The sequence below is a fragment of the Tasmannia lanceolata genome, unplaced genomic scaffold (genome assembly GCF_043159265.1).
Source record: "Tasmannia lanceolata isolate RefF3 unplaced genomic scaffold, GAP_Taslan_0.1 ptg000012l, whole genome shotgun sequence".
Lineage (NCBI taxonomy): Eukaryota > Viridiplantae > Streptophyta > Magnoliopsida > Canellales > Winteraceae > Tasmannia > Tasmannia lanceolata.
Window position 1 is genome coordinate 41993141 of NW_027518689.1, and position 72089 is coordinate 42065229.

At 40.2% G+C, this 72089-nt stretch overlaps 3 protein-coding genes and 2 long non-coding RNA genes across 8 annotated transcripts; 3 read left to right on the forward strand and 2 right to left on the reverse strand.

Annotated features, from left to right (window-relative positions):
* Nucleotides 1-23036: 23036 nt before the first annotated feature.
* LOC143888258 (UDP-galactose transporter 1-like) lies at nucleotides 23037-39367 on the forward strand. Its single transcript, XM_077392620.1, has 5 exons — nucleotides 23037-23446; nucleotides 37856-38105; nucleotides 38211-38418; nucleotides 38690-38921; nucleotides 38999-39367. The coding sequence occupies exons 1-5, from the start codon at nucleotides 23336-23338 to the stop codon at nucleotides 39227-39229; spliced, it is 1032 nt and encodes a 343-aa protein (XP_077248735.1). The 5' UTR covers nucleotides 23037-23335; the 3' UTR covers nucleotides 39230-39367.
* Nucleotides 39003-40505, reverse strand: LOC143888259 (uncharacterized). The gene is made up of 3 exons (XR_013254514.1): nucleotides 40262-40505; nucleotides 39899-40017; nucleotides 39003-39735 (listed from the first exon to the last, which is right to left on the reverse strand). It is a non-coding gene; the product is annotated as an uncharacterized LOC143888259 (long non-coding RNA).
* A 12991-nt stretch (nucleotides 40506-53496) lies between these two features.
* Nucleotides 53497-55275, forward strand: LOC143888260 (uncharacterized). The gene is made up of 3 exons (XM_077392621.1): nucleotides 53497-54346; nucleotides 54679-54797; nucleotides 54966-55275. Exons 1-3 carry the CDS (start codon nucleotides 53975-53977, stop codon nucleotides 55111-55113), a joined length of 639 nt encoding a protein of 212 aa, XP_077248736.1. The 5' UTR covers nucleotides 53497-53974; the 3' UTR covers nucleotides 55114-55275.
* A 95-nt stretch (nucleotides 55276-55370) lies between these two features.
* LOC143888261 (uncharacterized) lies at nucleotides 55371-58001 on the reverse strand. Of its 4 annotated transcripts, none has more exons than XR_013254518.1 (3): nucleotides 57679-57997; nucleotides 56348-57497; nucleotides 55371-56230 (listed from the first exon to the last, which is right to left on the reverse strand). It is a non-coding gene; the product is annotated as an uncharacterized LOC143888261 (long non-coding RNA). The 4 variants fall into 4 exon arrangements; XR_013254517.1 differs by having other exon boundaries at nucleotides 55371-55676; nucleotides 56023-57497; XR_013254516.1 differs by having other exon boundaries at nucleotides 55371-56597; nucleotides 57371-57497; nucleotides 57679-57982.
* A 7895-nt stretch (nucleotides 58002-65896) lies between these two features.
* Nucleotides 65897-66871, forward strand: LOC143888828 (uncharacterized). Its single transcript, XM_077393224.1, has one exon. It carries the CDS (start codon nucleotides 65897-65899, stop codon nucleotides 66869-66871), a length of 975 nt encoding a protein of 324 aa, XP_077249339.1.
* The last annotated feature ends 5218 nt before the right edge of the window (nucleotides 66872-72089 follow it).

Here is a 72089-nt window from a genome sequence, read left to right on the forward strand (position 1 = left end):
TACAGGACAAAATTCTGGTCATCTCAAGCCGACCAGGATATAGCGCAATACGCTACAAGACAAAAATCTGGTCATCTCAAGCCGACCAGGATATAGCTTGATTCGCTAAAAGACAAAATTCAGTCCGGCCCTAGCGGGACAGAATATGGCGCGTCCTCTAGACGACAAAAATCAGTCCGGCCCAAGCCGGACAGAATATAACGCGTCCGCTAGACGACAAAAATCAGTCCGGCCCAAGCTGGACAGGACTTGGCCGGACAGACGGCTTAGCCGGACAGATTTTCCGGACAGATTCCCCAGGCCGAACAGACGGCTTAGCCGGACAGATTTTCCAGGCCGGACAGATTCCCCAGGTCGGACAGATTTTCTGGACAGATTCCCTAGGCCGGGCAGACGGCTTAGCCGAACAAATTTTTCGGGCCGGACAGACGGCTTAGACGGACAGATTTTCCGCTCCGCTTCTGGCCGTCCCAGGCCGGGCAGACGGCTTGGCCGGACAGGTTTTCCATCGAGCCGTCCCGAACATCGGCTGGTTCTGCCGTTCAGGAATATAACTCATCGCACTTCCCCAAATCACTACAATGACTTGGAGAACTGGGGGGCAACTGATGAGGTATGAAAAACAACAACTAATTACCTGTCGACACGTGGCCCCAGAAGGGCCCACCACAAATCCAGCATCGGACCAGGGGCAATCCGGTAATTACCTAAGAGTAGGTAAACCTAAACCCACAAAAGGGCCGACACCTGTCCTGGGGTAGGTAATCCAACCACCCCAGGTCTCCCTCTATAAAAGGCCTCTCAAGGCTCAAAGCAAATGGTAATAACTTCTAAGCTACTACTCTTAAAATTTGGTTCTGCACTCCTGCTCGTACTGACTTGAGTGTCGAAGGGCCCGTCCAGAGCAACGACTCCGGGTTGGTCTTCTGACCTCGTTTGCTCTTGTGCAGGGCTCAGCTCCTTCACTTCAGCTCCTCGGGTCCTCCAGCCCAGCTCTTACGTCACTGCCATATCTGTTACCGATTTTAGGCCTAACAGTATGGCATGGCGCTCATTTTTGTTCATCAAGACAAAGATCACCTTGCTAATCGATCTAATCTAGAAAATGAAGAATGCTCAGAGAAGAGGCAATGTCTAAAAAAATTGGCAAACATGGAAAAACATTCCATGGACTATTAATTACTGGGGCCAGCAGTGAGGGATGGACTGAGAAGGAGACTTGACAGGGTGGGGTGAATGGAGCATGAATAGCCACTTAAAAACAAGAAGGAAAAAAAAACCAATTTGAAGTTCAGTACTATTTTTCACTGTTTTTTTAAGGATTTCTATTGCTCTCTCCATTCCATCCCTCTCAAGTCCCCCCCGGCCCTCCCTCCTTCTCAGCTCCTCTCTTCCAATTGGGCCCACAAATATTCCATGAAATAATTTTTTCATGGTTGCTAAACATGCCCAAAATATAAATTAGAAGAATGCTAAACTGAGAGGCGCCCCGCGCCAATAAAATGCTGGGTCTACCAGAAGGTTTGAATAGCCTACTCAAAGAGATTCCTTGGGTATTACCGATCTTAGTGGGGCCTATAAAATGCTCCGTCAAGATCATGCTGTCATCACTTGGGCGACGCAAATCAAGATCTCTTTACAAATGGTTTCATGTTCTCTCTTTTCCTGATATTCAAATATACCTAGTTTCTGTTTCTTTCAATAACTAGGAAATGATTCTCCTTGAGACGTTAATAACTCACAAAATCTTGATTAATTATTCTAAGGTAAAGTAAGATTGATTATAATATGAGAAAAAAATATAGAATTGATGATCATAGCAGCCAATCATGCCTTAAAGATGATACATATCTAGATTTTTACTACAAATTAAACCCTAATAAACTCTTCCAAATCTACCTTTAAAAACTTTTTGAAACAATATATACATGTACCCTAATCATCGATTTCAATGGGACAAACTTTTTGGAACATTAAAAACTATCCAAAAGATATTATTCAACTTTCACAAAAGGAAGATGCCATTACTAGAATCTTGACCGTCACTCATTTTCTCCCAAGTTTCGTTTTCAAGCCATTGATCAAACAATTAGGATGACCAGATAATATCATGTGGGTGGTCCTGCCATTTCAAAAAATAAAAAAATCATGTGGGTGGTCCGTGCTTCTTACCTTTTTCTCATATTAAAGCTTATCCAAAGTCATGTTCGTTTTGGATTTTGAGAATTGATTTTGTCTCCAAAACTGATTATTGAACTTAATATTTCGTTTAAGGCCTGTTTTTGTTTTTGTTTTTGTTTTTGTTTCTTTTTTTTTTTTTTTTTTTTTGGAACCGAATGTGAGTCCAAAACCAAAATTGATTATTGGATTCAAAATTAGGCCATGTTCGTTTCATATTGCGACAACCGATGGTGAGTAATCAGTTGGGGCCCTCACCATCGGTTGTCACAATCTGGTTGTCACAATCTGAAACGAACAAGGCCTTAGAGTCTGATAATCAGCTTTGGACTCACAATCAGTTCTCAACAGGGTCTAAATGAAATACTGTACTAAGTCGAATAATCACTTTTGGACTCAAAATGAATTCTCAAAATCCTAAACGAATAGAGCTAGTATTATTTCCGTTTGAATACATTGCCTATCCTGTATACTATTCCTTAAAATGGCTATAATTTGATGTTCTCGAAGAACATTGAAGTTAGCTAGTGTCTTGCATTCTAAAGTACTCCTAGATCACTCCTAGAGAACCTGTGCCCGGGACGATAAATATCCTTGGATAAGTTGTTCTTGTGATTGACTACACTACATGGATAATTTTACCTTGAATAAGCTCTTGCGATTGGATACCCTGCTTGTATAGTTTACCCTATCCATTTGTTTTTTTTTTTTTTTTCAAAGTGAAGAGAGGATAGCAATCCTATCCAAGGATAAAATAAACCCGGGATTGCTACCGAACATATGAATAGTCTAGTCGAGTCAATGTAATTTTTTTTGGGTTGTGGGTCATGATAAAGAATCAAATATGTTAATAAAGCCAACAGAGAAACTTTATCTTCATTGTCGAGGCCTTTAAGAATCAAATACGATAATATAGCCAAGAAAATGAGCAATCAGAGGAGGAATGCACCATAATATATCATGTAGAAAGATCCCATATAAAATTTTCGTGCATAAGGAACTTTTCCACTTTTATGTGACTTCCATACTAGTGTTGTTTACGTCTTTCTTATCAATTAAGTGACATTTCTTTATAGGAGAATTATATCCACAGACCCATGTTTTGATAATATCACTCCTGTCTGTTACACTTTTCTTAAAATCACTCCTCTGTTACACTTTTCTAAGAGAATTAGGGATTGAGCTTCTGATTCAATTGGTCGAAGCTTTGTACCTCAACCATGAGGTTGTATGTTAAAATAATGATCCCAGGTTCCCTAACAAAACAAAAGTTAATAACAATAGGTAAAGAAGGGAATTAGGGGTTGAGCTTGTAGCTCAATTGGCCGAAGCTTTGGTAATGGGACCTCAACCATGAGGTTGTATGTAAATATTAATCGGTCCATGGTAACATGTCTGTCTAAGTTCAGATTCAGATAGTCTCAGACAGTCTGGTTTCATTTGGCACCCCTTGGAAATGAGAAAATATTTTCAATTCTGGAAAAAAGTTTCCACAGAAAACAACTTATGAGGATTATAATACCCTCATTAATAATCTATTATGTTCAGCACTCTCGTAGCCCAAAAATACGCTGGCGACCGTTTCCATGCATTCTTTTAATGTTGATTGTTGATTATTGTATGGTTCATGTATTATATTGGTGGTTGAATGCTGATTATTGAACGATTCTCTATGTATTTTTTGTTGGTTGAAGGCTTATTATTTTAGGATTCTGAGTAATCTAAACAAAGGACTGAAAATGTACGGCTATAAAGCTGTTGACCACTCCCCCAGATCCACTTTTTTTTGGATTGATTGCTACTATACCTTAGATTGCTATACTTTTTGTACCATATGACACATCCATTTGATAATGCCACTTTTTACCGTTTAGGTATCAGTCACCGTACCCATGAGGCTTAGGTCTCGATACACCGTTTCTTTTCTCCATATCTCATTTGATTGTATCTATTGACTTGAGTTCGTGTGTGTGTGTGTGTGTGAGGGAGAGAGGGAGAGAGAGGACTTCTGTCATTCACAGATATGCAACATGAAGAAATAGAACCTGATCATATGATTTATCTGTCATTCTACTAGTACTCCTTCACATGCAACCAAATGCAACACTTTTCCTGTATTCTACTAGCTCTTCACATAATCACATGACAACCGAACAACACTTTTGAACTCTATTAGAAGACTACTTAAAGACAACTTCACTAGTTTTCCACCAAAAAACCACTTAGATCATACTCTTGTTCGGAGACATACTTAGACCAATACTCCATAGAGACATATGTAAAACAATCAACCGGATCCTCGGTTTGGTTGATCAAAAGCCGGGGTGGCTTAGGGGTTTTGCTTGGCATTTAGGTGCCCTGTCAGCAAAACATACCCATTGTTTGGTTGCCAATATAGCATTAAATCTCTGGAGACAACCGGGAATGTCTCCTAGTTCATCATTGCATGTGTTGGTATGTCAATCTTGCCTCCTCCCAAAGAAATTCAACTCAAAACCACAAAATAGATTGGGTTTTGCTTGGATTCTTGGGAATGATGCTCTCTCTCTCTCTCTCTCTCTCTCTCTCTCTCTCTCTCTCTCCTTATCTTCCCTCTCTATATTTTGGTCCCTCTCTAAACAATACTTACCATTATTCTACGAGGTAACTCCAATGCTTGTCTCCTCCCTGTTGACTGCTTACACCACTACTCTATGACGTAAGTACTTGCAACCAAACTGATCCCACCTAAAAGTCCATCATTTCTAATCTACGATTAGTACTTGTAGCCCCAAAATGTGCCCTTGTCACGACCATTTCCATGTATTTTTTTGCATGTTGATTCTGATTATTGTAGTGTTTATGTATTTTTTTATGGTTGAATGTTGATTATTGTACGATATATTCTTGGTGATCAGATGTAACCTAGAACGTGTACGTTTTCAAAACAGTTGACCAGATGTAACCAATAGTGGCCAACTCCGCCAGATTGCTATTCTTATTGGCTTTGTATAGTCTGATTGCTATTATTATTATTTTACCATGACCCATCAATTTGATGCCACGTTTTCTCGTTTAGGCATATGTCACCGCCCGTACCCATACTACGGCTTAGGTCTAGAGATACACCTTTAATTTCTTGCGTCTATTTCTCATTTGCTTTTATGTAATGGAGAGAGAGAGAGAGAGAGAGAGTTGGGCCTAGAATGGTTGCTCAAGCTGGGCTTAGGCATTCTTAAGTATAGACCCAACTTGGCCTATTAATCCCTACTATTTCACCAGTGATGTAAGCTTGGGCCCAACCATGAAAGGTGCAATTTGGGGTTTTGCTTCACTTCATAAAATTTGATAACCTTAGTTCTTTGGCAAACAGCCCGACCATGATTTAAGGCCCAATTCATTAAGCGAAACTTTGCAATTATTGTCACTTAAATCCAAAATCCTACCATTTTGGTCGGTTTAAGCGATTGAAACATGTTTCACTAGACAAGCCAATGGGCACTAGATCAAGCAGCCTCTCTCACCAAAAAGGTACTCTTTATAGCTTGGAAAAAGAATCTATAATCATCCTATGACGGCTGGACTAAGTGATTTAGGCCAAACTCTTTATGGCCAACATTATTGAAAGACCAAGTAGCCCCACACGACCAAATAATCCCATATCATATGTTGTTTCTTTTGATGGAAATGAAATATTCAAAACTAAGATTGTTTGAGTCAATCAAGAGTTTTATCGCTAGGTGCCATGGGCTGTAAATGGCCCATGACACTTGCAAGAAAAAAAGTTTTCAGGCAGAACCAAATCAATTTTTACCCAGTGTTAGGGGTAAAATCGATATATCCGGCACCGAACCTCAAACCCCTTCTCCATTACTCAGCTAAAACGACACAGTCCCCACAGCAACACTCGGTAACGAACATTGATTGAACCTTCTTGATTCTTCTCCCTTGAGCGGTACCGAGCTACCAAGGGAATCAAACACAATCACGGGGATCTCGCCCGCAAACGGAAAATCCGGACGGCCGTTACATGTAAGGTGCGGCTTTTGAATTCAAAACATCCCGCCTAAGTCACCATCCGTGGTCGTCGCCCAGAATCATCGAAAATCGTATCTCCACTTGTACATTCATCAGCTACCAAGTTCCACGTGGGTTAAATCTAGGGTATAATTGATATCTCCACGATCTTGTTCTCCCGCCATCACGCTTCATGTGACCGAAATCAAAGGCACGATTGATATCTCCAAGATCGTAGATCACCACCCCTATAAAAAGGTGCTCTTTATAACTTGGAAAAAGAATCTATAATCATCCTATGACGGCTGGACTAAGTGATTTAGGCCAAACTCTTTATGGCCAACATTATTGAAAGACCAAGTAGCCCCACACGACCAAATAATCCCATATCATATGTTGTTTCTTTTGATGGAAATGAAATATTCAAAACTAAGATTGTTTGAGTTAATCAAGAGTTTTATCGCTCGGTGCAATGGGCTGTAAATGGCCCATGACACTTGCGAGAAAAAAAGTTTTCAGGCAGAACCAAATCAATTTTTACCCTGTATACTTTTAGCCCCCTTTTGTCCTATGTGGCATGAAATTACGGTTCAAAAAGATTTTCTCGAGATGATAATAATGTTGACGATACATGTCTGTACTCTATGATCTGGCTCGATCTATCTTTCATCTAGTAGGACCCACTTTATATCTCTCATAAGCCCATCTTGAATGAAATCCATATACAGTGTTGGGAGAGCTAGTGTTGGCAGAGCTGTGTGCTTATTTAAGGGTTTTGCTAACAAGTTCCCTAAGGGTACCCGTTAAGCATCATTTAATTGCCCTTAGGATCTTGAATTTACACATACTTTGAGGAAAACATCTCACAGCATGCGTAAAAGTTTGAAAGTATGAGTAAATTCAGATTCCCAAGTGTAATTAAATGAGCAAAATCAGATTCCCAAGTGTAATTAAATGATGCTTAACCTGTACCTTTAGGGCACTCATTAGCAAAACCCTTTATTTAATCTCTTGGGCTTCCAATGTCTCATGGACCGTTCTTGGATGAAACCCAGTTGCAGTGTGAGAGCTGTGTATTTTGTTTTTTAGGGAAATGATATATCAGCACAACTATATTTTGATAATTGCACTAAACCATCTTGTCTCATTATTAAACAGCTGTCAAAGGTTGTTGCAGTTCTCAAAAAGCTCTTAGAAGCAAATTAAACAAGAAAACACAAACTGAGTTTGTGCAATTATTAAAACATGGTCGTGTCAATATCAGTATCCTTTTCTTAATGTATTAAGCTTCTAATCATGGTTTTAAATTTCGGATTTCGGTGGGGACCGAAACCGAAATTTTCCGAAATTTCAGATTTCGCCATTTACCAAATTTCGGACCAAAATTTCGGAATTTCGGTAATTTCAGTCCGAACTTTCGATTTTATGTCATTTTATTTTTATTTTTAAAATTGTTACGAAATTTCGGAATTTCGACCCGAAATTTCGGATTTCAGTGGGGTCCGAAATTGGTACAGAAACCATTGGAGTGCTGATATCATTTCCCAAAAACAAATGGCTTGAAAAGGGGGAGAGTGTCGAAATCAATTTCCGAATAGGTCTGAAAATATCATGTCATAACATGTGATAAAGAAACTAATCTAGGGGAAAAAATAAATAAACCCCGGCTTGCTACCGAACATAAGAATAGTCTAGTCGAGTCAATGTAATTTTTTGGGTTGTGGCTCATGATTAAGAATCAAATACGTTAATAAAGCCAACAGACAAAATTTATCTTCATTGTCGAGGCCTTTAAGAATCAAATACGATAATATAGCCAAGAAAATGAGCAATCAGAGGAGGAATGCACCATAATCATGTAGAAAGATCCCATATAAAATTTTCGTGGATAAGGAACTTTTCCACTTTTATGTGACTTCCATACTAGTGTTGTTTACGTCTTTCTTATCAATTAAGTGACATTTCTTTATAGGAGAATTATATCCATAGACCCATGTTTTGATAATATCACTCCTCTGTCTGTTACACTTTTCTTAAAATCACTCATCTGTTACACTTTTCTAAGAGAATTAGGGGTTGAGCTTCTGATTCAATTGGTCGAAGCTTTATACCTCAACCATGGAAGTTGTATGTTAAATAATGATCCCACGTTCCCTAACAAAACAAAAGTTAATAACAATAGGTAAAGAAGGGGATTAGGGGTTGAGCTTGTAGCTCAATTGGTCGAAGCTTTGGTAATGGCCATGAGGTTGTATGTAAATATTAATCCCAGGTTACCTAACAAAACAAAAGTTAATAACATTTGGTAAACAAATTTATCATGAAATTATAAGTAGCTTGTTATTTTGCTATAAGTTAATTTGTCAGCTATATATATCCATAATTTAAACATACATATGTCAATAGGTAATTTCAGAATCCCACCCACACACACACACGCACATTATAAATAAGCCCATTCCCTTATAACCTATCCCCGTACTAACTCACTTTACCGATGTGGAATTATTTTACTTTTGCGTGGAACCCTAACAATCTCCCACTCCACGCGGCGGCAATGTGGGAACCACGATATACTACACCGAGCTTTCCGAGATCTTTCTCAAAGGACATTCCCGCCTTCAGAAGCAAACCGGGGTTACCACACCATGAGCTCTGATATTATTTGTTGGGGAATCTAACCGGGTAGAACTCACCCCTAAAAGCTAGCCGTTAGAAGGAGGGTACCACATTCCCTTATAACCCATCCCCATCTATTTCACTTTACCGATGTGGGACTGTTTTGCTTTTGCATGGAACCCCAACCCATGGGAGTTCGCTTGGATGTGTAGCTCATTTTGTCCTTTACTCGCTTGACACATGTCCCCCCCCCCCCCACCCGAGCAAAAGCGAATGATGAATGATATCTGAAAATATGAGAAAACTCCAATTTCAAAATGGGATTTACTAGCCGCCATTGCAGAATGCATTTCGCGGATGAGCTGTTGCAAGTGAGAGCGCCACACAGGCTCATGAATAAAGACAAAATCTGCTGAAAAGTGAGCCTGATCAGTCGTATCTCAGCTCGAAGGATTGGTCGAAAGGGGTGGCGATCAATCAGTTATGATATAGGGTTTAGATAAAGTTGCCATTGAACTTTGATTTATTAAACTTTTCTTCCTTGTCCACGCGTTCTCTGAGTTGGGGGACGACATAAAGCTTACCTTAAATCAATATTTATCACTCCAATTACCATCCATCAATCTTAATCATTATTTCAAGCCCAAATCCATCCTTTTAGCCCAAAACTCTAAAAAATTTAGTTTAGGACTCTATTTATATTTAATTCAAAATTGATCACCTTAGTACCTAGATGTTTATATATATGAGCGGGCACCCGTGCTTCAGCGTCTATTCGTCATCCTCAACAGCACCCTATTGAACAAGAATACCATAGCTGAATGTGAGTGCGAATGCGAAAACCCCGGAGGGCTAGAATGAAATGAATGACAAAAAGGAGGTGGACGCATTTCCAATATAAAAAAGGATGCACGGAGTGCATGGGCTGTTTGGATTTGGGGAAAATATGAAAAAAAAAATCCCGGAAAATAGTATTCTCTGAAAAAAAAAAATCAAAGGTTTAATAGGTTTGCTCAACAGAACCACTTCGGATCAGATCCTGCCATGTCTTCATCACGATCCATTCACATTTCTTATGTTGGGATTCGAAGTGTTCTTTGGATCCTACTTCCTACATCAGTCACGATTCATTTCAAATCGGACTGTCCATCGGAGTGGCCTAGTAAGTCATACTTACATTTTACACAGTTAAAATTCTTAAAAGAGGACAAATGCAAAAGTGACAACCATGGTTTCAAATTTCGGTTTCGGTACTGGTTTTGGACTTCCTAGAAAACGAAATTTTGAAATTTCGGTCGAAATCCGGCGAACCAAAAAAAAATAGTATTTTATTTGATATAAAATTTCGGCTGAAATTTTGGTAATTTCGGTTGAAATTTCGGTAAAATATTAAAATAATTTTAAAAAAACAGGTTTTTTGGGTGAAATTTAGCCCAAATTTCTAAAATTTCGCCCGAAATAAAATACTGTTTCGGATAAGTGTCATTTCGGTGTCGGTCTCCACCGAAATCCGAAATTTCGGATTTCGATCGAAATTTAAAACCACGGTGACAACTAGCAGCACAACAACGCAGTGAGTTAGGGACTTAGGGTCAATGGTTAGAGAAGGAAGAGAAGAGGGTGACTCGAGAATTAAGAAAGTACTCAACTCAACTCAACTAAGCCTTTGTCCCAAACTAGTCGGGCTCGGCTAATGAATCCTTTAGAAAATTTTCATGAAGAATGTGAAAGGATCTACCCGGCTCAAAATTGACCAAGTCTACTCCTGACACTAGTTGGGTTCGTTTACATTGATCATTTTCTTCCATTCTATCCTATACAAGGTCATGTTCTCTGTTATGTTCTTAGCCCTCAAGTCTTTCTTCACTGTTTCTACCCAAGTTGTTTTCGGTCTGCTCCTACCTCTTTTTACTCCATCAACTTGGCACGAGTCACTTCTTCTCACTGGAGCATCCAACGACCTACGTTGGATATGTCCAAACCATCTTAAGCGGTGCTCTCTCATCTTCTCCTCAATTGGTGTCACGCCCACCTTTTTACAGATGTCTTCATTTTTAATTCAATCTAATCTTGTATGGCCGCACATCCATCTGAGCATTCACATCTTCGCTACACTCATCTTATGCACATGATGGTTCTTGGTGGCGCAATATTTTGTGTCGTACAGCACGGCTGGCCTCGCAGCTGTCTTATAAAACTTTCTCTTTAACTTGGTAAGTATTTTACGATCGTACAAAACTCCTGAAGCAGGCTTCCACTTCAAACAACTTGCTCTTATTCTGTAGTTAACATCCTCTTCAATCTCTCATTCCTTATTAATGAGAGAGATGAATAAAAAAAATACTAAAAGTAGGAATTGCTCAGAAAAAATGTATGAATTATTTTTACTTAAATACCCCTAAAATAGTACTTAATGGCATAAAGATTTTGAAGGTATTTTTGTAAAATAGTATAACAAAATCTGATATGGACTGTCCTACAGGCTTTTGTTTATTGTTTGTATCCGATCGGTAATAATTTTGGATCATATGTTAGTGTCCTGAAATAGGTCCATGGTAACATGTCTGTCTAAGTTCAGATTCAAATAGTCCATCAGGGTTCATTTGGCACCTCTTGGAAATGAGGAAATATTTTCAATTCTGGAAAAAAGTTTCCACAGAAAACAACTTATGAGGATTATAATACCCTCATTAATAATCTATTATGTTCAGCACTCTCGTAGCCCAAAAATACGCTGGCGACCGTTTCCATGCATTCTTTTAAAGTTGATTGTTGATTATTGTATGGTTCATGTATATTTTTGGTGAGTGAAGGCTGATTATTGAACGATTCTCTCTGTATTTTTTGTTGGTTGAATGCTTATTATTTTAGGATTCTGAGTAATCCAACCAAAGGACTGAAAATGTACGGCTATAAAGCTGTTAACTTTTATTTTGTTCCCACTCCCCCAGATCTACCTTTTCTTGGATTGATTGCTACTGTACCTTTGATTGCCATACTTTTTGTACCATATGACACATCCATTTGATAATGCCACGTTTTACCGTTTAGGTATCAGTCACCGTACCCATGAGGCTTAGGTATAGATACACCGTTTCTTATTTCCATATCTCATTTGATTGTATCTACTGACTTGAGTGCGTGTGTGTGTGAGAGAGAGAGAGGACTTCTGTCATTCACAGATATGCAACATGAAGAAATAGAACCTGATCGTCGTTTGATTTATCTGTCATTCTACTAGTACTCCTTCACATGCAACCAAATGCAACACTTTTCAGCAAAACATACCCATTATTTGGTTGCCAATATAACATCCTAGTTAATTATTGCATGTGTTGGGATGTCACCCTTGCCTCCTCCCAAAGAAATTCAAGCTCAAAACCACAAAATAGATTGGCTTTTGCTTGGACTCTCTCTCTCTCTCTCTCTCTCTCTCTCTCTCTCTCTCTCTCTCTCTCTATTTTGGTCCCTCTCTAAACACTACTTACCACTATTTTACAAGGTAACACCAATGCGTGTCTCCTCCCTGTTGACTACTTACACCACTACTCTATGACGTAAGTACTTGCAACCAAACTGAGCCCACCTAAGAGTCCATCATTAATAATCTATGATTAGTACCTGTAGCCCCAAAATGTGTCCTTCTCACGACCATATCCATGTATTTTTTTGCATGTTGATTCTGATTATTGTACTATTATGTATTTTTTTAGGGCGCTGATATTCTCCCTCCCTGACGGCTGGCTAACGTTTTCCCACCATTTGACGGGTCTCTCTCTCTCTCTCTCTCTCTCTCTCTCTCTCTCTCTCTCTCCACACACACACACAACAGGAACAGTTGGTGGGCACAACAGAAACCGTTGGTGGAATGGTGGGCCCATCTTTGAACAATGTAGGCCCCGCCCATACCACACCATAGGATAATCCAGACCGTCCATTTGATGGGCCATAAACGTAAATAGGTTGCGTCCCAAAATATTATTTTCATAAGCTGATCCTAGCCCTCCGATCTAAATAGAAACTACATCTTATGCAACCTCTATAGATTGTAGGGTTGTGATCATCCTACGGAAATGATTTTGGGGCACAACCTATTTACATTGTGGCCCATCAAATGGACGGCTCGGATCATCCTATGGTATGGACGGTACACTTCATTTTCAAAAATATGGGTGGGGCCTAAATTGGTACGAACCACACCATAAGATGATCCAAACCATGGACAGCTTGGATCATCCTATGTTGTGGACGGTATGCTTCAATTTGAAAAATATCGGTGGGGCCTACGATTGGGCCTTAATGTTACTGTACGAACCACACCATAGGATGATCCAAACCATGGACGGCTTGGATCATCCTATGTTGTGGACGGTACGCTTTAATTTGAAAAAATATCGGTGGGGCCTACGATTGGGCCTTAATGTTACTATACGACCAACTCCATAGGATTATCCAAACCATGGACGGCTTGGATCGTCCTATGTTGTGGACGGGCCTTAATGTTACTTTACGACCAACTCCATAGAATGATCCAAACCATTCATTTGATGGGCCACAATGTAAATAGGTTGTGCCCCAAAAATCATTTCCATAGGATGATCACAACCCTACAATCTATAGAGGTTGCATAAGATGTAGTTTCAATTTAGATCGGATGGCTAGGATCAGCCTATGGAAATGATCGAAGGGGGGAATAGCCTACAAGGGGTGGGGAGGATATCAGCCCCTTTTTTTTTATGGTTGAATGTTGATTATTGTACGATATATTCTTGGTGATCTAAACAATGGCCTAAAACGTGTACGTTTTCAAAACGGTTGACCAGATGTAACCAATAGTGGCCAACTCCACCAGATTGCTATTATTGGCTTTGTATAGTCTGATTGCTATTATTATTTTTTTACCGTGACTCATCCATTTGATGCCACGTTTTCCCATTTAGGCATATGTCACCGCCCGCACCCATACGGCTTAGGTCTAGATACACCTTTAATTTCTTGCGTCTACTTCTCATTTGCTTTTATGTAATGGAGAGAGAGAGAGAGAGAGAGAGAGAGAGAGAGAGAGAGTTGGGCCTAGAATGGTTGCTCAAGCTGGGCTTAGGCATTCTTAAGTATAGACCCAACTTGGCCTATTAATCCCTACTATTTCACCAGTGATGTAAGCTTGGGCCCAACCATGAAAGGTGCAATTTGGGGTTTTGCTTCACTTCATAAAATTTGATAACCTGAGTTCTTTGGCAAACAGCCCGACCATGATCTAGGCCCAATTCATTAAGAGAAACTTTGCAATTATTGTCACTTAAATCCAAAATCCTTCCATTTTGGTCGGTTTAAGCGGATTGAAACATGTTTCACTAGACAAGCCAATGGGCACTAGATCAAGCAGCCTCTCTCACCAAAAAGGTACTCTTTATAGCTTGGAAAAAGAATCTATAATCATCCTATGACGGCTGGACTAAGTGATTTAGGCCAAACTCTTTATGGCCACATTATTGAAAGACCAAGTAGCCCCACACGACCAAATAATCCCATTTCATATGTTGTTCTTTTGATGGAAATGAAATATTCAAAAATAAGATTGTTTGAGTCAATCAAGAGTTTTATCGCTCGGTGCCATGGGCTGTAAATGGCCCATGACACTTGCAAGAAAAAAAGTTTTCAGGCAGAACCAATTAAATTTTTACCCAGTGTTAGGGGTAAAATCGGTATATCCGGCACCGAACCTCAAACCCCTTCTCCATTACTCAGCTGAATCGACACAGTTCCCGCAGCAACACTCAGTAACGAACATTGATTGAACCTCCTTGATACTTCTCCCTTGAGCGGTACCGAGCTACCAAGGGAATCAAACACAATCACGGGGATCTCGCCCGTAAACGGAAAATCCGGACGGCCGTTACACGTAAGGCGCGGCTTTTGAATTCAAAACATCCCGCCTAAGTCACCATCCGCGGTCGTCGCCCAGAATCATCGGAAATCGTAACTCCACGTGTACATTCATCAGCTACCAAGCTCCACGTGGGTTAAATCTAGGGTATAATTGATATCTCCACGATCTTGTTCTCCCGCCATCACGCTCCACGTGGCCGAAATCAAAGGCACGATTGATATCTCCAAGATCGTGGATCACCACCCCTATAAATAGGGGGCTACGCACTCAAGCAAGAGGATGGGACCCTCCCTCTCTTCTTCTCTGGTCTGATAACTTGACGTAGCCCTCTCCCATTCCCCGTCCATGGTCTGTGATTGCCCGTCTCTGACTTGAGTGTCGAAGTGGTCGTTCGGAGCCACAACTCCGGGCCCGCTGACGCTTTTTCTGTGAGCGCAGGATTACATGTTCTACGAAGCTAGTTCGTGTAGTTAGATTTTGGACGCATCAGGTTGGCACCATCCATGGGACCGACTATGCCAAAGTCGAAAGCTACCTCCCAACTCAACAGTGGAATGGTTACGAGAAGCCAAGAAAGCCAACGAGACCACGAACCACTAGAGGAGATGGAAGAGATGGTTACCTCTAGCGACACTCCGGTGACAATGACCCCCTTCAATCAACTCACACAGCAACTTGGAAGTGTTGCGGTCGCCCTCCAGCAAGTGCTCCAAAGGATCCCCCTCCAACCGGCGGCGCCACCTCCGCCCGTGAATACGCCGGTTGGAGGACTTTGTCCCGTTGAGATTCCAGAAGAGCAAGGATCCTCAGAAGGGCGAAACCCTCAGAGTCAAAGACCCCATCAACGTCAACAAGGGTCTGCTTCCATCACCAGCTCACCACCCGACCATCGCCGTGATGTCCGGCATCGAAGGGGTGACAACTCAATGATGGAACCAGCGAACCTTGCCCACTGAAATGAGCATCAGATACCTCCACAAATAAGAAGCCCAACGAAAAATATCCAAACAGAAGAAAGCCCCGCCATTATGGCTGAACTCTAGCGTCAGATAAGAGAACTTCAACAGCAAATGAAGACACAGTGTGATCCGGACCTCCTGGCGGAATGGGATAGCGAGATTGCTTCCCCGTTCACTTCGAAAATCGCCAATGCAGTCGTCGCCACAAATTCGGACATGTCTTGGTTGGATCCCTATGATGGGTCATCAGACCCTCTAGAGTTTCTCCGAACCTACCGCCGCGCGATGATGATCAGAAACGCTTCCGACGCGACGATGTGCAAAGTCTTTTCTGCCTACCTGAAAAAAGACGCTAACAATTGGTTCAGTCGATTGCGGCCCAACTCCAACGAGTCATTCCATGAACTTGGACAGGAGTTTGTCGCTTACTTCATTAACAGTTGGCCCCGAAAGAAACCGGCCGACGCTCTCTTGGCCCTGCGGCAAGGAAAGGACAAAACATTACGGAAGTTCATCGATCGGTTCCGAATGGAATGATACGACCCATAAACCGATGCCCCAAGATGCTCGGTAGAGTATCTATCTACTTGAAAGATATGACCCACAAGCCAGTGCCCGAAGAGGCCCAGTAGAGAGTCTATCTACTTGAAGGATACGACCCATGAATCGATACCCAAAGAGGCTCAGTGAAGAGTCTATCTATAAAATACTTCCAAAAACAAATCAATGTATCTCCAGACTCAGAGGAAAATTTACTATCGTCAGCAAAAAAAGTAAAACTGTTTCAAAAGCACCACCATAAGTAGGGATCGCCTCGAAGGGCAAACCCCTCCAACCACACACCAAAATAAAATTATGTTTTTACATACCAGTTCATGAAAATGATAATAAAAGGAAAATTGCAAGGGCCCTGCCCCTAGACATCCTTCTCCGAATCCTTTCCAGTACAAGGCACAATGACAGGCGGCGCAGAGGATTCCACTTCCGGAGAGGCAACCACTGGATCTGCCACGTTCGTTTTAGTCGCCTCAGAATCCTCTCCCTCGGAAAGTTCGGTCTCCGGCGGCCCTTCCAGCCTCTCAATTGGAAAACCGGAGTCGATGGCCTTAATCTGGTTCCGACAATCGATGAACCCCTTCGCCTCAAATTCTAGAACGTGGAGCGTCATATCCGTCTGGTATTCTTGAGATTGCCGAAACTCAGAAATTATCCGGGACTGAATTTCCTCCTCTCTTTGCGCGGCTCTATCCCGTGCCTCCTCAAGTTCAGCACGAATCTCCTTTTCACGGACATGTTCGTCCTTGACCTTTTGGAGCTCAGCCTCGGCATTCGCCTGAACGTTCGCTAGGGAATCCTCGAACACCTTCTTATCATTTGCCCGAGCATCCGATTGATTCTTCACCTCCATGGATGCATGAGCATAGAGAGAATGGTACTTGTCTATGCGCCGCGAGGCGTGAGCACAAATATCTGACAACTACAGGCAAAAAGAAAAAAGGTAAATGTTTGCAGGAACCAAAGGATATTCGGAAATGTAAAAATAAAATACGCACCTTCTTCGCCAAAGCGACCATGTCCCGCCCTAAGGTGGAGTGTGAACTTCTCTCCAAATCCGCTGAGTCTCTCAGCAAGACGCTCGTCATCGCCATCTCAACAGCCACCCTCGGGTTGCGAAGGGTAGAATCTTCAATACCCACCTTCCAGTTAGGGTCGAAATAAGACCCCTGTTGGGTCGCCTGATCCCTTGGAAGAGCTCCCGGCTTAAAATAAGCCTGAGTTCCCTCGCAACCCTCAATAGGCAAAATCTCTTGGCTCATAACCTGGCCTTTACCCTTACCCTCCTCCTCTGCCGACTTACCCTTTTTACCGGGACTCTTCTCCGCCATTTCCGCCTGCCGCTTGCTATGTACGGACTTCTCCGAAGATGCGGCACCCTTAGTCCCCACGGCCAGGGCCGACCCTTTGCCGGCCTTAGCTGCCTGGCGCTTCATGGCTCTATCCTGTTTTTGCCGAGCCGCTTCCTCAGCCTTCAACCTCCTCGCCTCCTCCATGGCCGAAGCAGAAATATTAGCGCCCGACCCTTGTGCTGCCATTTCTGTAATAAATTCAGGAAGCAAATTACAACACAATAAAAAGGAAACAAGCAAAGAGTACGAAAAAGAAAGTCGGAAAAGAGAATCGCCAGACTGACTCTCGTCAGCACTTGTTCCGTATTCCTCCCCCATTTCCTCACCTTTGCTCTGAGCCTCGTCCTCCGAGTCTAACATGACATTGCTCAAACCAAACTTCACCAGTACTTGTTCGGATTTGAAATCCCGAACATCGAACATCTCCTTTCCCACGTTTGCACCCCTACCTACGACATCATTGAAAACTAACTGACTCAAGGTCCCTAGAGAAAACTTCAACCCCATCTTCTCCTCATTGGGCTCTCTCCAATCGAAGGGGAATCGCCACTCGGCTGTTTGAGGCGGTTTCACAAAGAAGAACTCATTCTTCCACCGTTTAATGGAAGAAGGAGCCCCGCCCATGATCATCAGTGTCCGCTGCTGGGCCACATCTACCCGGTCCCCTTTCATCTTCATGAGGAAACATTTCCGACTAATATCCAAAGATAGGGGGGCTTTCACCATTTTACTTTTAACTATGTACGCCAAAAGACTCATCCACCCGTTTGGAAAAATCTGGGACGGTGCCGGACCAAAAAAATCAAAAAAGTCTATCAGAATCGGATGAAGAGGGAAGCGGACACCCGCCTCAATAACTTCTTTGTAGAAGGCTGTCTCTCCCTCCGCGCTACTGCTACACGCCTGTTCGTTAAAGGTTGGGAGCCGAACTTCGTATTCATCCAGAATATGATATTTCTCCCGCAACCTTCTAAGATCTAAAGGTTGAAGAATGCCTGTTGAGCTCATGGCGACTTCAGGACGATATGCCCCGCCAGGAGTCACGTATGGCTTCCGAAGCTCCGCCGACTCTCTGGCAACACACCTAACCTGGACATCCATCGGTGCCGAACGTGAATCTATCCTATCCTCAACTAACGCAGCGATCACGGGAGCATCACTCGGAACCGACTCTGCCGCACCCGTGGGTTCAACTGGGAGGATGGGATCTTCCTCCTTTCTTGACTGTGGCGCTATCCTCTTCATGGACCCTCCGCTCCTTGCGACCGTCGTGCCACCGCCAACTTTCTTGGCCCTAATTTTAGGCCTTATCTCCAACGGCCGCCCCAAAGCGCTGTCCGTTTCCATCTCCGACGGTCATTCCAGTACACTTTTCGCTTTCGTTCCGGCGAGACTTGGGGAGAAGGGGATGATTCTTCCATCCCCACGGGCTCAATCGACCGATTTTGTGAATCTGTATTCTCCGACATGACTACTTTAAAGAAATGAAATGAAAAGTTCGGGTTGAGAAACGCACGGGTGAGATTGGAGAAAAAAGACCGTGAAGCACGCCGGAGAAGGCGAACCAGCACCTTGAAAAAAGGGAGAATCAATCCGAGAAAAAAACTTGGAATCTTCCAAATCTCTGACTAACGCAAAGGAGCGAAGCAAAATGGGAAATTCCAGCAGAAAGAGCGAAATGATCCACCAGAAAACCCTTGAGTATCTCGCCGGAATGAGGGAAGAAAATTGAAGAAAAAAGAAAAATGGGCGGGCTTTTATAGGTCAACGCGCGGGAAAACTCAAAAGTCACGTCACTATGACGTTATGCGACACGTGGCGCCCCGTAACACACGCACAGTTACCAAAGCCATTAATACGTTGTTTCATCATCATTGTTCAAAGCGCCTAACCATCGTTTCCCAAGAGCCACGACCGTTACATGTGTCTCCTCGAACTACCCCTCAGAACGCATCAACAAACACTCCTCTAGTACCGAGTATCTCTCGATAAAATCATGCAATACACTCAAACTACATTACATCCTCGCCAAAGTCAGAATACGCCCCGGGCCGAATGTGCTCATTTGTGCCATGAGCATAACTCCAACTGAAACGATGGTCCTTCGCACGGTGATGCGTAAGCCGTGATGTTCGATTCCGACTGTTATTAATACTAAGTTCACATTACATCTACAAGCTACTTGCGACATTGAATGCAAACACGACAAGGAGACATAGAAAATGACAGAAATCCTTTTATTCACAAGTAAAAGAACATTTACAAAAGGTGGGCTTCTAGCCCAGATACAAGAAAAAGAAACTACATTCGGGGCCGTGCTAAACTGCGGCTAGCTAAAAAAGACACAGGGGAATTGTGAAGAGTCGACGCCCGAAGCTTCAGTATCATACGGCTGATGAACCGCCAAGCGCTACCGGATATTGGACCTCAGCATCGACACGACACCCACTTGGCACGATCTTCTTTGCCTCGGAAGGAGGCTTCAAAATCGACTGTGCCAAGGTCGTGGCCGAAGGTCCCATCATTCGCCCGGATTTTCCTCCGGATCTTCTTCAGGGTCCTCCTCCAACGAATTCGCCTCCAGATGAGGCTCGAGACCGGGCGACGCGGAGCCGGCCCTCGTGCCACCTTCGGTCACTCCTTGCAACATCACCTTCAGGGCCTCGTTCTCCGTCTCCAACTTCTCGACTTTGGCCCTCAGCCGAAGAACCTCCAAGCCTTGCTGGAGAAGTTGATCTGCCACCCTGTGTCCCCTCTCCATGGTATGCTTCAGGAACCGCTTATAATTGGCAACGAGGTGGGGAACGTCGCCAAGAGCAAGAAAATCCCTGGGAGCAGTGGAACCCGAATGTTTTAGGGTCTCCGCCTTCCGTTTCTTCTTACTTTGGGGGCCACGATTCACCCCCTCAGCTCCAGCCGATGAAAAATCCACCGCCATCGGAGTTACCGTTTCCGGTGGACTAGGCTCCACCGCCGGCGATCCTTTCAGCCTTTGCGACCTCCTTTTTCTATGGGCCACCGGTTCCCTAGCGACGGGAGGGTTTCCTCCATCTCCGTCCGAAAGCGACTCCACATCCACCACCTGGACTATCGCCCCTAGTTGATCATCACCGGCGGCCTCATGAGACATTTTCAACAGAAAAACGATAAAGGGGGGAAAAGAAAAAGAAAGAGATGACGGATATCTCTCCCCCTCACCCCCCTTTTATAAGGGTCACCAGGCGAAAAAATCGAGCGGGATTTAATGTCTCGCCAATTTTTGAAATCTCCCATAAAGCGGGAAATAATAGCCCGACCCGTTTTTCAAAAAAACATATGAAAAATAGGCAGGAATTAAGTGTTTTCGCCGTTTCCCGAAAAACCCTAAGGATAAAATGACACGCCTATTAAATGACGCGACATTGAATCCGCTCGCCGATTCCCTAAAAAAATGCTTCGACTCCATCCCCTCCAGAAGTTCGGCACCGGCCCACCACTTTAAAATTTAGCTACTTCCTTTACCCTTACAAAGGGACAAGAAAGTAGGAGGCAGTATGTTAGGGGTAAAATCGGTATATCCGGCACCGAACCTCAAACCCCTTCTCCATTACTCAGCTGAATCGACACAGTCCCCGCAGCAACACTCGGTAATGAACATTGATTGAACCTCCTTGATACTTCTCCCTTGAGCGGTAACGAGCTACCAAGGGAATCAAACAGGATCTCGCCCGCAAACGGGAAATCCGGATGGCCGTTACACGTAAGGCGCGACTTTTGAATTCAAAACATCCCGCCTAAGTCACCATCCGCCATCGTCGCCCAGAATCATCGGAAATCGTATCTCCAGGTGTTCATTCGCCAGCTACCAAGCTCCACGTGGGTTAAATCTAGGGTATAATTGATATCTCCACGATCTTGTTCTCCCACGCTCCACGTGGCCGAAATCAAAGGCAGGATTGATATCTCCAAGATCGTGGATCACCCGCCCCTATAAATAGGGGGCTATGCACTCAAGCAAGAGGATGGGACCCTCCCTCTCTTCTTCTCTGGTCTGGTAACTTGACTTAGCCCTCTCCCATTCCCCATCTATGGTTTGTGATTGCCCGTCTCTGACTTGAGTGTCGAAGTGGCTGTCCGGAGCCACAACTCCGGGCCCGTTGACGCTTTTTCTGTGAGCGCAGGATTACAGATTCTGTGAAGCTAGTTCGTGTAATCAGATTTTTGGGCGTCATCACCCTGTATACTTTTAACCCCCTTTTGTCCTATGTGGCATGAAATTACAGTTCAAAAAGATTTTCTCGAGATGATAATAATGTTGACGACACATGTCTGTACTCTATGATCGGGCTCGATCTATCTTTTCATCTAGTAGGACCCACTTTATATCTCTCATAAGCCCATCTTGAATGAACATATACAGTGTTGGGAGAGCTAGTTTTGGCAGAGTTGTGTGCTTTTTATTTAAGGGTTTTGCCCTTGGGCACCCGTTAAGCATCATTTAATTGCCCTTGGGATCTTGAATTTACACATACTTTGAGGAAAAAATCTCAAAGCATGCGTAAAAGTCTGAAAGTATGAGTAAATTCAGATTCCCAAGTGTAATTGAATGATGCTTAACCGGTACCCTTAGGGCACTCGTTAGCAAAACGCTTTATTTAATCTCTTGTGCTTCCAATGTTTCATGGACCGTTCTTGGATTAAACCCATTTGCAGTGTGAGCTGTGTATTTTGTTTTTTAGGGAAATGATATCAGCACAACTATATTTTGATAATTGCACTAAACCATTTTGTCTCGTTATTAAACAGCTGTCAAAGGTTGTTACAGCTCCCAAAAAGCTCTTAGAAGCAAATTAAACAAGAAAACACAGACCGAGTTTGTGCAATTATTAAAACATGGTCGTGTCAATATCATTATCCTTTTCTTATTGTCTTAAGCTTCTAATCATGGTTCTAAATTTCGGCCGAAATCCGAAATTTTGGATTTTGGTGGGGACCCAAGCCGAAATTTTCCGAAATTTCAGATTTCGCCATTTACCAAAATTTAAAACCTTGCTTCTAATATCATAAGCCCATCTAGGATGAAACCCATTTTGTTTCTTGTCTTGGGTTCCCAATTCCAAAAGCCCATCTAGGATGAAGCCCATTTTGTTTTTTGTTTTTTGTTTTTTGTTTTTTGTCTTGGGCCTTCCAATTCCAAAAGTCTAAAGTTGAAATAAGTGAAAAAATAACACGGAAATGATATCCACGCTCCATGTTTTGATATTTTAGCTCCTGGTATTTAAAAGGCTGTCGAAAGGTTATTAGTTATTACAGCTCCTAAAAAGCTCTCACAAGCCCTTTAAATACTAAAAGACAAGGAAGTGGAGCGGAATTATAAAAAATCATTGGAGTGCTGATATCATTTCCCAAAAACAAATGGCTTGAAAAAGGGGAGAATGTCGAAATCAATTTCCGAATAGGCCTGAAAATATCTTGTCATACCATGTGATAAAGAAACTAATCTAGGGAAAAAAAATCACTTGTAATTGAATGTTTTTTTGTCATGGAATCATCCCCACCACATGGAAAAAGACTCTTCCCTATTGCAGCCCATTTCCACGCACTCACGGCACAACTCCCCCTTCTTCGAATATTCCAAACAGTAGCCTTTCTTTTCTTCCTAACTCTCACAGGGTTTTAATTCATTCTCCTCCCCCAAATAAAAACCCCATTTTTTTCCATTTCTTTTATAACATCCCATAGCCATATATCTTATATAGGGTACGATTATAAGTATATATATTTTGGGTTTTGTTTGGGGGATCGAGATGGAGGAGAATCGGTTGTTTCAGTGGAGTGTATTCAGATCCTTTCTTGCAATTCTTCAATGGTGGGGTTTTAATGTGACTGTTATTATCATGAACAAATGGATCTTTCAGGTTTGTTTTTTATTTGGACTTTTTCTTTGATTTTTGAGATATGGGTATTGATTGTTTGTGGTTAATCCTTCTGGGTTTCTTTTTGTTTTTTATTTGTTGACTGTTTGATTGCTGAATTTTGATTTTCATGTTGAGGGTTTGATCTTGTTGGGGTATCTGCTTATGTTTAATATCTCTCTGACGTTTTTTTCTTTATTGGGTTCTCTTTGTTTATGCATATTAATGATGGGATGTTTCTAGTTGGGATCTTAGATGTCATTTAATAGCAAAGAAGGGTGGTTTTGTAGTCTGTGCACTGGATTTCAGTATGGTGAAATGAATAACCACCCTTAAGGACCTTAAAGTTTTCTAAGATTTCATTCTGATCTAGAAATTTGTTTTCTTGAGAATTCTTTTAAACCAATAGAATCAGAGTTTATCATCACAGAGCAAATTTACATCTGAGTTCCAACTGTTCACTGTTGGAACAGTTGAAGACCTTAAAGTCTTCAAAATTGCCACTTTATGGGTTGAACAATTCACTATTCTATTCATGGGATGAGGAGGGAGTGTTCAAATTCCTGGATCCTGGAAGGGAACTGCCACAGAGGAGGGTACTTTTAGCAAGACTCTTGACAATGTTTTTGGAAGTGTTTTACACCCATAGTATATCACTCTAGCCTTGAGGACTGATCTCGGTACACAGGGCCAAAACCTCTTCTTTGACCTTTTAGTTACTCATCCACTAGCCCAATGCAACCAAGAGACTGTGCCCGCCCTATTTGTTGGAATGGCTTACGTGAGGTGGGCTGAAGGAATTATAGAGGGAAATCAGGCAATAGGGTAAGAATAAACAATAATAAGACTGTTCCTGAAAGAATCTGCTTTTGCAATTGTTACGTCAAGCAAGGATTGCTTGAAGCATTACACCCTAGGTATCTAGTTTGGAATACCTAGTTTGCTGCCTCCAGCCCCTATATATATAGATACACTAGGGTTATTGACTGGTTAATGAACTCTAGCCCGTGTAGGCCCACTACACCGGTCCATTATCTTATTGGGCTTATATTATAACATAATTAGGGTTAGTCTATATACCCAACAGCAATTTGTAGGCCCTAAGCACCATTTGGTGTGTGATCTCTACTTGCTGTGGGGAATACATCGAAAGTTGGCTTCAATACCTAAGTTGGCTGCAATACCTACTTCTATAATTGTGCTATCCTCTCCTCTTTTTCTATATAGGTAAGCTGCGATTGAACCTTAGGTTGAAAACTAGAGCCTTAACCAAGTGAGCTAGAGGCTTGACCCCTTGAGGTATCTTCTACAATTGATACTAACGCTACCCTTAAGTGAGTAGAAAGGGATAGATAGAGCAAGAAAGTTTTTTTTTTTTTTTTTTTTGAATAGCAGAGCAAGAAAGATATAGTAGGTAGATTGAGAGGATTAGGAGTTAGAGACTAAAATTGTTAATTAGTAAGAGTTGGACATAGTGTATTGAGCTACAGCTAGTAAACTACAAGATATTTATTGGGTGAGAGTTACTAAGAGTTAGCTATAAAAAATTAGAGAAAGCAAATTAGGGTGTTTCGTTCTACACGTTATGTGTGTCATCTCGTTGGTGTCTTATCCCCATGCCCCCGCTTCCCTCTATGATAGATGTGGTGTATCCTTGCTTTCATGTCGTGGAAGTTGTCATTGGTGAGTCTGAGGCAGGGCACCATGTGGTGCCATATCGGGTGACCCCTGCCTTTCCCCTCCGAAGCAGTTTGACGGGGATAGGGACATTACCCTATTAGATTTTGTTGAAAACCATTTGTTGGAGTTAAGTTTTTGGCTTGTCTTTTGATTCGGATGTGGATGCTAAGGAATTCTTCATGTCAATAGAAATGAGGCAGGATTCCAAAGTCCATCCCCTCAAAGAAAGCAAATATCGGCTCCTCCTCTCAATTGGACATCATGTACTTTTTCAAGGAGTTTCATGAAGGAAGCAGTATATGTAGATTCTCGGGAGCTGCATTTGTTATCCTTATTCCTAAAAGAGAGGGTGCGGAAAACGTATCAGACATTCAACCGATTAGCCTTGTAGGGAGCGTGTATAAATTTTTGGTTAAAGTGTTGATTGACTGACTTCATGCGGTGATGTTTAAGATTATCTCCAAGTACTAGTGTGCTTTTATCCATGGAAGACAAATCTTTGATTGTGCTTTACTAGCAAATGACTACATTGAATACTATCAACAGGATGGCACATCGGCGATCCTCTGGAAGGGAGAGATAAAGGAAGCTTTAAAGAAAGTGGAATAGAGATGCTTATACCTCATGAGAAGTAGAGGCTTTGGTTCCAAGTGGAGAGGTTGGATGTCAAAGTGTTTCATTGGTCTAGGTTTTGATTCTAGTGAACGGGACACTTAAGGGCTTTTCAAAATGTGTAGAGGGCTTAGGCAAGGGGACCCATTATTCCCTTTCCTATTCATCATCATGGCTAAAGCACTAAGCAGAATGATGGATAGGGTAAGAGCTGGAGACCTAATTGAAGGATTCTTTGTTGGTTGACCAACAGTAGAAATCTCCCATTGTCAATGTGCAGATGATACCGTACTCTTCAGTAACATGGATATCAACAAAATTAAGAATATAAAGGTCGTGATTAGATCTATGATTTGTGGACACGAACACGAGTGTCGCGTGTCGACACAGACAAGGAGTGCCGGACACTGCAAACTCCCAAAATTTAGAAATAGGGACACGGCTAAACTAGAAAGTACATTTAATCATCGTTTGTGGACACGGATTTGTGTGCCGAGTTTCAACACAGATACCCATGACAAACCCTAAAAGTCTAGAAATAGTGGCACGCTCATACGCGTACGTACATATAAAGTTACTAACATTTATAGAATACATTTAAAAGTGTCTAAAGGAGTGTCGACACGTGTGGACACGGGTGTCGTGTCGGACACGATACGACACGGGTGTCAACAATAAATTCAAAGTGTCGGCTGAATCATAGGATTAGATGTTATAAAGAGATATCCGGCCAAAGAGTCAACTTTTCTAAGTTTGTGGTGATGGGAGTCGGGTTGGGGGATTTGGAGTTGGAAGTTAGTGTTATGGCGTTGGGTTGTAATCAAGGTTTTAAATTTCGGTTTCGGAATGCGTTTCGGTTCTCACCGAAACCGAAATTTCAAATTTTCAAAATTTCGGACGAAATCTATCGAAACCGAAAGAAGTAATATTTTATCCGTTACCAAATTTCGACGAAATCCCCAAAATTTCGGTAATTTCAGCTGAAGGTAATTTCTGCTGAAATTTCGGGATAATATTAAATAATAAGTAAAATCCAGATTTTCCCGTGATATTCCTTTAAATTTCGGCCGAAATTTTGGGGAAAACGAAATTTCGACCGAAATTTCGTAACGTTTCGGTCTCAACCAAAACCCGAAATTTCGGGCCGAGTTTTCGGATTTCGTCGAAATTTAAAACCTTGGTTGTAATAAGAAACACATCCCAATCTCATACTTGGAACTCCCCCTCTGTGTAGGCCGACCTTCAGAGCGACTTTGGGACCCCGTCATCGAGAGAGTGGAAAGAAAACTCATCCCTTGGAAAAAAAATTCTGTTGTCTTTTGGTGGAAGAATTATGCTGATCAAAACAATTCTAGGAAAATTACCACTTTATTATATGTCGCTTTTCAATTGTCAGGTGTCCGTTAATATAATAGAGCAGCTTCAAAGGAATTTTCTTTGGAATGATAAAGATGGGTGCAGAAAATATCATCTGGTAAACTGAAACGATATCTAGAAGCCATGTAAAGGAGGAGGGCTTGGTATTAGAAAGCTGAAAGCAGTGAAAAAAGCCCTTCTTGGGAAATGGCTCTGGAGATTTGGAACGGACAGAGATTCTCCATGGAGGGCCTGGATAAATGCCAAATACGGGTCAAGTTTTGGGGCATGGACGACATTGACTGAGTATAGCATATATTGTACTATGGTGTGGCGAGATATTTTAAAAATCTCAACCATCTTCCAATAAGGGTTTCACTTTACAGTTGGTGATGAGGGGAATATCAAATTTTGGGCAGACGTATGGTGCAGTAGCAGATCGCCTAAAGACTATTTCGATTTCCTTTATAATATATTTGTACGCAACGATATTTGCGTTGCTGATTCATTTAGTAAACAGGATGGAACAATGGACTGGAATTTATATTTTAGCATTTAGTAAACATGATGGAACAGTGGACTGGAATTTCTATTTTCAAAGGAATCTGTTTTTTTTTTTTTTTTTTTTTTGAATCGTAGGAATCTGTTTTATTGGGATCTGGATGTCGTGGCATCATTCCTAACCAGGATCAACTCTATTTACATTAGGGGGTTGGTTTGTGATAAAAGGGTCTGGAAATGGACCTCGTTGGGTATCTTCACTGTTAAATCTTCTTATGAATATTTGGTCCACTTTCGTTTTTATTGCCAGTTAGATGTGTTTGGATTTCTAAAGCCCCTTTGAGAGTCAACGCCCTTTGTTAGACAGGTTGTCTATATAGGATCCTTATGATTGATCACATTGTCATAGACATAAATTGATTGTTAATTATCATGCCCTCTGTGTGTCCGATGTTGAGTCAATTGACCGCCTGCTCTTACATTGTATCTTCACTCATAACCTCTGATCCTTTGTTTTTTATCACTTCAGAATAGTCGGGTTCTCCGTAGCCACATTTGATGGACACTTTGTGTAGTGGAAATATACTCCTTGGAACTCCCCCTTGGAACTCTAGAGGAAGAATCTTTTGGAATCTATTCTTTGATGCCACACTTTGGCTTGTTTGGAAGGAAAGAAACAGGAATCTTCAAATGAGTATCCAAAGCCATGAGGAATATTTAAAGACAAGTCTTCTTTACGGCTGTCCAGTGAGCGTTTGACCTTGATGAGTTCAAAGATATTTCAATGTCCACCTTCTGTAGGCCGTGGGAAGAGATCAGGCTGAGCAGTTTGCATATGGAGGGTCCTCGACCTAGGTGGAATCCTCCCCTCCTGGGAGGCTAAAGCTGAATTTTGACAAGTTGAGTTCAGGCAATCCTAGCCCAGCAAGTATTGCGACTTTCTGACGAACGATGGGAGTGAAGTTCTTTGGGATTTCTCAGGACCCATATGTGAGAAGCATTCCAATGAGGCAGATCAGATTAATAGACGAGTCCCAAATAGAGTGGATTGTTATTGACATGGTTTTAAATTTCTCGAAATTTCTCCGAAACAACCGAAATGTTTTCATTTCCATCCCCACCGAAATGAAATCTACGTGATTTCTTTTCACGTCATTATTCCCTTGAAATTTTGACCGAAATTTGTGACATTCAACCGAAATTCCTGAAATCTGACCGAAATTCCTGAAATTCTCAAAATATTGGCCAGGACGTTAAAAATGGAAAGATATTATTTGCATTTGCATTTCATTTCATTATTGTTAGAGAATGATATTTGGTAGGCAACATCATTGAACTGCACAAAAAAGCAACCGTATCTTATGCATGGGATGTCATATCAGCAACATGGGACCAATAATACCTTGTAACTCTGTGGTATTGACATAGAGTTGGGGTCCTTAGAGGGGAGATTGGTCATTGTACTTTCTTATACTTCATTGCATTGTACTTCATTATTGACTTTACTATTCTAGACATGCGCGACAACGCAAGTCACTAGGTGTTCAATATAATTAAGCCATTATGAATGGTTTTGTTTCTTTTGTGATGGTTTCTAAGTATGTATTTGTTCTTATTCTAACATTTCCCACAGTTTCATCCTAAAATTTCATCATTTACAAGTGTTTTTTTTTAAATTAAAAAATTTCAGCATTTGCATATGTTTCCGTACATTTCCGTAATTTTACAAGATTTCCACCAAAACTGAAATGTATCTGTTTCCGTGAAGACCGAAACCGAAATTGAAAACCTTGATTATCAAGGGAGACACTCCAACATTATAAGATGGGTGAGAGACCAAAACTCTCTTCCATAGAGGTCTGTAGATGCTTTAAAAGGGATCCAAGACATTAGACGGTCACAATGCTGAGGTCTAGCATGTCTGGCTATTAGCTAACTCGGATGGGGATGCTCTTGCCAGTTCAAGTTTCCGCAGAAAGGTGATTTTGACTTTTGACTACTTGCCGCCTTCAGGATGTTTTGGTGATTGTTTTATTCCTATTTTAGCTTATTGTTGTATGGATTTTGGTTTGTATCCTCTTTGACCACCTCATCGTTGGTTTTCGCTTTATTTAATACAATTTCCATCATTAAAAAAAAAGATGGTGAATGTTGAGAGGAAGGGATAGAGTCGATAGACAATGGGTGCCCAAGAGAAGACATTGTATATGGAGTTACTTCAATGCTAGGTTTTTTACCTTCATTTATGTTTCTGCAAGTAGCCAAGTGGAGCAACTAGCTAGTGATGCATTGCGAAAAGTGGGGATCACGAATTTGAGGTATAGAATCCGCCTTGCAAGTTATGTAGTGAAAGAGGAATAAGAGAAATTGGGAAGAAAAGACAAATCTAACTGAACTCCCATTCAAAATAGAGTTAAAAGTCCATAGGTATAACTCAAAATCAAACATAGCATATCATAATCTCTCTTAACAGAAAGGAGTTCAGAAAAAAATCTCCCTTAACTAAACTCCCATTCAAAATAGAGTTAAAACTCAATAGGCATAGCACAAAATCAAACATAATATATCTTAATCTCCCTTAAATTTCTTGAATGTTTTTTTAAGTACCAGCATTTACACAAAATTACACTTCTTCTTTTTGAATGGTGAATGGATTTGATTGCTGAAAAGGAGACCAGAAGGTCCCAAATTACAGCGAAGCAAAGAAACGGAATAAGAGGGAATAGTACAATGAAAAATAGAAGCCAGGGGGAAAGAAAATCAAACACCTCTAAACTATCCCTTGAAACTCCTTCCCTTGCCAATTTGTCCGCCTCCCCCCATTGACCGACTGCCTAACATGGTGGAAGGAGATCGAGGCCGACCCCAATCTATCCTTCATCTCATCAAATAGAGCAGCAAATCTCCAAGGAGCCACATGTGAGCCTCTTAGCCACCTGATGACATTGTGGGAATCCCCCTTCAATCTCTACCCTGTTCAGATCTACGTTGTGGAGCATTTTAATTCCTTGGTGAATAGCACGGACTTCCGCCTCATTTGTGACTACTATTCCAATTGGACCTCTAAAAGCCCATAATACTACTACTCCATCCCGTAGCAAACCTCCAATATCAGAAGGCCCTGTGCCCCTGTGTTTCCCAAACTAGAGCCATCGAAGTTTAGTTTTAAAATCCCTTGGGCCGCTGGTGACCAAGCTTGAATAATTTTGGGTTCATTGCTAAAAGGGCCACATATCTCTCCATCCATGCCATAATTCGTAAGCAAACACAAATGTGAAGCTTTCTAGAGTTTTTACCCATGATATTGTTAGCACAATTACCTTATTGAACAGAAAATGGGCTCCTTTAGTAAACCCCTTAAAAAATTTTGCATTTCGTTCTTTCCATAAAAGTTAGACGACTTCTTTAATAAGAAAATATCCAACAACAGGAAGAAAAATTTTAAATTAAATATTTTAAAAATAACTAAAACTACTTCTAGCTAGCGATTTCCTTCGACTGATGATATGATTTGTCGATCGACCTTCAGGGACATTGATCAATTGTTTCCGATGTAGGTAGAACGAAAATTGATTTGTATCATTCTCCCTAGGTCAGAGAGAATTCAGCCTCAAGTTCAAGTCGTCTTTCTCCCAAGCTAATCGATTTACATCAAAGACATCATTAAAACTGTTGAGAAAATGGCAACTTTCCCTACAAAAACATTAAGAACTCCTTTGCTCAGGGAGCTCCAGACAAGATCTTTGGAAAGAGAGCATTATAACTGCAGCTCAAGTGGTAAGACATCAGGAATGATATTCGTAAATTCCTCTCTAGTTGGAATTTCAATTTTCGACATCTTAAATATACTATTGTTGTTAATGTAGTATGGAATGATCGTAGTGTGATAAAAGATCCTCTAATGGCGAGTGTCTTGCTCTCATATACCAACGACTCTTTGTCTTCTTCAATTCAACTACATCATCATATCAATGTCAAATATTGGCTCATATTCTTCTTCCTTGTCATCAACAAAATTATGCCTCTTCTTCCTCATCATACGATACTTTTAGCTCTCTGTAAAAGTCATCATCACAGATATTGAAAAAGTGTGTAAGGGAAAGAAAATGTGGGCGTAAGGGTGAAAATCAGCGAAGAGGATTAGGACTTCTGTATTGATCAATACAGGGGCTATAAAGGAAAAATAAATTTTTTGATAATTTAAGAAGAAGAGGTGAACACAGAAAACGAAAATGGAGAGGCTTTGAATTGGCTCTAGAATAAGGTCTCGATAGAAATTGGTAGAGGTGCAGCCATTGGCCCGGTCATCCAATTCGCTCCAACAGACAGGGATTAGAGATTTAGAGGAATATATGTTCCCCCAAAGCATTGAATGCAACTGCTGCAAAGCGAATGGAAGTCCCTGGAAATCAAGTAAGAAGGTTAGTTTGGTTTGTCTCTCCTCTCTTCTCAAGTGACACCACCTCAAAGCTCCATCACAACATAGAGTGGGTTGGCTGAGAGGCTTCAGTTTGAAAGGGCGTCTGCTTCTAGGCATCATGGGAAATAAATATGCATCCTTTACAGTAAGTATATACTGGTTTGAAGATGTGTGGGTAATTGAGGTTTGAGAATACAACCATGGTCACTTGTTCACAATAAAAACAATTTAGAGGAAGGCAAGATCATACCCTTTACATCTTAATCTTTTTTTTGGTACCATAGGGTATCCCCACCCCACTTTGTAAGGCGGGACTAATCCCTAGGGATGTGCGCAGGCACCCGGAAGGCAAGATCATACCCTTTACATCTTAATCTTTTATCTTTGTTCCCCTTAGTTTATTTATTATTTATTAGCTTTTTCAGGGATTTTTGGGGATTTGTTCAAATTCACCGAGTCAATCATTGATTCACCGAGTTGTAATGACTTTCACCATTCAGAAAGAAAAAGAAAAAAGACTTGCACTGCCTTCAGCCAAGTTCTCAGTGAGGTCACATTTTCGAACATTGTTTGCACCAATTTTGATTTGAACTTGTGCCTTAATACACATTATATCTCATAAAAATTGAGAACATTTAGTTTCAACTTCAGTATATGTAGTAAGATGGAATCACCTTCTCTGTTGATGGCATCTGTTCAACCTGGTGGAATTTGTGGGATGGACCCACTGTCGGGTCATCAAAAGGAATTGTCTGAGTATATGGTTGATCATACCTTGTGTATAAGTAAGAAATTGGGGTTGGTTTTTGCGGGTCCTGAGGAAGTATACAGAGCTGAACTCAAGGAAGCGGAACAAAGAGAAGCTGGCAGGAATTCTTGCTCTAATGGGTCCGCTGAATCTAGTTCGAGAAGAACAGATAGGGAATTAATTAGATTAAAATCGAATGTTAATTATGATTCGGGATCTTGTGGGAAGAGCGCTCAAAAAGAAGAAAAGGAGATCTTCAGGTGCTCGGTTGGGGAAGCTTACTACTAATTAAGTGATTTTATGAAGATACTTTCTTGGAATGTTAATGGTTTGGGATCCCAGGAGAAAAGATTTCAGGTAAAAAAATTGTTAAAAGTTTGGAAGCCAGAGGTTGTTTGCTTTCAGGAGACAAAATTAGCCTCCATTAGTAGATTGGATATTAGAAGTATGGGTTTCAAAAAAGAGTGGGACTTTGTTTTCTTAGCTTCAAAAGGGGCTTCCTGAGGCATTTTGTTAGCGTGGGATAATGTTCGATGGTCTAATAATGAGGTATGGAATGGAGAATTCTCTGTATCAGCTTCTTTTCAAAAGGTGGTGGATAAGACTGAGTGGCTCTTTTCTGGAGTTTACGGTCCTATTACAACAGCAGAGAAAGGCCTTTTTTGGGAGGAACTGGCAAAGGTAAGAGAGAGCTGCTCTCTTCCTTGGTGTATTAGGGGTGATTTCAATGAAATCAAGGAAGTAGGGTATAGGCTGGGGTGTAATACAGTCAATCATAATATGAAGCTTTTTTCTGATTTTATAGCGGACAATGAGTTGGTGGTCCTTTGGGTGGTGCCTCCTTCACTTGGGTCCGTGGACAAAGTAGAAGTAGGCTGGACAGATTTTTGATTTCTGGGGAGTGACTGGATGTCGTTCCGAAGGTTTTTCAGAAAGCGCTTCCGCATTCGGTTTCTGATCACTGCCCCTTATTAGACCCTAGAATGGAATCGTGGGGTCCATCTCCTTTTAGATTTGAGATTGCTTGGTTGGAGTCTCCCCAGATAGAGGAGAGATTAGGGGGTTGGTGGTCTTCTTGTCAATCGGAAGGCCCAGCTGACATAGTCATCGGTAATAAACTGAGATATGTTAAGGCAAACCTGAAAGCTTGGGTAAAGGAGAAAAAAAATGCTTGACCATGGTAGAAAGCGTTGGTTGGAGAATCGTATGTTAGAATTAAATGCTTTGGGGGAGTGTGGGTTATCTTCAAAAGGGGATTGGGAGGAGTTGGGAAGGGTAAGCCAAGAACATAAGGGTCTGCTGCTTACTGAAGAAATAACTTAGCGTCAAAAATCTAGAGTCAAGTGGCTTGTAGAGGGCGATAAAAATACAACCTACTTTCATGCTATGGCTAGTGCTCATAGGTGAAGGAACAGAATTGAATCTATGGTAATGGAAGAGGAAAGAGTTACGAACAAGGAGATGATTACATCGAAAATTCTTAGTTTTTTCGAGGCATTGTATTCTTCTGATAATATTCTTCGCCCTATTCCGCAAGAGGTTATGTTTGATAGCTTAAGTCTGGAGGAGGCTGCAAACTTGGAAATCCCTTTTTCTGAGGAGGAAATCATGAAAGGTCTTTTCTCTTTGGCTAAAGATAAAGCACCTGGTCCGGATGGCTTTTGTCCGACTTTTTTCCAAGTATGTTGGGAAGTTGTAAAATCTGATCTGATTAGATTCTTCTAAGAATTCTTTGAAGGTTTGGCTCTTGATAAAGGTACTGGTGCAACCTTTATCACCCTCATCCCAAAGATAGAGAGAGCTTCAAAGGTGTCGGAATTTCGTCTGATAAGTTTAGTTGGTTGCCTATATAAAGTATTAGCCAAAGTGTTGACGGATCGTCTAAAATTAGTTCTTCCTTCAATAATATCCGATAGTCAAAGCGCCTTTGTTAATAAAAGACAAATTCTGGATTGCTCTCTCATCGCAAATGAAGCTATTGACGCCTACAGGAGAAGCGGCGAAGGAGGGGTTTTGTGTAAAGTTGATATGGAAAAGGCTTATGATCGGGTGGAGTGCGATTCTTTGGACTATAGTCTGGGAAAAATGGGTTTTGGTTCTCGATGGAGATCATGGGTTAGGAATTGTGTCTCTTCAGCCCGGTTTTCAGTTCTCATTAATGGTTCTTCTAAAGATTTTTTTAAATCTTCTTGGGGATTGAGGCAAGGGGATCCTCTGTCCCCCTTTCTCTTTGTGATTGTTGCGGAGTCTCTTAACTGGCTTATGAGAAAAGAAAGTGAGTTGGGTCTCTTTGAAGGCTTCTTAATTGGGAGTAATAAAGTGGAGGTTTCGCTCCTTCAATTCGCAGATGATACTTTGCTCTTCTGTGCCCCTGTGGTATCCCAGATATTGAATCTTAAACCTGTATTACGGTGTTACGAGATGGTTTCCGGTCAAAGATCTAATTTCTCGAAGTCAGGGTTATATGTTATAAATGTTCCTTCTTCTGAAGCTTCTGTTTTTTAAGGATTCTGGGATGTTCATTGAATTCTCTGCCTGCTTCTTACCTTGGTCTTCCTTTGGGGGTGGGAAGACCAAATAAACACTTTTGGAATTCAATCATCCACAGAGTGGAAAGGAGACTAGATTCCTAGAAACGCAACTTAGTATCTAAAGGAGCAACTTAGTTCTAAAGGAGGTCGGTTGGTTCTCATAAAAGCAGTTCTATCAAATATTCCAATTTATTTTCTTTCCTTGTTCAAATGCCCTGTAAGCGTAGTGCTTAAAATTGAACAAATTCAAAGGAGGTTTTTGTGGGGAGGCTCTCATTCGTCTGGAGGAATTCCCTTGGTTAAATGGAGTTCTGTGTGTCTTCCATTGAAAAATGGAGGTTTGGGAATAAGGAGAATTAAAGGTTTTAACACGGCTCTGTTGGGGAAATGGCTTTGGAGGTTTGGGTCGGAACCCTCTGTCTTATGGGTTAAAGTGATAGGGAGCAAATATGGGGTGAGGGAGGGGAGTTGTTGTTCTGCGGATAATTTTAAGTTCAAAGGCCTAACTGTATGGCGAGATATTTTGAAGGTTGAGGTCTTATTTAGCAAAGGTATTCGCTTTAAGGTTTATGTTGGAGATAGAATCCGATTCTGGTCTGACCCGTGGTGCTCGGCAGTCCCTCTTAGGGTATTATTTCCTGATCTGTTTCTGGTGTCTTCTCAAAAGGTGGCTTGGGTGGCGGATTGTTTTGAGAGGGTTAACTCGATAGTGGTTTTTCTCTGAAGTTCAGAAGAAATTTTTTCGATAGAGAATTGAATTCTGTTTTAGAGTTGATGTCCTTGATTGAAGGATGTTATATTAAGAGGAGGGAGGTCGATCCTCGTGTGTGGTTTTGGTGCACATCTGGATTTTTCTCTGTTAAATATTTTTATCATCATTTGGTGTACAGCAAAGTAGAGCCTCTATGTGCTTTGATTTGGGAGATTTTTTGCCCGCCGAGGGTCTCTTTTTTTGCTTGGGCGGTATGTTGTGGTCGTATCCAGACCATTGAATTCTTGAGGAAGAGAGGGATGACTTTGATAAACCATTGCCCATTATGTTTATCGGATGGCGAATCCATCGATCATCTGTTCATTCATTGTAAGTTTGCTAGAGATCTATGGGGCTTTATTCTCTCTCTTTTTGGGGTACTTTGGGTTCTCCTTAACACCATATCAGATTTTATTAAAAGCTGGGAATGGTGTCCCTGGAAAAGAAAGGGTAAGATGTTGTGGAAGATGTGTCTGTTGGCTTCATGGTGGTTCATTTGGAAGGAAAGAAATTCCCGAGTATTTGACGGTGTGGCAAAATCGTCTTATTGGATATTTATCAAGATCATTGCAGTGGTCATTTCTTGGGCTAGAAGCCTTCCTCTGTTTCATTTCGTCTCAGCGTATGATCTATGGGAAGGTTGGCAGATTATTTGTAAGGAGGGGGTTAGCAAAGCCAAAATCAAGCAATCCTAGGTTTGTCCTCCAGACAGTATGTTAAAAATGAATTTTGATGGTTCGTCTTTTGGCAATCCTAGTGATGCAGGGATTGAGGGGGTTATGCAGAGATTCCAAGGGGGATGTCCTTTGGGCTTTCTCGGGCCCCATTGGAGTAGCGGATGCTAATGAAGCGGAAGTGAGAGCAGTCCATCGTGGGATTAAGTTTTTGGATAATTCTTTGTTAGATAAGGTAATAGTGGAAGGGGACTCCTCTAATGTTGTCCGATGGCTTCTGGGTGCGGCTTCTCCTCCGTGGCGTTTTCTATCTTTCTTCGAGGAAATTGATGATATAGTTCTTGACTCGTCTATAATGTTTAAGCATGTGAGGAGATCTGCTAATTCAGATGCAGACTCCCTAGCAAGGGTTGGTGTTTCTAGGTCTAGCTTGGAGTGGTTTAATTATCTCCCACCTTGATTTTGTATTTTCGTTTTTTCTCTTTCTGTAATTTGCTAGAACCATCTTGGTTCGTCTTTTAATATATTCTCACTTTTACCATCTCAAAAAAAAAAATTGAGAACTTTTACCTAGAAACATGGACATTTTGTGGACTCAAGGTTATAATGAATCGACTGTGAGCTTCTAGTACTTGAGTAACAATTTTAAGTTATGGTGGGAATTGTATTATGCTCTCCAATTTTTAGCCAAAACTTTTAACAACTTCCAATGTTACTGACACTTGTCCTATAAATAAACATTCTCTATGTTATCCTTTATATCAGTCCATCTGCATTCAAGCTTTTGTATGAAAGTATATTGTTTTATAAGTTGAGAAATTATATGATGCCCTACCGTGAAAATGTAAAGGGCGGAAGGAGACGAAACCTGCTGAACCAAGGAAAAGTAAAAAACGGGGCTTTCCCTTGGATTAAAATCAAGGGAGAGAGGTTTTCTCTCTCTCCGCCCTTCATTTTCACGGTCGGGCATCATATAATTTCTCTTATAAGTTTATCATTCCATCATTACTGCAATATTATTTTATCATGATTAAAGGAGAAATTGTTTTGTACTCATTTATTTAAATATGGATGGTTATTATGATTGTAGTTTTGAACCTGGAGTTCTGATGTCATTGTGATCTATTTGCTCTGCACAGAAATTGGATTTTAAGTTTCCTCTGACAGTATCATGCATTCACTTCATATGTTCTTCTATTGGAGCATACTTGGCAATCAAAGTGCTTAAGCTTAAACCACTGATAGAGGTTGATCCTGAAGACCGTTGGAGAAGGATATTTCCTATGTCATTTGTGTTCTGTATCAACATAGTGTTGGGAAATGTGAGCTTGCGATACATTCCGGTGTCCTTTATGCAGACAATAAAATCATTTACCCCTGCAACCACAGGTTTGTTTGAGATTTTACTCTGGAATTAGTTCATGCTTTATTCTTTTTATCTTTCAATGTATTAATAAAGCTTCATCTTTTCTGATCCCAATGCACTTGGACCAGTCATTATACAGTGGCTAGTGTGGAAAAAACACTTTGACGGGCGCATTTGGGCTGCTTTGGTACCGATTGTGGGAGGAATTCTTCTTACATCCGTTACAGAGCTCAGTTTCAATATATTTGGATTCTGTGCCGCCTTATTTGGTTGCCTTGCTACATCTACAAAGACTATTCTTGCAGAGTCTCTACTTCATGGATATAGATTTGACAGGTAGTGTTTCTTTTTTATACTAGTTTTTCCTCACTCAAAAGCTTAATCTTGTTTTGCATTTTTGGCACTAGAAATAATGTAATTCTTTCAAGTCTCTAGGGCATGAAGTTCGTAATTGACAGGAATGTGAAGCATATCAATATGGAATGATACTTCAATTGGACCTGTATTCCAACTCTTTGGGATTGTTCTGTTTAGATACCAACTTATCACAAAGTTTTTTTTTCCTGTCCATTGATCTGTGATTTTTTTTTGCCCTTTTGTGTTGTAGCATAAACACAGTATATTACATGGCACCATTTTCAACTATGATCTTGGCGGTACCAGCTTTATTACTTGAAGGGGCTGGAGTTATAGGTTGGCTTTACACACATCAGACACTTTGCTCGTCACTTACCATAATTTTCAGCTCTGGGGTGTTGGCTTTCTGTCTCAATTTCTCCATCTTTTATGTGATCCATTCCACAACTGCAGTCACTTTCAATGTCGCCGGTAACCTCAAGGTGAATATTTCCCTTCAAGCTCATGTTATAATAATTTACTCGTATTTTTGTTCTCATCCTTGAACTTTTGAATCCAGGTTGCAGTTGCTGTTATGGTTTCATGGCTGATTTTCCGAAACCCAATTCCCGCTTTAAATGCTTTCGGATGTGGAGTGACACTCCTCGGTTGTACATTCTACGGATACGTTAGACACAAGCTCTCTCAACAACCGCCAGGAACCCCACAGACTCCCCGAACTCCTCGAACCCCTCGAAAACGGATGGAGATGCTCCCCCTTGTAAATGATAAATTGGATGATAAGGTTTAAAGGTACAATAATATGGTTTTAATTGTTGTAAAGAGTCAGCTAATGTAATGAAACAGCTCTGCTGATCTAGGGAAAGCATTTGAGCTGTGGATTGCTTTCTATTTCCTTCCCATTGATTAGTTAAAAGGTTTTTTGCTATGACTTTTTGATTGGTAGATCTTTATCAGAATTTTCACATACCATGCCAACATCATGTTTTAGTACTGAATAAGCAACTATGTTAGGAATTAGATTTGAGAGATGACAAAGTAACCAAGATATCAATCAACTCTTGATTCAATCTTTCTGAGCAAAGATCTAATCTTTTTGTACAAAGGTTGCATGCTTAAATGTGGGTCTTTTGTCCAATGTTGTACTGCTAAGCAAGGAGCCAGATGTTCTTCTGCCATATAGTGCTTATGAGGTATATACCAATGCCTCTGCTCTGTTTTCTAACAGCTAATGTTAGACATTCTGCATTATTGATGCATTGCTCCACAAAATCCTCATTGCTGCTCCTGAAGAAACTGCAAAGCAACAAGAAGATCTCAACAACATTTGATCTAAAGTGCTTCAATAAGATCTCAGATAACTGATGTAAAAAATACAATCTTTCGCTTCTATGGGTGGAAGGACAGAGAAGCGAAAGATCAAGATTAATCACACTGAAAAGTGAAACAAAGGCTTTACCAGTTGATTAGAGAAGGCGTCTTCTAACCCAAGACCAAAACAGAAGCTTCAAGTTTCTTGGCTTGGCTGATGACAGTGGCTAGTTTGGGTCCTTGGGTAACCAGAGCTTCAACCTTCACCTGATGGATTCAAAAACCCACAAAGTAAACAAAGTTATCAAAATGGAAAAAGAATAATAGTAAAGAATCAATGAAAAGATGTTTCCCCTTTGGAAAATGTGGGCATTTTTATTTTATTTTTCACATAAAAAAAGAATCCAGGAAGAAAGCAGTAAGAAAGTATTATGATTAGGAAAAAAAACTCTTGTTTGCTTTTCCCCTTTCTTGGGTTTTTGGAGGTGGGTGTCCACTCTGTTTACATTACCTCTGGTTTGAAGTCCTTGCAAAGAGATCCAAGAGAGTTGGCAAGATGAGGTAAAGAGAAAAGAATGAATTCTTTTGAGATTTGTGAGGTGGGATGATGTGAAGCAGAGTAAGATGATCTCCCTTGCTAATCACATGTGTGAGTGCCCACATCATGGCATCTCTCTCAACCTTATAATTTATGAAGGAAAAAAACTGTATGGGCAGAAAGAAAAGGTATCTTCTGTAACAAAATCACGAGGAATCAAAACTTGGTGATAATGCGAGGCTGTTTAACTTTCTCCAATTAAAAATGAAATATCAGATTCGAAATGCTGAAAATGAGTTTGAAATAAAGCAATTTTAAAAAGAGTAATGACGTAACATCATAAAGATTCTTACACTGACTTTAAATGGCATAATAAATAGGATAGAGTAAGGAAGCATTCAGCAGTGATGAATCGACCCCCATATACCTTAAATCGACCCCAAAGTCTATATCTTAAATCAACCCCAAAGACACATAGGGGGTCGATTAATCACTGCCCAAAAAATAATGTCAAAATATCTGTCTTTGATAGAACTCGTGTTAATTTTTCAAAAAACAAAATTAAAGGATGGAAATGCCCCAGTTACCTTTTCAGTTTTCTCTTTCCTTTTACATATTTTGGGTGAAGCAAATGGTTTAATTCGGATTCGAGTAAGCTCAGACTAAAATAATTTGGGTTCGAGTAAGCAAAATCGGGTTCAGACTAAAATTATTTGGTTTTGAGTAATCAAATTTGAGATCGAATAACATAATTTGGAATTGAACTGAAATAATTTAGGTTTAAGTAAGCAGATTTGGGTTCGACTAACATAATTTGGGTTCGAGTAAGCAAATTTGGTTTCAGACTAAAATAATTTGGGTTTGAGTAAGCAAAGTTTAGGTTAGACTAAAATAATTTGGGTTCGAGTGAGCAAATTTGGTTTCACACTAAAATAATTTGGGTCCGAATAAGCAAATTTGGGGTTGACTAACATAAATTAGATTCAAGTAAGCAAATTTCAGGTCAGACTAAAATATTTTGGATTCGACTAAAATAATTTGGGTTCAACGAAGCAAAATTGGATTGGAATAAGCAAAATTGGGCTCAACTAAAATAATTTGAGTTTGAGTAAGCAAATTTGGATGGTAGAGATTGTCTAATTGGTAGGCTAAGTTCGTGCAACCGTGAAAATAATGATTCAACTAAGCAAATTTGGGTTTGAGTGAGCAAATTTGGGAGGTAGAGATTGTCTAATAAGTTTCTTGTGGAGGAAACTTATTTTATGTGCTTTGCTTCCGATGCCCGAAATGTTTGGATTTTAATACAAAATGAACTCTTTTGGTATTTTAATACAAAAATTGAGTTTTGTAAGTGTTTAAAAAAGTTTTTTTTATTTACAAAACTGCCCACCTGCTTTTGAAACATGACTTTCACTCTTCCCTCCTAAAGTGAATAGTCACACATTGGAAAGTGGTGGAAAGGATAATAGGTATACATATAATTATCCACTTCTCTTGCCTTGTGAATGAGAAGAGGAAAAAGGAGGCCTACGCACATGAGCCGCCAAGTGGACTCGGTAGCTTTTGGCTATACCACACGCATGCCCCTCGGCTCAACGCTGCTCGGCCAGCCACACGTAGGGCCCGAAGCTTTTTCCCTTTCCCCTTGATATTATTTTTGTTTTTTGTTACTGTCCATTCACATTCACCCTTAACTTCGCCGTTAATAGGAGAAAATGGCATAGTTTTAAAATGCTTTACGCCGACATTATTGGGTAATAACGTCGCCGTTAAAGAGGTCTTTTAGGCGCGTCTTTTCTTCTAGCGTCAAAATAACTATGCCGTTATTTTTGCGTTTGTGACCTTTCAAGGAATAACCATTCGTGCCTTGATTCTGTAACGTACACAAAACGAATCTTTTCTTAATGGGCGCTTTGAAGGGGAGTATTAACACATCAAATGGCTGTTTGAATGGACACTTTTCTGTTATAAAACTAGAATCTACCCAGAGTTTTAGATACAACAAGATTGCAGAAAAAGAACAGAAAGCTTCTGCCCTTCTGGTCTTTTGCACTCTCTATTACAGTTCTCTCTATCTACGTCATTCTTTCTCTATTTTTTAGGTTTTGTTGGGTAATTGGAGTGTTCGTGTGGTGCAAATCTCTTCGAATGTGCAATTTCTTAGAGATCGACGGTGTGTCAGGCTGTTGTATCCTAGGGGTGATTGTGTTCGGATCTGCTGCACTGGAATTGGTTTCCGTAGAGGAGCAAATTCACCTTAAACAGAGTGACCTAGTCCGTGCCTCATCTCGCCGCATCGAAAGAAAAGTCTTTGCTAACGTTGTTTATTTTCTCAATAGAAATCTGGTGAGCCATATTTACATCTTTTGAGCAACACGAAATAGCCCTACAAATTGCCAACCTCGTTGCTTGTAACGTATTCATTGCCTCAGTTTGTTTTCAATCGTATAATCTGCAATCTATTGATTGGATGGTAGTGATTGTCTAATTAGTTGGACTGTTTGATCATAACCATTCATGATTGACTCCACCAAATGCTCCTACAATTTCGACCCTTCTAGTGTATTATGACTACTCTTTTAAGCTAGAGGGTCTGTCCCAAATTAAAAAAAGAGCTAATATATCATTTCCCTAGCTTTAACTTCTAACATCATTGATGTCAGCATTAGCTTACCCGCTTCAGAAAAATCCCTGTGCCGCATCAGAATCCCTTCTACATATGAACATGTGTTTAGAAAATGTGTTTGGTGGCGGTAAAATCAGTGACGATTTGAAGGAAACGGTTGTGCCACATGTGGGGTGAATCCAACGATCGAGGGAAGTACTAATTAGAGAAGACGCTTGTTGTTTAACTGTGTGACAAAGACAAGCAGCAATCCTGAATGATGAGCTGCCACATGGAAGACGGTTGCAAGCAATGACTATGCCCCATGATGCCACTCCTAGAAGTTTCTATGTTTGAAACTTACGAAAAATGATAGTGGCCTTGCATTAAGAACTTTTGGTTTACTTATTAATCACATTTTTTAGAAAGTTCTTGGGCTCCAAGTTACCATTTAAAGTCTAACTAATTTTGTGCCAAGAGTGCCAAACGAATTTGCCATCTTAGGAAGCTTTATGGGAGCTTCTTAGCCTATAAATAGAGGCTCTTGGTTCCTCTTCCTCTCACCTTCAAGAATTCCAGCTCTTCCTTGGGAAGAGCTCACATCTAAGGAAAAGCTCCTATAAAGTGAGTGGTGAGGAGAAGGAAGAGAAGAAAAAGGAGCTTTTCTGAGTTGTCACTGTACTCGGAAAAGTGTTAAAGCTTCGTCGGATTATAAATTGGAAGAACCGGCTATGGCTCAAGGTAATTCTAAATCCATCTTGAGCGAAATTTAAATCTCTTTGATTTTAATGCCCAAGATCCTTTGCGTACATATGGTGGGCCCCACCCACCAAAACCTGACTTGGGAACTTGCTGGCCCCAGCCCCTAAAAAACATGAGGTGTAAAACGTTGGCCCATCCCATCAATAACATGGGATGTAATATGATAACCCCTCACCCAATGCATAGGTTTGGGGGGAGCCAGTGGGCTATCACATCAAAATATGAAGCGTAAAATGGTGGCACCCACCCATGCTAGGCATGGTTGTAAACTGTTGGGCCCCACACAATTAGAGCATGAGGGGTAAAATAGTGGCCCACCAAATCAAGTGTAGAATGGTCGCCTCACCCATGCTATGCTTGGGTATAAAGTGTTAGGCCCCACGCCATTAATACAAACCATGAGGTATAAAGAAAAGGTTTCCCCATAAAATATTTTCTTGGTAATAAAGCGAATGAGAATGACAATGGAAAGAAACTAGGGCTGCAACTCGAGCCGGGTAAAACCCGACCCGCATCGACCCGACCCGAAAATAGCCTGGGTCGGGTTCAGGTTTCATGGGTTTCGGGTCGAGCCGGGTTCAGCATTCAAAAGCCCGCATGAATCTCGGGTCGAGCCGGGTTTGAAGGGGCCCGACCCGACCCGACCCGAGTTACATAAGTTATAGTATGTACATTTTTTTTCTATTGTTAGTTAAAAGTTAAAGGGATAATTACATTTACACCCCCTCTAGTTTCTGACACATCCACTTCCACCCCTATAGTTTAAAACGTGACAAATACACCCTTGTAGTTTCAATTTGTTTAAGGTAGGCCCCCTCAGCTGAAGGTTCGTCCATAGATTGAAGGGTTAGGATGATCCGATGGAGCTGATTTTTTGGGCACACCCTAACTATGTCAGGACCCATCAAATGAACGCTTTGGATCATCCAAACAATGTGGGCCCACATTATTTGGATGATTTTTTGGTAGTGTTTGGATTCGGGTAGGGGCCCACATTATTTGGATGATCCAAAGCGTTCATTTGATGGGTCCTGACATAGATATGGTGTGCCCAAAAAATCAGCTCCATCGGATCATCCTAACCCTTCAATCTATGGACGAACCTTCAGCTGAGGGGGCAAACCTTAAACAAATTGAAACTACAAGGGTGTATTTTTCACGTTTTAAACTATAGGGGTGGAAGTGGATCTGTCAGAAACTAGAGGGGGTGTAAATGTAATTATCCCAAAGTTAAAAGTGAAAACCCACACACCCACTGTTACTGTATGTGAGTGTAATTTCTGCTTCTATGAGTTGAGTTGATTCAAGTGTTTGATTCAGCATTGTTTGATTGTAATTACAACATTGTTTGATTACAGCATTGTTTGATTCAAGTGTGATGTGAGTGTAATTACATCATTGTTTGTTTCAAGTGTAATGTGAGTGTAATTTCTGCTTCTATGAGTTGAGTTGCCTTGCCAAACAAGAATTTTCCTTAAAAATTTTCGTCAACGTGAAAAAACCTGACCCGACCCGAACCGACCCGAGATTTATCATGGGTAGGGCCGGGTTTGGGAATCGTGGGTTTTCCGAAAAAAACCCGACTCGACCCGACCCGAGATATTTCTCGGGTAGGGTTGGGTTCTCCAAACCCCGACCCGCCCGACCCGAGTTGCAGCCCTAAAAGAAACATGCCTAGCATTAAGGGTGTCAATTTTGGCTCGGGCTCGGAAGCTCGCTCGAGCTCGGCTCGAATCCTTAACGAGCCGAGCCGAGCCCGATTTAGGCCAGGCTCGGCTCGTTAAGGCTCGTTAAGAATTTAATATATTTAAATATATATATTATATATTAATATATACACTAAAAGGGTTATCCAGGGAGTGAAAGGGGGACGCAAAATATGTCGCTTCATTTTTGGAACCCCATTTGTTACTTGGACCACCCCCCATAGTGTAAAAAACGTAGTCAAATTACACTAGATAGGGTTGTCCAGGGAAGATGAGGGGTGTGTGAACTTAATATAACCCGAGCTCGGTAAGGCTCGCGAGCCTGGCCAAGCCTGACCGAGCCGAGCCGAGCTTTTGAGCTTAACGAGCCGAGCCGAGCCTGGCCAAGCTCGGCTCGGCTCGTTTACACCCCTACCTAGTATATATTATAGATGGATAGATAGATAAAAGAGAAAACTACTAGAAACCTCCTGGATAAAAAAATATCTACACAAATCTCCCGAGAAATTTCTTAATTACCAATCACCCCATAAATAGCTTTTAATTTTACCTATTACCCATTTTACCCTTTCTTATGTCACCTGCAAATCCCTAAAATCTCTCTCTCTTTCAGTACCAAGGCGCAACGAAATCCTGGGCAGCCAATTTATCACCGGTTTGTCTGTAAGACCGAGGTTCCTGTCACCCGTATCGTTGCACTTGGGCCTTTCCTCTTAACAGGTTTGGTAAATCAAAGTATGCTTTTTTCCATGTCTTGATTAGCTTGGTTGTGTGCTTAATGCCTGGCTCTCCTCAGTAAAAATGTTGAAGGTGGCTAGTCTTTGCTAGCATTTTGTCGATATCACTTCGATTAGTCATTCGACTAGATAGTAGAGCACATCATACATGCAAGTGGAATTAAGATGGTTTAGCAACTATTAGTTATATGAATTCGACTTGAAATAATAATGTATGTTAGAAATGCCTTAAAACGACTAATTGTAGTACAAACTCATGCTAGAATAAATGGAGATTTTGAAATGAAATCGACATTTGGAAAAAGCTTGAGACTTCAAAAGGAAAATTAGATCATGATTCAAACTAGCAATTGAAGCTAAGATTAGACAGTAGCTAATCATGGACGAACTGTATGTCTTTGCCGAACATGTCACGCCCCGAACCCAGAATTCGAGGTAAGGCGCACGTGACAGCCGCCGCACGCCCATAGGGTCACCCCCACAAGCATGCAAGGCTTCCTCACAACCAACTATTCTCAATATTCAAATCGATTAATAAATGCGGAAATTTTAGTCTCAATTAAAGCTCAAATGAAATACATATATAGGTCCATAAGTCTAAATCCAAACAATTCTTATTAGACGACAATCACCTTAATAAAGTAACAAAAGTCTCTAACTCGAATAATGAAAGAAAGCAAGAAATTTCCTAAGCTCCAATCCAAGTGCCTGATCTCAGCAAATCTACTGTCGCTCCTCTGTATCTGAAAATTGTTAAACCACATAATGAGCTAACAGCCCAGCCGGTTTTCCAAATCCAACCCAGCTAATAGGAAAAAGAAAACAATGTTGGTGCGGAAAAGAAGTAACATGCCATAAAATTTAGCCAATGCAGAAATTGATAAGAATCAAGAAAATCATTTCTACATAAGCTATATAAGAAAAATACATGTTTTTACAAAAACAGTTCCAACCACTCGGTTATGCAGTTTTCGACTTTGAAATCAATGACAAAGAATATATATTTTCAAAGACTTGGTTTTGCATTTTTCCACTTGGAAATCGAATACTTAACAGTCTTCTCTGTGGCCAATTTCCAACCTTATTGGCAAGTAGCGTAACCCAAGGCGAACACTCGTTCGCAGGACTCACAGGTCCTAAAGCGCGCAATATCACAATATCAATAGCCAGAGGACTCCCTACTGGCCGCCCGAGATCAACCTTACGGGCAGATAAAATTTGACCGGTCTACGTGATCACGTCCAGTGTACTCACCCACTGGCAGGTTGGGCACTAGATCCCCACCAGAGATCAACCTTACTGGCGGAATCCATTCCATATCAAGACTGTATATAAATATAGAGAAAAGCAATTTAATGTTTTCAATACCGTGCCATAAATTTTGAAGACGTTTCAAACCATTGGGGGCTCCTCCGTTCCAAACAATTGAAACCATATCATATATAGAATGCTTTTCAATAATGTTTCATGAACTTAAGTTTCCAAAAATCACGTTAGTCACAAAGCTCTTTTCTTCTTCTTTTTGTATAGATAAGGAAGCATATTAAGACTAAAGCATTTCATGGATAATGACAATTCAATCATTTGGAATGACATGCTAAAAGAGAACAGTGAGAAACCTTTTCAAAACAGTTCCATGTAATGAACTGTAATAAACACTTGCAATAAATCTAAGTATATGAAATATACATAATACACTGACATAGGGTAGGATCACCTACCTTATGCACTATCTCCAGAAATTTCCTTTGCAAGGTCAAGTCCCACGAAGATCTTCCTAGAGCGTAGAGAGATGTGATGTAAAGTAAGAGACTGAAAGGAAATAAAAACCTAGAGTTATATAGGACTGTTGAGGTGGGAAAAATACACTCATAAATGTTAGTTAAAAGAACTGTTTGCAATTATTTCGCTTTCTGAACTTGTGGCTAAGAAAGCAAGGCACATGACCATTAATGGGTTTTCGAAACAAAGGGTAGTTGGTGATAGAGAGAACTTCCAAGAACTGGTTTACTAATGCTAATGACAGCCTCAATGAGCATCAACCTAATGACTAGTAGTAGGCTTTGGTGATTAAAACAAATAAAACAAGGGCTGCTGTCAACTAAGAATGTGTTGTTGGCTGATCAAGAAATGAGCAGCCAGTTAGCTTGTGTTAAAGGACATCAAGGTAATGAGATTGGTTGATACAACTAAGAAAATATAGTGGGGCTGCGAGGTTGGTATCAAGGCAAAGAAAAACATAAAACATGATGTAGGATTTTCACTTTTGTAGCAGTGTACTAACCTGGATTGCAATGCGAGAAGAGATAGTAGATGTTGCCGTCACTTTGTCCTATTGAAGCTTGAAGAGATGATGAAATTGTTAAAGGAAAGACTCTAATGGCTGGCGACGATTCAGCAATATACTTGTTGAAGTTTTGACTAAAAGCGGCTACTTTTGCAAGTGCTACGAGTTCTAAAAATTCTAAACTTTTGCAAGATGTTTGGTCATTAAAGACAAGGACAACAAGATGGTGGAAAGTGGTTTATTTACCGGGCAGCAATAGCAGTTTGTAGAGGTTCTAGGACTGGTTTGCCATGGTTTCCAGGGCTGATTATAGACTTCGAAAGTGCTCTAGAACTTGGTCTTGTAGGAGAGTTTCAATCATTCCGATGGCCTCAAACACCACCTATATTCCTTCTTTGTAAAGCCCACAAACAACCAACTTTCATGCAATGAAAGGAGGAGAGTGGAGAGAAAAGGTAGCAGCCTAGGAAAGTTCCAAATTCCCATACGTTTTGAGTAGAGTAATAGTCTCAAAATCATTCTTGATGCTGATATGTAAAGTAAGAGTAGAAACCTACCAACTTTAAGCCAACCAAAAAATAGAATATGCTAATGGACTAAGTAACTTACCACTCTAGAAGAATGTATAAAAGGAAATTGCTTAAGCCAAAATACACTTGCATCCTAATTGAGGCAAGGAAAAAGGAACTTACAACAAACAAAAAGCTCATACCATTCTCTCTCCATGAATCACCACACACTACACATGCATTTTTAAAACAAGAAAATCTCAGCCGTGTAGGCACTCCTATATATATAGAAGGGATGAATTCTAATCTTCTATCTTTACTAAAATAAGGATTTCTACTAAATAAAAAAAATTCATAATAATATACTCATTAGACCTGGCAAAAGTGACCCGTGCCCGCAGGTAGACCCGGCCCACCCGCAAATTTGCGGGCACGGGTCTAAGTTTCCATGACCCGTCAAAAACCAACCCGCGGGTGACCCAACCCGCAAAAACACGGGTCGGGTCGGGTCAACCCGCGGGCACCCGGGGGCACCCGCATTTTTAGAGTATTTTTTAATCTTTTTGATAATGTTATCATCACTGCTGTTTGTTTTTTATGAGTAACTTTTATAAAAAGTACGGTATGTCCTCACCGTAGGATTATCCAAAGTTCCAAACCGTCCATTAGATGGGCCATACCCTAAATAGGTTATGCCCCAAAATTATTTCCATCGGTTGATTCTAACCCTCCGATCTATAGAGGGTTAGGATCAACCCTCTAACATTCAGATTGGAGGGATATGATCATCCTATGGAAATGATTTTGGAGCATAACCTATTTAGGCTATGGCCCAACTAATGGACGGTTTGGATCATCCTATGGTGTGGGCCATACATAAAGTGAGAGTGCCCAGTAGTGTTGATAACATTTAAATGTGGTTTTTATTTTATTAGAATTTGCTATCAAGCTTCTCCTTTGGCAATTTCTCGGCAAGTGGCCTTTGTGTATGCAAAGATGCGCGCATCCAAATGTTGCTAAAATGTTCCTAGAAAATGTAAAAAAGTAATCATTACACCACAAAAAGTAAATTAGCTAAATTATAAATTTTTGAATGAAAAATTACCTAGAAAGGGTTATAAAATTTTAAAATTACGAAAAAAATACCAAATCACATCTATGACAATTACGGGAAAAATAGAGGCTGTCAAATCAAAATAATTATTACAATCCCATATTTGCGGCATATTTGCGGGTGACCCGCGGGTTGACCCGGCCCACCCGCGGGCCGCGCGGGTCACGTAAATTTTGACCCGCCAAAATGCGGGTCATTTTCTCACCCGACCCGTGGACCCGCACCCGCATCACCCACGGGTTGACCCGGCCCGACCCACCCGTTTGCCAGGTCTAATACTCATATGGAACGTTCACACATAAATAGAGGTGCTTCCCTTTTTGGTTTGCAAGGTGCCAACTCAAATCAATGCATTAGGTTGGTATAATTCCTAATTAGGCTTAATAATTCAAGAGGCATAGATCGTTTACTTGGCCTCTTACATTCTCAAAATGGTTTGAATTTCTAATGTAGCAAAATTCTGTAGGGTTTCTGTCCTAATTTACCCACCTAGTAACTGATAATGACACCCCATTACATGCAAATACCCATATGCTCAACTATGATAATGACACCCCTTCCAAACAAATAGTTGTAAGCTAAAAGTTGATAACGACACCCATTTCTAGGCAATTATTCTTATACTCGATTTGGTAACGACACTCATTTCTAAGCAATTAATCCTGAGCTTGATTTTTGGTAATGACACCCATTTCAAGAAGTTAAAACAAGTTCAAGCATTGGGGCTGGGTGTTACAGAACACGCCCTTAGTGTAGTAAATAGAATTCATCCATACCTAACTGTTTTTATATTAGTTATATTATATAAGAAATTTAATGGCAATTAATAGATATAAGTAGTTATAAATAAATGAATATCTTTATATAGTTTTCAATAGTTTGAGGGTATGTGTCCCCACGTCACTCTAATATAGTAATATTGTCACGTGTAGTACATGATAGATTGAGTGGGCCAATATTACTTGAGAACACAATAATTCTAGGGCAGTGATAAATCGACGCCCAGATATCTTAAATCGACCCTCTATGTGTCTCTCACTCTCCTCTGGGTTAGAGAGAGATAGACACATAAGGGGGTCAATTTAAGATATACGGGGGTTGATTTATCACTCCCCTAATTCTGCTGTTGCCAAAACAAAATTATTTTAAGCATGTCAAAAAATTATTCTAAATAAGAAATAAATTAAGTAGCATGATCCCATGACATTCCATTGCTAAATCTTCTGCAAATAATTAGGATCAAGAAGCATGGTAGGTCCTCACAACTAATTCGTACGAGTCCAAGTGGTATTTGAAAGGGCTTAAGGATGCAGAAAATTAACTCTAGACCGATGACGAACATTAGTGATCCAGAACACAATCATAAATGAAGACAGTGATCTAAGATTCGGAACAAGACTAGCGAATAGAGAAGTTAAGGGAGAAGAATGGAGCAACAATCGGCGATCGGCGATCGGAGATCGACAACCAATTAATAGAGAGCGACAACCGGTGAATGAATTATAGGATTTTAGGCTTCAACAAGACGAGAAAGGTGGATTTGTTAGTTTGATTTTTTTTTATTTTTTTTTTTCATTAGAACACGAATTTTTTCCTTTGGTTACATAGGCATTTTTTTATTTTGTTACCCTTTAAGCTAGTAGGTTTATTTTACAAACAGTAAAATATAATCAGATATGGGTGATACTTCGATGGACATTATCAATAGTATCGGTCCCATCTGATTTAAAAAATAGTTGTTGGGAGATGATATTTTTAAATCATCTCCCAACAACTATTTTAAACCGATTCAAATTTCGGTTCGGTTCGTTTTGGGGGGTCAAACCGAACCGAAACCGAACCATTGCCACCCCTACATGAGGCACTCTTGTGGGCCCACATCGTCTGTTTATGTTTCACGCTAGTGAAACCAATTCATGTGGATCCTTCATACCATCCTGGTTCGTTAGCAGCCTAATAAAAACCGAAACTATGGGTCTTGATACCTCAAGGTAGGGGTGTAAACGAGCCGACCCGAGCGTGGCCAGGCTCGGCTCGGCTCGTTAAGCTCAAAAGCTTGGCTCGGGCTCGGCTTGGCTCGGTCAGGCTCGCGAGCCTTACCGAGCTCGGGTTATATTAAGTTCACACCCCTCATCTTCCCTGGACAGCCCTATCTAGTGTAATTTGACTACTTTTTTGACACTATGGGGCGTGGTCCAAGTAACAAATGGGGTTCCAAAAATGAAGTGACATATTTTGCCTCCCCCTTTCACTCCCTGGATAACCCTTTTAGTGTATATATTAATATATAATATATATATTTAAATATATTAAATTCTTAACGAGCCGAGCCGAGCCGAGCCTGGCCTAAATCGGGCTCGGCTCGGCTCGTTAAGGATTCGAGCCGAGCTCGAGCGAGCTTCCGAGCCCGAGCCAAAATTGACACCCTTACATCAAGGTGATTTAATTAGTTGAAACTTGAAAGCACTTTTAAAAAGGAATACCATTCCAGAAAGAATAATGATTTGGTAACTGAGTTGGGTTCCGAGAGTGGAACCAAACAAATATTCTCTTCACACGTTAGCAATCTTGTTCCTCTTCTTTTGGCTTTTTTTCTTCTTAAAATGGCAAAACTACCCTCCCTTGTCACGTGGCTTATTGGGATTTGTTCGGTTTTGCTCTCGGTTCCCGTAGCAGCACTCTTCCGAAAATTAAAAAAAATGACACTACATAATTACCAAAAACCTTAGATATTTACTTTAGCCCATGTTTGGCAATCATGAAAAATTATTTCATGGAAACTTTGTGGGCCCAATTTGAAGAGACGAGCTGAGGAGGTACAGAGCAGAGACTTGAGAGTTGAGAGGAAGGGAGGGAGGGGAGAGAGGACGAGAGATCCTTTAAAAACAGTGAAAAATAATACGATATTTCACACTGGTTTTTATCCTTGTTTTTCAAGGGCTTTTCATGGTCCATTCAAAGTTTCCCTCTGGACCCATCTCACAACCATGGTTTTAAATCCGAAATTTCGGATTTTGGTCAAGTCGGAAACTGAAACGTACCGAAACCGAAATTCAGCCAAATTTTCAAAAAAAAAAAAGCCCTTTTTTATTCTTCTACAGTATTTCGGCCTATATTTCCGTAGAAATTTCCGGACTTTGTACCGAAATTTTGGGATTTTGGCCAAAATATCGGTTTCAGCTAGGACAAAACTTTACAGAAATCGAAATATAAAACCATGCTCACAACCAGCCTCACTAATATTCCATGGAATATTTTTTCATAGTTGCCAAACATGCCTTTAGAAGATTTATCCCAAAATTACTGGTATTTTGGTCATTTCCGTAGATAAGGAACCCGCCCTTATCTTATCTAGCAGCTTTGTAATTAGTCCTTCCTGGAAAATGTGTCGGAGACTACAGTCCTATAAAAACACTAATCAGAGATATCTTTTTCAAAAAAAATTTGGCGTGTATTTGTCATTTTCTACCCAAAAAGCTGAAAACCAACCCACAAATCAAAAATCTCTCAATCTTCTCATACACCAACAAAAAAAAAGAAAAAGTAAGAGAAACCACTGACATGAATCAATTATTTGAAGGAGTTCCAGGTCTATCCCAATTCACGAGGATCATCTCAGAGAGGTTTCAGTGGGTCCCACTCTGATTAAATTTTAATTTATTATACCATTTAATGTCAGCTTCAGAATCTTTACAAAGGCTACGTCATTACTCTTTTCAAAAAATTGCTTTATTTCAACCCCATTTTTCAGATTTCTAATCTGATATTTCATTTTGAAATTGGAGAAAGGTAAACAGCATTCCATCATCACCATAGGGAATTAGGGATTGATTCCTTGTGACTTTGCTTCAGAAGATAACATTTTTTCCTCTCTTTCCCATCTATCTTTCTGTATATATATAGATTCTTTTGTTCTCTTTATACATTATTATAAAGGTTTAGATAGAGTACATAGAGAGAAGAAAAATGGTGGGTTTTGGTTCTGGTTCTGGTGGTGGGTCTTTTATTAGGCAGATAAGTGGTAGAGAGAGCAGGGATTCTTCAAAGAGATGGAACAAGAAGGGTCCTGAGAGTAGTTTGAAGCAAATGGAAGGTGTTAATATGAATAATGAGAATGGGTTAGTTTTGAGGAAGAGGGTAATGGTGGTGATAGATCGATCTACAAGTGCTAAGGATGCCATGATGTGGGCACTCTCACATGTGATTAACAAGGGAGATCTCCTTACTCTTCTTCACATCATTCCACCTCACAAATCTCAAAGAAACCCCCTCTCCTCTGACTCTTCACCTCACCTTGCCAACTCTCTTGGATCTCTTTGCAAGGCCTTCAAACCAGAGGTAATGTAAACAGAATGGAAAACACAAGGGGATACTGGATTTTTTTCTTTTTTTTGGGCCATCTTCTACTTTCTTACTAGATTCTCTTTTTGTTCAAAAAAAAAAAAAAATGCCCACATTTTCCAGATGGGTTTTTGTATTCTCATTTTGTGTTCTGGTTTAAGGACTAGTAAGAACCACATTTCTAATCAATTTCTCCTAGATCTCTTGTCTTGAATGGTTTTCCTTCTTATCACATCAAAAAATTGATAAGTTCATTGACCCTTTACTATTATTCTTTTCCCATTTTTATGACTTTGTTTACTTCCTATGTGGGTTTTTTAATCCATCAGGTGGAAGTTGAAGCTCTGGTTATCCAAGGACCCACATTAGCCACTGTCATCAGCCAAGTCAAGAAACTTGAAGCTTCTGTTTTGGTCTTGGGTCAGAAGAAGCCTTCTCTAATCAATTGGTAAAAGCCTTTGTTTCACTTTTCATTATATTAGATCTTGATCTGTGGCTTCTCTGTCCATCCACCCATAAATAGAAGGGAAAGATTGTAGTTTTTGGGTTACTTATCTGAGATCTTATTGAAGCATTTTAGATCAAATGTTGTTGAGATTTTCTTGTTGTTTTGCAGTTTCTTCAAGAGCAGCAATGAGGATTTCGTGGAGCAATGCATCAATAGTGCCGAATGTCTGACATTGGGTGTTAGAAAACAGAGCAGGGGCATTGGTGGATACCTCATCAGCACTAGATGGCAGAAGAACTTCTGGCTCCTTGCTTAGTAGACGGTATAACATTTGACAAAAGACCCACATTTAAGCATGCAACCTTTGTACAAAAAGTTTAGATCTTTGCTCAGAAAAATTGAATCAAGAGTTGATATCTTGGTTACTATGTCATCTCTCAAATCCAATTTCTAACATAGTTTCTTATTCAGTATTAAATTATGATGTTGGCATGCTATGTGAAAATTCTGATAAATATCTACCAATCAAAATGTCATGGCAAAGAACCTTTCAACTAATCAAATGGAAGGAAATAGAAAGCAATCCTCAGCTCAAATGCTTTCCCTATATTAGAAGAGCAGTTCCATTACATTAGCTGACTCTTTACAACAATTAAAACCATATTATTGTGCCTTTAAACCTTAATCATCTAATTTAACATTTACAAGTGGGAGCATCTCCATCCGTTTTCGAGGGGTTCCTGGCAGTTTCTGAGAGAGATTGTGCCTCACGTATCCGTAGATAGTACAGCCGAGGAGTGTCACTCCACATCCAAAAGAATTTAAAATCGGAATTGGGTTTCTAAAAATCAGCCATGATACTAAGACAGCGACTGGAACCTGGAATCAAAACGTTCAAAGATGAGAACAAGTAAAAGATGAGCTTGAAGTGGTACCACCAAGATCATAGTTGCCAATGGTGCCATATTGTACACTGTGTTTATGCTACAATGCAAAAGAGGAAAAAAACTTCCACAGTAGTAGTGTGAATAACCAAATTATATTATATCCTAGAAAATTTTTGACATAAGTGATGTGAACATAAATTTTTTTAAAAAAAACAAACTTCAATCACTAGAGATTAAATTAATTTTTTTCAAAGAATTACTTCATTTCTAGTGCCTAAAAATGCAAAACAAGATTAGGCTTTTGAGTGAGGAAAAAATAATATGAAAAGATACACAACCTGTCAAATTTATATCCATGAAGTAGAGATTCTGCAAGAATAGTCTTTGTAGATGTAGCAAGGCAACCAAATAAGGCAGCACAGAATCCAAATATATTGAAACTAAGCTCTGTAGCAGAAGTAAGAAGAATTTCTCCGACAATCGGTACCAAAGCAGCCCAAATGCGCCCGTCAAAGTGTTTTCTCCACACTAGCCATTGCAAAATGACTGGTCTAAGGGAATTGGAATCAGAAAAGATGAAGGCTATGAAGCTATGTTAATGCGTTGAAAAATTAAAAAAAAAAATCAGCTTGAATTAATTTCAGAGAAAAATCTCAAACAAACCTGTGGTTGCAGGGGTAAATGATTTTATTGTCTGCATAAAAGACACCGGAATGTATCACAAGCTCACAATTCCCAACACTATGTTGATACAGAAAACAAATGACATTGGAAATATCCTTCTCCAATGGTCTTTAGGATCAACCTCGATCAGTGGTTTATGTTTGAGCACTTTGATTGTCAAGTATGCTCCAATAGCAGAACATATGAAGTGAATGCATGATACCGTAAGAGGAAACTTAAAATCCAATTTCTGTGCAGAGCAAATAGATCACAATGACATCAGAACTCAAGGTTCAAAACTACAATTGAATTAACCATGCATATTTAAATAAATGAGTACAAGACAATTTCTCCTTTAATCATGATAAAATTATATTGCAGTAATAATGGAATGTCAAACAAACTTATAAAATGATATACTGTCATACAAACAATTTCTCCTTTAATCATGATAAAATTGTATTGCAGTAATGATGGAATGACAAACTAACTTATAAAAGGATATACTGTCATACAAAGGCTTGAATGCAGATGGATTCAAGGGCGGAGGCACATATAGCATGAGGGGGGGGCCATGGCGCCCCCAAAGACTTGCAAAATCCCTTTTATGCTACATGGCTGTACGTGCATGCTAGTTAGTTTAGTGGCCATGCGCACCCCCCCAATAACCAATCAAGGCAAGTTGAAATTAGTCTGCCCCCCCCCCCCCCAGTGTAAATTCCTGGCTCCGCCCCTGGATGGATTGATATAAAATATAACATGGAGAAAGTTCATTGGATAAAATGTCAGTAACATTGGAAGTTGCTAAAAAGTTTCGGCGAACAATTGGAGAGCATAATACAATTCCACCATAACTTAAAATTGTTACTCAACTGCTAGAAGCTCACAGCCGAATCATTATAAGCTTAAGTCACACAAAATGTTCGTGTTTCTAGGTAAAAGTTCTCAATTATATGAGATATCTTGTATATTTTGGCACAAGTTCAAATCAAAATTGGTGCAACCAATGTTAAAAAATGTGACCTTGTTGCGAAAGCGGTGCAAGCCCTGTTCTTTTTTCTTTCTGAATGGTTTTTTTTTTCCTTTCTGAATGGTAAAAGTCATTGCAACTAGCGAGAAAATGATTGGCTCAGTGAAGTTGAAAAAATCCCTGAAAAAGGTAATAAATAATAAATAATCTATGGGGAAAAAAGATAAAAGATTAAGATGTAAAGGGAGACCACCATTAAATTATGATCTTGCCTCCCTCTAAATTGTTTTGATTGTGAAAAATAAGTGACCATGGTTGTATACTCAATTATCCACAGATCTCCAAACCAGTATATACTTACCGTAAAGGATTGAATATTTATTTGCCATGATGACTAGAAGCAGAACCCCCTATTAAGAAGCCTTAATCCCTTCTAGAGCCAATTCGAAGCCTCTCCATTTTTTATTTCTGTGTTCACCTCTTCTTCTTAAATTATCATAACACTTTTTTCCTTTGTAGCCCTTGTTTGATCAATACAGAAGCCCTAATCCCTTATGCTGATTTTACCCTTACACCCACATTTTCTTTCCCTTCTTATTCACCTGCCACCATGATTTTACTTCCTCAGCTTCCCGTAAACTACCCCAAAGTCCTAAAATTCTTCCATAGCACCTTTCGGGAAAATCTACCCATTCTGCCCCTAAAGAGGTTTTTTTTTTTTTCAAGTGAAAGCAAAGGCTACAAAAATACATTAATAAGAAAAAATTTACAAAAAGATGAGGTGAGAACAATATATACCTAAAAAATGAAAAAAAAAAAAAAAGGAATTAAGAATCAAGACATTTTGCAAGGAAGAAGTATATCCAATTTGGAATTCAACTCTATATGCCAAATCATTTACACTGTGCTTATACAAAGAGGTAAATCTCTAGTAAGATCAAGGCTTCCATAATAAAAAATTTGCTAATGCCAAATGCACACAATGACATTTGCCATAAGACACATCCCCATTACTGTTTGGACTGAATTTCCATGAGAACTCCCATAAAAGGTAGGTTTGATGGTATCTAAGGGAGGTATAACTCACCTTGACACTACTCTCCACCCATATGAAACTCATGGTGTTCATCTTTCAATTTAGAAGCACTCAATCAAATTCCACTGGCATGTCTCAAAACTCACCTTGCCCTAGAAGCAGACCCCCTTCCAAAACGAGGTAGATCTCACCTTGCATATTGCACAATCTAGTGACATTTACAAGAATGCCAAGTATGCATACTATATGCTCATACCAATGCACGCAATGAAATGAAGCTTGCTTACCCCACCGAACAGTTTTATTCTCTTCCACTTTTTTTTTCATGATAAATAGCTATGTATCATAGGTGTAAGTCCAATGGTTTCCACCTTGGCATTCCCATCTTATTTTGATGATTCCAATACACAAGTGATTTAAGATCACTAATGTGTTTGAATGTCTAAGTTGTAGATCATAATGGTGTCAAAACAAGATTGCTTAGATTAAGGCCAAGAAGCTCTCATTGGACCACATTATGAAGGCCGAAGACATCAGAGATCCAAGACAATTGAAGAATTGAAGAATCTATTGAAGATCGAAGTCTAATAGAATGTATAAGATCCAATCTTAGTATTAGATTTTAAGAGGCATAAATTAAGTTAATCTCACACACCTTAAATGTCTAAGAGATTGTCTTTGTGGTGTTCCAACACTTTGGAACCCTCATAACAATCCCAACTTGGTGTAAAGATGCAAGCCCAAAAACATAAATTGAAAATCTGCTTGACATAGGCTTCTCGGAACTCCGAGAGAATTCTCGGAGCTCCGAGCTCGGAACTCCGAGAGATTCCTCAGAGCTCCGAGAAATGATCCAGTAACATTTTCTCAATTCTGTTTGTATTCCCGGAACTCCGAGAAATTCTCTCGGAACTCCGAAAAAATCTCTCGGAACTCCGAGACCACTATAACGGGAAGAAAAATGTGACCGTTGGGACTTTGCCAGATTTACGACAATGCCCCTCAAACGGTCATATTGGGTTTTCCTATATATATGGGTATTCTAAACTTCTCAATCATCAATCCTAACACTCTTAAACTCTACTTGAATATCCCAAGAGTGAATCAAAGCTTATTTATGCCTCTCATCCTCTAAGATTAGGATTTGAATCATAGGCTCAATTTGTACATCTTATTCAAAGTTGTAAACCCTTGTGAGGGATTTTTTAGTTTTTTCTTTCTTATTCTAAGATTGTATTTGGGCGAGTGCGAAGGGACGCGGAGCCATCCCTAGAGGGCTAGTGCGAAGGGGACGCGGAGCCATCCCAAGAGCGAGTGCGAGGAGATGCGGAGCTTTCTCCGGTTCGTGGCAAGTCTTGCGAGGCGGAGCCGAACCAAATTGTAATTGGGTTGATTCCTCGCCATTAAAGGAATCCTTAGTGAAGCCATCAACGGGTTTGGTTGGTGGAGTGGAGTAGGCCTCGCGTTTTGAGGACCGAACCACTTTAAATCTCGGGTGCACTCTCTCTTATCTTTTCCTCTATATTTGCATTGCACTTGGGATTTAACTTGTGTGCTTAATATTCATTCCTTGATCCCTTGATCTACAAAATTAGGTTAGAGGTTTTCAAAAGATTAAAACTTGTTAGGAACCTAAATTTTCACTCCTCATTAGTTGCCATTTCGGGACCACCCTTGGATTTTCACTTGGTATCAGAGCCTTGGCTCTTAAAAGATTTTCTTTTCTAAAAATCTTTGGAAAATTTTTGTTTTCAACAAGGGAAAGATCATAAGATCTTTGGCAACTTTCTAATTGTGAAATGGCGGATAAAAATGGAACCGGACTTCCGGAAGGCCATTCCACAACTAGACCTCATTTCTTTGATGGGTCCAACTATGGACATTGGAAGATAAGAATGCGCATCTATCTTCTTTCGATAGATGTGGAACTTTGGCACATTGTTGAAAATGGATACATTTTGCCTTCCAAACCATTTAAAGAATGGAGTGTCGTAGAGAAAAGGCACGCAAATTTAAATTACAAAGCTATAAATTCTTTGTTTTGCGCCTTATCTACGGAGGAGTTTAATCGAGTTGCTCTTTTTTATTCCGCCAAGGTTATTTGGGATACACTTGCCTTTACCCATGAGAGAACATCACAAGTTAAGGATTCCAAAATAAACTTGTTAAAGAGCAAATATGAAATGTTTAGAATGGGTCAAAATGAAAGTATTTCCGATATGTATACCCGATTCTCTAAAATTTCTAATGAATTAGCTAATCTTGGTAAATCTTATCCTACTGATGAGCTTGTGAGTAAGTTGCTTAGGTCACTTCCTCCTTATTGAGACCCAAAAGTCACCGCCATCCAAGAATCAAAAGATCTCAAGACGCTATCTATGGAGGAGCTTGTAAGATCTCTAATCACTCATGAGATGCTCCTCACTAGCCGTCAAGAAGAGAAGAAGCCGAAAGTGAAAGAAAGAGAAAGCCGGTCTCTAGCTCTAAAGGCCTCCAAGACGGACTCATCATCAAGTGATGCGGATAGCGATGAGGAAGAAGCTTTAAGGAAATTTAAAAGCTTATGGAGAAAGCAACACAAAAAGGATAAGAAGAAGAAGAAAGAAGAAATTAAGTAGGAGGAATTAGGTGCTATAATTGTAAGAAGACGGGACACATAAAACCGGAGTGTCCACTTCTCAAGTCATCTTCCTCAAGATACAAGGGAAAGAAGGATTGGAAGAAACACAAGGCTCTTGCAGCCGGTTGGGATGGCGAAAGCACGTCGGGCAAGAGTTCAAGCGAAGAGGAAGATAAAAAAGAGGATCTTTGCCTCATGGCACTCTCCCATGATGTTGAGGTAAATTCTAACCCCTCTTGCTATTCATCAAGTAGTGATAGTGAAAACATATCTTATGATGAATTATGCTCAACCTTGCATTCTCAAATTTCTAAAAATAAAGTTCTTAAAAAATCTGTTTCAAAATTAGAAAATGAACTTGATTTTTTGAAAAATGAGTCATCCTCTTCCATATTTAAATCTCAAGAAGAACTTGAAAACTTTAAACTTAAGATTAAAACCCTTAAGGGTAGTTTGGATGAGAAAACTTGCCAAATTGTCAAACTTCAAGATGTGGCAAGCTCTTCCAAATCTTATGAAGATGAAGCTAATGATTTTTTAAATCAAATAACCCATCTTCATAATGAATGTCTCCATGGATTCTTAAATGGTGATAAAATTATTAACATAATCCTGAAGAAGACTAGTCAAAGACCTAATCATGCACATTATGATAGGACTAGTTTATCTAACCCTCATGTTAGATGCCATTATTGTGAAATTAATGGTCATTACCAATTTCAATGTGCATCTAAGATTAGGGATTATGGTGGAACCAAAAAATCTTGGGTTCCCAAAGCCCCCATATGATTCTCTTCATATGTTCTTAGATTAGGGGCTTATGCTTAAAATTGAATATATTTTTATGGTTAATTAAATATCCCCTCTTATGTTGAATAAAAATTCTAAATAGGGGGAGTTCTATGTTTGTCTTTTTCCTTGAAAAATGGGGAGCTTAAATTTGTAAATTTTTATCCCTTTGTTTTTCTTCTACCCCATCTTTTTTATAGATGCCAAAGGGGGAGAGAAATCTAGGTTAAGAAAATATATGCATGCTTTTAATGAAAAATCTCTTGTGCTTGTCATCATAAAAAAGGGGGAGATTGTAAGCCCAATGGTTTCCACCTTGGCATTCCCATCTTATTTTGATGATTCCAATACACAAGTGATTTAAGATCACTAATGTGTTTGAATGTCTAAGTTGTAGATCATAATGGAGTCAAGACAAGATTGCTTGGATTGAGGCCAAGAAGCTCTCATTGGACCACATTATGAAGGCCGAAGACATCAGAGATCCAAGACAATTGAAGAATTGAAGAATCTATTGAAGATCGAAGTCTAATAGAATGTATAAGATCCAATCTTAGTATTAGATTTTAAGAGGCATAAATTAAGTTAATCTCACACACCATAAATGTCTAAGAGATTGTCTTTGTGGTGTTCCAACACTTTGGAACCCTCATAACAATCCCAACTTGGTGTAAAGATGGAAACCCAAAAACAGAAATTGAAAATCTGCTTGACATAGGCTTCTCGGAACTCCGAAAGATTCCTCTGAGCTCCGAGAAATGGTCCAGTAACATTTTCTCAATTCTGTTTGTATTCCCGGAACTCCGAGATTTTTTCTCGGAACTCCGAGAAAATCTCTCGGAACTCCGAGACCACTATAACGGGAAGAAAAATGTGACCGTTGGGACTTTGCCAGATTTACGACAATGCCCCTCAAACGGTCATATTGGGTTTTCCTATATATATGGGTATTCTAAACTTCCCAATCATCAATCCTAACACTCTTAAACTCTACTTGAATATCCCAAGAGTGAATCAAAGCTTATTTATGCATCTCATCCTCTAAGATTAGGATTTGGATCATAGGCTCAATTTGTACATCTTATTCAAAGTTGTAAACCCTTGTGAGGGATTTTTTAGTTCTTTCTTTCTTATTCTAAGATTGTATTTGGGCGAGTGCGAAGGGACGCGGAGCCATCCCTAGAGGGCTAGTGCGAAGGGGACGCGGAGCCATCCCAAGAGCGAGTGCGAGGAGACGCGGAGCTTTCTCCGGTTCGTGGCAAGTCTTGCGAGGCGGAGCCGAACCAAATTGTAATTGGGTTGATTCCTCGCCATTAAAGGAATCCTTAGTAAAGCCATCAACGGGTTTGGTTGGTGAAGTGGAGTAGGCCTCGCGTTTTGAGGACCAAACCACTTTAAATCTCGGGTGCACTCTCTCTTATCTTTTGCTCTGCATTTGCATTGCACTTAGGATTTAACTTGTGTGCTTAATATTCATTCCTTGAACCCTTGATCTACAAAATTAGGTTAGAGGTTTTCAAAAGATTAAAACTTGTTAGGAACCTAAATTTTCACTCCTCATTAGTTGCCATTTCGAGACCACCCTTGGATTTTCAATAGGAGAGCAACGACTAAAAAATATAAAAGAAAACAGGATGAGAAAGTAAACATTCCTGTCCTAGATGATAGAAAATTAGCCAAAATATACATTTTCCCTTTTCCATTTACTATAGGCATCAAAATTAAGTTTTACCCAATCCCTGTACACTCGTGTGACCAATTGGCCTAACTTTTCACCAGTGTTCCAAAGCTCAGACATGATTAAAATGAGGCCATGTTCTAAATTTTGAAAGATGTCATCATATCTCCACTCCAGTATCTATGCCCACCTTTGTATCCATGTCTGGTATCATAGGTCTCAATACAATGAGGAACTTGCAGGTTTCATAAACAGAGAGTCAAATTGGATGATCAACTCCTATTTTCTACAAAATTGGTCAATATCTACTCAACATCATACCAAACCGAGTCAACTTACTTGAGCATCAATCAATCCCCGTGTCATTAACATTGCTTTTCAAAACCAAAAGCACATTAAAGCCAAGATCCCAATGCGAAATTTGGGGGCATACGTTCAATAGGACTTCATAATCAAATGCAAGAATAGTGCACATATAATATAAATGTAGCTCTTAATGATAACTAAACATACGTATTTTTTTTATCATGTAGGCCTATCATTATTTATTCTATTATTTCTTAACAAAGTTCTCGCTACGTTCATCAAAATAAAGGAAAATAACTGCACATCTTAATGATGTCTGAACTTTTTTTCCAAACAAGTTTAATGATGTTTGAACTTAGGAGATGGAATTCCGCTCTTGTATCTTCACATCCCACTTTGGGAGGCAGGATTCTACCCATGCATCTTTTATCTTTTTTTTGAATGGTTTCTAGCCATGCATCTTCCCACACCATTATCCTCACACACCCTTATTCTCCTACAACCTTATTTCAAGGTTTTAAATTTCGATTTCGGTCAGCACAGAAATGGAAACATTTCGGTCTTAGTGGAAATATTGAAAAATCAAGGAAACATATAGAAACGTATGTAAATGATGAAATTTTAAGATAAAACTTCGGGAAATGCTAGAATAAGCACATATATACTTGGAAATCATCACATAAGCAAGAAAGCCATCCATGATGGCTTAATCACATTGAGCAACTAATGACATGGGTTAATTTCCGATTCATTGATTTCTCTCTCTACTGACGCATTCCAACATGTTTAATTTCTCATGGATCTCCGCTTTCCTAATGACCAACTCTTGAACATTTCCTTTGCACAGATTTTAATTTTTGACTTGTCAAATCTTAATTTTTGGCCAACACTCACATCAACATTGCCGGGTCAGACCCTACAGCTTCCTGCCACCACTCCGTACGTTTATCGGGAAGATGGGGATCCTCCAGCCATGCCAATTCGAATTGAAATGGGAAAGGGCCCCACAACCCAAGCTTAGGGTCCAAAAGGAGGGGTTGGTGGCCCAAAATCAGTCTCGGGAGGGCAATCTAGATAGAACTTAGAAAGGCCTCACTCCATTGGGGGGAAATGAGGAAATGCTCAGTGCGACTTTTTCCTTTGATTCCTTTCTCAAGTGTAACAAGCTCCGAGCAAAGGTAAGTCAATCAGTGTGTTCATTCCAACAAACTCTGAGAATGTTTCCATAGCTTGAGAGATCATGGAACCCCGACCCTATGCTCCATTAAATGGGTGAAGTTGAAATCATCCCCAATACACCAGGGGAGGAACCATCTTTAATGGATTTGATCTAGTTCATTCCAAAAAAAAAAATTATTTAAGGGGGCAGGTGTTCGGTCCATATACTGCAGAGAATGCCCCAAAGGTGTTATCCACAAACCTTTTCAGCTTAACCGACACCGAGAAAGCTCGTATAACATCTTCCACTAAGGAAGAGGAAGCTTTCCAAGAACCAGGATACCTCCAGCAAATCCCATAGAGTTGAGGATAGAGAAGCAAAGGTTTTTTGCACAGCCAATACCTCTAAGGTCCGAAGAAGAGAACTCCTCGATCTTGGTCTCTTGGAGAGAGAAACTATTATGTTTGTTCTTTTTTATTAACCCCTTAACGTGGGCGTTTTTTGTCTCAGCGCCCAAGCCGTAAATATTATAGACAAGGATCTTCATGGGAACACAGGACTATAGACCCGCACAAAAATGATATTACCGTTGCCATAGCAATCCGGAAATCACGTGATTAGATTCACGTGATTAGATTCTCAAGCATTCGTACAGGAACATCCCATATGACAATCTCTTAATTTAGCAATGTGGGTTTCCATTTATCTTCACACGATTCGTTTCTCATGTATATTCCAAGTTTCTATGTATAGTCATTCTTTCCTCGTCAATCCCATAATCAAGGGATTTGATATTATTTGTAATATGTATATATACATCTGTTTATTGGAATAGAAAATATATACGTTTAACAATAGTTTCTCACTTTTTACATGGTATCAGAGCCAAAGAAGATCCATCTCTTCTAGGCCTGCAAGTTCTGTTCGTTTTGTTTCTCTGAATTCTTCCTTAAGTTTTGTTCATTTTTCATCTCCTCTTACATCATTCAATATGGCCAGCGATGGAAACAAAAACCTCCCTTCTCATATCGTTGATGAATCTCATGGATCGAATTCAACCTCAGTTGTTGACATGGTTCCTGCCCTCACCTTCAATGATCCTTTCTACCTTCATCCTTCTAACAATCCTGGAAACATCCTTGTTTCCAATCTTTTCAATGGTGAGAATTGCTCCACATGGCGGCGTGCCATGTCTATTGCACTTATAGCAAAGAACAAAATTGGTTTTGTCGACGGTACCATAACAAAACCGGCGCCTTCAGATTTTTCTTTCACATCCTGGACACGATGCAACACCATGGTTCTTTCTTGGCTTATCAATGCCATTACTCGTGATCTAGCCGATACCATCATCTACTCTGACGTTGCGTCAGACGTTTGGCAAGAACTCCATGACCGTTTTTTTCAAGGAAATGCTACGAAGATTTTTCAGCTGCGGCGCACACTCATTAACCTGCAGCAAGACCAGCATTCCGTTCTTTCATATTTCAACCGCCTGAAAGCTTTATGGGACGAACTCTCTTCCTACACCACCCTCCCCACCTGTTCGTGTGGTGCCATGAAACATATCGCTGATTTGCATCAGCAAGAATGCCTTATGCAATTCTTGACGGGATTAAATGACTCTTTTGCTGCCGTGAGAAGTCAGATTCTCATGATGGACCCTCTCCCTACAGTTGCAAAGGCCTACTCTCTGCTTCTTCAAGAAGAGCATCAGCGTGCTCTGCAGATTTCTCCACAGCTAGATACTGTTGCAGCTGTTGTTGGACGTGCACGGACCGTACCAACTAACACCGTGCGTAATCCCCCACGCCCAAACCCTAACAATAGTGCTCACTGGAACCGTCCACGTTGTCGCCACTGTGGCAAACTTTGCCACATGATCGAAATTGGTTTGTCAAATTATCAAGTGCCCTGCAAGAAGCAGGATATTGCCAATCTACAGCTGATTACTCCTTATTCATGAAAGTCAAAGGGTCAAGTCGAACCTTTGTTTTGGTCTATGTTGATGACATTATTGTCACGGGGAATAATAGCGCTGCCATTTCCGACCTTAAATCATTTCTACATGCCAAGTTTCATTTAAAGGATCTTGGCGTGCTTAAATATTTTTTGGGCATTGAGGTCGCACGCTCAAGAAAAGGTATTTCTCTCAATCAACGGAAATACACGCTCGAAATCTTAGACGATGCTGGCTATCTTGGAGCACGCACATGCGATTTTCCGATGGAGCAAAACTTGAAATTGAGTGATTCTGATGGAGAGCTTCTTTCAGACTGTGGACCCCGATCCGAGGACGGTGAGGGAACGGGTCCCTAACACCCTCTGGATCATCCACGTGTGTGGAGAGCTCTACCAAGGAACTCTCAAAACGGATGACACCCTCATAGCATAGCACGAGTGGCGATACAAAACGAATGAGATATGTCTTGATCAGGAGCCAAGGCTCGAAACAGAGACATACCTAAAATAAACTCAGAGTCGCCATCCATGGATATGCCATGGAACCCTAAAATCAAATCCTCTGTGCAATGGATAACCAGAAATATATATGGGTTTGTGCCTGGTTACGAATGGAGAAGGTCTGAGAGCACCCCCAATTCGTCCGAGTGTAAGCACTTGGTCTCTTATGCCATTTTCATTAACTCCAAAGAAGTTTGGGTAAAAATCATGCGAAATGGGAACAATCCTCAGGAATCTTCTACCTAAGCATGCATTTCCTGAGGATAAAGATAATAAGCACACATAAAATAAAATGAAAGATGTGTCACCTAAGCATAGCTAGGTTATGAGTGACATGCCTAATGGGTGTCTAAGTTCTGATGTGCAAACACATGCAAGCTATAGCTAAAGGTATAGGATCAGTACAAGAAAATAAGAAAACACATCAAAACATACAATAACAACACAACAAATCCTAAGACTCTAAATGATTAGCCCGAGTCTTCGGATGGTCTGGTATTCATCCAAAGAAGCCTACGTATCCCCGCCTCCACGAGAATCAAGGCAACGTAGTTCTTCGCGCCTATTCTAAGCTAGGATGCCTAAGACACCTAGACCTCTATCCTAGACTCGATCTAAAAGATCGGACTAGTTATTAAAGTTTCTTGTACGATTATTTAAATTCCAGTTAATGATGGATTTTAGGATACCCTATATGCCCTAACTAAATGTAGATTAGCCCTAAGCTAATGCAGGTGGTTCCTACAACCTATGTGTAACTATGCTGTATTTCCTAGGAAAAACAAAGGGTGGACTAGCGTATCCTATTCTAGTCATCACTCGGCGATGTGGATCGCCGACTGACCGGGCGGAGGCGCTCCTATAACTCTAGGACAGACCCCTAACTCTAAAACAAGCACACAACAAACAAACAAACAAACAACCTATCAAAAGAAACTTCTAACTCTGAAACTCTCTATCTAGGAGAAACTCCTAACTCTAGAGGAAGATCTTTTGAAAAACAAGGTTTTAAAAGTTGCTTATTCAAAAGATTTAAAAAAATATTTACAAAAGTTTGGCTGGACTTGGGATATAAATCCCGAGCTGCACTACGTACCTCGTGGAAGAGGATCAAGCCAACGTAGTTCGAAACGAACTCTCCTAATTAAAACCTAACAATCCAAAAGATTTAAGATTTTTAATGTTTTCAAATGTTTCTGAGTTTTAAATGTATTCAATGTTTTTGGGTTTTAAAGCTTTTCAAATATTTTTGGATTTCGAATTTCTGATTTCACCCTTTTGGTCAAAGACCTAAGGGAACATACAAATCAAAACCCTAGAACTAAACCCTAGGGCAAATAGGGGAAACCCCTAAACACGGTAAACTAATTAACAAGGATGATGAAATGGTCTAAGACCCCAAAAGGCAAAGCTCTAATCAGACTGGGCAAGTCTCTAGCGAATAAGAGCGACGACAACACCAAGGAGAAGCTCCTAAAAACAACTAAAGGAAAGGAGAAAATGAGTCAAACACTCTCTAATACCGCTATCAAAGGACGAGCGAGTCAATGACTCTCTAATAAGGACAAATGAGTCAAAGACTCCCTAATAAGAACAAACGAATCAAAGACTCTCTAATAAAACAACTAAAGAAAACAATGGAGTCAAAGACTCCCTAAAATGACAAATGAGTCAAAGACTCCCTAATAATACCAACTAAAATATGAGTGAGTCAAAGACTCTCTAATAAAAATCACCTGAAAGGGGAGTGCTAACGAGACTAAGTAAGTCTCCTAAAAAAAGGCTCCCAGTACTTCCATCATTGTCCTGGCAATGATTAAAGACAAAGGCAACTAACAGACCAAGTTGGTCTCCAACTAGCAAGGGTACAAGTTGGGATACAACTTGGAGAAGAACTCTATAAATGAGGCAAGGCATGCCTCCTATGGGTACATTATCTATCAAAGTCAAGGCAACCTCCCTGAGGGTAGGCTCTAAATGAGGCATGTCTCCAAAGGAGCACGGCCTAATGAGACATAGCATGTCTCCTAGTAGGGGTCTAATTTCTATCGGTGTCTAAAAGACTATCAAAGTCTACTATACAAAGGAGGGGAGCTCTACTTGGACTGAGCAAGTCCCCTAAGGATGGGCTTGGGCTAGCGCCTTCATCGCCCAAATCTGAGAGGGAGATTTTTGAAAACCCATGGAAAGATCAAATGTTGGAGACAATCCGAAACTCCGATGAAAATCACGCATACGGGAAGAGGCTCAGAAACGAGACTCAGATGTCAACACAAGACCCGAGGGGAGAGCAGGGGAAGAAGAGAAGAATGGGGCTCTGAGCGCGCGGGCTAATGTCATTATAAAAACATGGGGATATAAACACCAATTTCAAGAAAAGAGACATTTCCATCAAATATATGCTAAGAGCCTCAAATCCAAACCAAACTAAAGTAAAGAATTAAGCCCCTCCTCACAGATCAAAGATTAAAAGCAAGATGAAACTCGTCCCAAAAAGCCTATTCGAGAATCATACATTCAACAACAGATGATTTGATTGATATTATTTCCTGCGAAAGTTAAGGAGAATTGCTTAGGAGGACAAGGTAACCATGGGACAACTCTCATACACTACTGATCATGACCATCATGCCTTGAACAAAACACTCAACAACTGTAAGATCTAAAGACCATCAGACATAGTTACTATCACAACATCATCATCACTATCGATCCTCAAGATGAACTTAATAAAGTAATATCTAGGAAAAATTATGATTTTTCAAAGAAAACAATCATAGACCAATCAGTGAAGGGAAACATGCGATCCATTTTTCATTCACTTAAGCATTTGGTGATAACAACATGTTTTTTATTTTTAGCTTTCACAAGAAAAGGCATTCAACCCACTATGTTGTGAGGCCATTACAAATCCAAAACAAAAGTATATTTGTTTTAAGTAATATCATATCAACATGGATTTTTTAAATCTTCCAAGAAAACAATAATACAAATGATAGATCTAATAGGGGAATAATCATCCAAATGACAACACACCCTATCATCTGATAATTCAAACATTTATTCCTTCGATATGAGGCAAAGAAACGAGATCAAGTAATGAGCACAATCAAACCCTCGACATGAGGTCTCCTGTGAAATCAGATATTACTCATACTCATGACATGGAGTAGAGTAATAATCTGATTTCCTACATCAATTAAGCCTACATCTCTCCACTATTCATTCATAAAAAAAAAAAAAGATTGCCACCTCAAATTCAAGAGCCAGATTAACACCAGATTAATGAATTACTGCTATCATACCAGAAAACATAGTAGATCTCTGCAAAATCTCAGCCATAAAAGGGTTAGAATAGTTACCTATGGAACTACTAAAATTACCAAGGAGGCGATTGGATGCGGTGGGGAAGAAGATGCTCTGCACCGGTGGAGTTGCCGGAGAACAAGGTTGTCGGAGAGGATGATTCTTGCCAAAGAAGGTTGAAACTGACGGAATCCGGCAAAATGACCGGAGAGGATAATCAAGCCTCTCTCTCTCTCTCTCTATTTCTCAATCTCTCAGATCGCTCTCTCCCTCGCTCTTGCTCTGTACTTTCTCATGGAATTTTTTTAAATGAAAATGGAAATTGGGGTTTACAATAGAGAAAGTGAGGTGAAAATGATGGTAAGGGAGAAAGATGAGCGAAGAAGACAAGGAATTGATCGGAAATTGCAGAGGTTTGCCGGATTCCGGCGAATGTCACCGAAGAGGAAGATTGCAATGGTGGCTGAGAAATGGAGATGAAGGTTGCGGCTAGCTAGGATCGAATTCGCATGGGTGAGTGGTGATGATGGCTGGGATTTTTATTTTTTTTAATGGAGGTGGGTTTCAGAGATTGAAGAAAACGATGGAAGAAATTGGGGTTGGAGAGGTAGTAGATGAGATGGAAATGGGGGTTTACAGAGGGAGGAGACGATGGCTGTGATGGAGATGGGTAACCGATGGGGGTGGTTTTTAATGGAGGTGGCCGGTGGTGGCAGAAGGATGAAAATGGGGATTTGAAGTAGGTTTCAAGGATTTGTGAGATGGAAGATGAAGGTGAAGGATGAGATGGTTTGAGAAAAGGGTTCGAATGACAAGGGTAGCGGTGGAGGTGAAGGGAGGGTGATTGGCCGACGGTTCTGTGGTGGTGGCGATGGGTAAAGCTTGGCTGGGTTTTGGCGGTTGGGATTTGTAGGTGGAGAAATGGGCAGAAATGGAGAGGGGAAGATGATGAGATGGGTTTGCTAAAATAGGTTGAAGATGGTCGGCGGCAAGGTTCGGGTTGGCCGGAGATGGGGTATTGGTGGAGGTGGTGGTCGGCTGGGTTTTGGGATTAATAAAACAAAAGGATTTGAAACTTGGGTTTTAGAGTAGAGGAGAGAGAGAGAGAAAAAAAAAATGAAGAAGGAGATGAGCGGGGGGATCGGAGATCTGGTGGTCACCGGCCGGCAAACGACCGGAGAAGATGATTTCTCAAAAACCTCTTCCTCCTCTCTCTGCGATTTCTCCCTGCAAATGGGTTTTTTTTTTTTTTTTCCTCCCTCTTCTCCTCCTCCACCCCTCCACGAAAAACCAAGAAACCCTCTTTAATTTCTGAAAATCTCAAATCCAGATCTGAGATTTTCTCTCAAAATCTCATTCTTCTTCTCCCTTTCTCCCTCTTCACGAAAATGAAAAATCCTTTTCTACAAAAAAAT

Bases quoted from the DNA above. Each gene is read 5' to 3' on its own strand.
- LOC143888260 (XM_077392621.1), top strand. From the start codon at position 53,975: ATGGTGGGTTTTGGTTCTGGTTCTGGTGGTGGGTCTTTTATTAGGCAG. The intron at 54,347-54,678 runs GTAATGTAAACA...TTAATCCATCAG, and splicing joins GCAAGGCCTTCAAACCAGAG to GTGGAAGTTGAAGCTCTGGT. The intron at 54,798-54,965 runs GTAAAAGCCTTT...GTTGTTTTGCAG, and splicing joins AAGCCTTCTCTAATCAATTG to TTTCTTCAAGAGCAGCAATG.
- LOC143888828 (XM_077393224.1), top strand. From the start codon at position 65,897: ATGGCCAGCGATGGAAACAAAAACCTCCCTTCTCATATCGTTGATGAA.
- LOC143888258 (XM_077392620.1), top strand. From the start codon at position 23,336: ATGGAGGAGAATCGGTTGTTTCAGTGGAGTGTATTCAGATCCTTTCTT. The intron at 38,106-38,210 runs GTTTGTTTGAGA...CACTTGGACCAG, and splicing joins ATTTACCCCTGCAACCACAG to TCATTATACAGTGGCTAGTG. The intron at 38,922-38,998 runs GTGAATATTTCC...TTTTGAATCCAG, and splicing joins ATGTCGCCGGTAACCTCAAG to GTTGCAGTTGCTGTTATGGT.